Source organism: Pinus tabuliformis, chromosome 6 (assembly GCF_031772625.1).
Source record: "Pinus tabuliformis cultivar Carrire ecotype Pingquan chromosome 6, CPIR1, whole genome shotgun sequence".
Classification (NCBI taxonomy): Eukaryota; Viridiplantae; Streptophyta; class Pinopsida; order Pinales; family Pinaceae; genus Pinus; species Pinus tabuliformis.
In genome coordinates, this window is record NC_142292.1 from 555,183,417 (window position 1) to 555,255,505 (window position 72,089).

Consider the following 72,089-nt stretch of genomic DNA (forward strand, 5'->3'; position numbering starts at 1 on the left):
GGAGTAACAAAGGCCCTGTTTGATGTTTCATCTTCAAGATATTTTTCCATTGTTATTTTATCAAGTTGTATGGGTTTACAAAGCCTTAGATGATTTTTTTTTTTTACTATGACATATCGTGGAGAAGCGTTTCTAAATAATAGCCTTGACAACTATTTTGGTGGTTTCTAGGGCCACATCTAGACGATAGCACATAATTTCTCTATTTGGCTTCTCCACCATAGAGTGCAAATGCATGAATCCACCAACATCATCGATTTTCTCTCTTTGGTGATGACACGCATTTAAGTTTTTCCATGATAAATTACAGGAGAGCCAAATTTCACACCAACTTCGAAATCGGGAGGCGGTTTCAACAGGACAACCCCCGATTTTTTCCTACCTACCGACTCTGTAAAAAATTCTATAAAAAATCAATCAAGTGGTCTTACAGTCCCATCCAACAAGGAATCTGAATAAGTTTCCACATCAACTAAAAACTAGGGCATTGTCTTTGAAATGGGGAGTGAATTAGCCTTTACCATCCTACTCCCTTCTAAATGATTCAACTTCTTTTCTTTTTATTGAATTTTACGATTCCATGGATGTTTTTTCTATTTTCCTCACATAATTTTTGGTGAATATTATTCATATGATTTTTTTCCAATCGATTCAACTAATCCCATTTTGGTGTTCAGCTAAGTCAACATTCCAAATATATGGTTGACTTTAGCACAAGAAAAACTACTTACAAGATTGAATCAAATTGATTTTGATTCTAAATGTGCAAAAAAACATTTCAAGACCTAATTGGTGGTGTAGGTTGGCAACGTGACTTCATTATTGAAGGATCATCCTTGGAAAAGGCTATTATCACCAGGGAAAATTTTAAGAACCCCCCTAAATTTATATGTATAGTAAATGGCCGAATCTCCATGGTATATAGGAAAAATTGAAGGTTCGTTTATCAATAATATAATATGTGTATATAATTTTTTGGCGAATCTCTCACCGGGAATGGCGAATATTTTACTCAATTATAAAATCTTCTAAGATCTTAGCGAGTCTTTCACTAAATAATAAAACTTTGTAAAGTCCTAGTGAATCCTAGCATTGTGAACTCTTAAAGAATTTTTTGAAAAACTATAAAACCATATATGACAAGAGCCATATGGTGGCAATATCACTTTTTTTTTAACATTTCCACGACATGGAACTTGTTTATAAAATTATAGAAAAGCCAACCAAGTCCCTTATAATATGCAGGTAAGCTTATAACAAAGTATGATACCTCTACTATGCTTGTCTTCATTCAAGTGTCATAGTTGATATACTTAACACTGTGAATCACAACTCTCTCAGAACTCAACTCTATAGCGTAATTAAAACCTTTGGAAATTGAGTCTGACAACTCTATAAAAAGGATTAGTGAAATAGAAGCTTTTGTGAATGAGCCCACTAACTATCACTACTAAACAATCAATCTAGACTATGAAGTCTTCCATTTTGATCACAATCGTGCTTACGATCAAGGGAGTGCGACCACCTGGCCTGACATAATGGCCATCATAGCCAATAATCAACAACCACCTTGCAAGGACATCCTAGCTCATGTCTCATGAATTTTATTCATCAATCTTAACTGATATAAATCTTATAAAGATAATATTAGAATCCTATCTAGATTCACTGTTAATACAAAGGTAAAGGAAATTTTCTAGCTCAAGGCACTAGCCAATACAACCTTTGGTATTTGTGACCCCTTTGTGGGGATGCACCTACCCTACCCCATTGGGTTTCTTCTTGGTAACATAGTTCAAGGATCACAAGACTTTCCAATCTTCCTACTCCATTAGACACACTTTATATGCTATACATAATGAATGGAAAAGAAGCATTATAGAACACAAAATTTCACAGAAGGAAGAAAAATATTAGCTAGTTCAATATCAAAATCTTAACCACTGATTAATAAAGAATAACAAGTAGTGCAATGAATTGTTTCGAGTTATTTATTTACAAGCTGTAAATAATGTAGTGGAATGGAAAATATTACTTAGGAAACCCTTCAATATTTTCTACTAATATGTCTGTGCATGTACATATGAAATTAAGAGCATTGTTGAATACAGAGTTTCCTTTTCTCTTGCCTCCATTTTGACAAATCAATGTGAAATCAGTGTCACTTTGAATCTCCTTTTCTGTGTGGATGTTTTGACAAATCAATGTGAAATCAAAGTCACTTTGAATTTCCTTTCCTGCAAGGGATCACATCCATAGTTGATTAGTAAAAGATAATCTGCTATATATTATGTTCAAGAAACTGACTGCAATCTACAGTGGAAACGTGACCTCAATTCTTATTATGACTTTGAATATCTCACGAAAACATAAGAAATAAAATTCATATTTCCTTAGTAGCTAGAAAACAATCACTCCATCATTACAAGACCACCTAGATTTTGGCACTTAATCTAAATAATGGCACTAGTTGCAGTGCTTATTTGCATTAACACCATGGAAAAGTAACAACAATGTTTTAAAGCACACTTAGTGGAAAATTTGTAACGTTCCGAGAATATTTAATGATAGCATCTGAACCTCGTAGCTATGGTGGGGAAACTAGGGAACCCAAATCTTGGAAGATATCTCATACCAAATCTGAGAAAAAAATAAAAAATTAAAAAAATCAAAACCTATAAATCAAGCAATGTATTTTTTAAAAATCAAATACGATTCCTTTAACTAATAGTTAAATTGTGGTGATATATTTAAATATTTATTAAGATGGGAACTTCAAACCATGGAATATTACCTTTGTCATTACTGTCATCCCGTAGTGACTGAGATTAGAAATCAATACTTATGGAAAGATTGTAAGAAATTCTGTGAAATAGTAAAGCATAACCTCTATTTTCAAGCAAAAAAATCAAGACATTGTTACATCAAGAGCCATAATTGATACCAATGAATCAAGTCCTTGTATAGCACAGGCTTGTTTCACAACCTCTATTTTCTCAATAACAAAATCAAGACATTGTATGTGGTTATTGCCAAAAGGAAACTGCGTTCTAATATGGAAGAGGATCTTATCAAAAGACATGGATTTATTCAAAGCTACAAAGCCTAATGGGTTACTGAAAAATAAGTTGGAATATGGGATCATGATACTTAAATTGAAAAAATATGCTTTCCTTTTAGAAACATTACATTTATACAATGTTTTTTGAAAGCATTAGAATTTGAAATTGGGCCTTTTTATCAAGACAAATTCATTAAGAGAATGTACTTTCCTACCTAAAACATTGTATATATCTAAGAAAAACTTGAAAAGCATAAAATAACTTAGCATAATGTACTTTCTTTCCTTCCCTGACATTCTTAAAGAGTTGAGGTTCCCCAAGTCATCAGGTAACTTTCGAAGGAAATGACAGTTAGTAATAGTCCAATTCACAACCCAAGATGTGTCAAAATTAGAGGGGGCATCTCCTCCAAATCACAAAAGTGCTCTAGGTTAAAATCTAGCATTATTGGAAGCTTAATGCTCGACTGGGTGTTATTGAACCCAGACATTTTTCCAATCTTCACTAAAAGCTTAAAGATAGCTTCTATAAGTTCTACATGACTTTACTATGCTCTTGAGGTGGGGGCACATGCAACCTCTCCAAGTGAATGGTCTTAAACTAAGTGAAGATAAGGTTGATAGATCATTCAGTGTGGATCTCTTTAACCCACAATTGAATACTATGTCTCTCTTGAACCCATAATTGAATAATATTAGGACTTTCAAATTATGGAACTCAAAAATGTTGGAAGAAAGAATTTTTTTCGAGAAAAGAGTAAAATTAAAGCCTCTGCTTGAGGAAAATTGATGTCACACCACTAATACTTCTCCATGGAATCTGTATAGGTAAACAAAAAATGTAGAATTGCATGAGAATATTGTGTTTATTGAATACACAAATGAAATCATTGCATTTCTTTAAAATATCTTTTGAAATCAAAATTACCGAAATTAAATATCGATAACCTAGTTGGTGTAGGATAAAATTCACCTGTGTCATTCACAAAAAGCATGAGAAAAAACCTAATACTATATATAAAACCAAGAAAAATTCAAATTCATCACTTCTAGGGACCTCATAACCACCCTGCCAATACACAAGTATGTTCCTGTTTCCAGTTAGAAAAATTACCCAAATTACAATCTGTTTACCCTAGCCTATGTTGGAAAGTTATAGAAGGGTGACTAGTGCAATCAATCCATTCCCTTTTAGCCCTGGATTTGTTTCAGTTTAAAACAGAAGTATACATAATATACTTGTTCAATGTCTATGCTTTAACCATTCACTTTAGGATGTTTTTACAATCAAATTTCCTAAGTCTATTTAATATCTTCATTATCATAAAAACCAACCTATATCCATCTTAACTCTACTTCTACCACTCTTATTGGGATGAAATCTATTTATCCCTTGAGCATTTGGTAGACCCAGAATTAAGATGGATCTAAGATATAGAATTTCCCCTTAAATAGTCTATTCTCATATGAATACCATGGTATTACCATGGGTCAATACCATGGGTTATCATAAACTTGGAGCTTAAAAATTACTATTAGTAATTTATAAAAATTAATAATATTAATAGTTGATTTTTATTTTATTTTTTATTTTAACCAAGCTAAAATGTTCAACATAAATAGCCCCATGGGATAGCTCAATTGGTTGAGTTCTCGTTGCTAAGTACCTTGCGAATTGGGAGGCCACGAGGTCAAATCTCCTCGACGCCCTTGGGGTTAAGCTCGCCCAGGAAAGCCGATGGGTAGATCCCTTCGAGTGGATCTGCCTGGATTATTACCCATGGATGTAGCGGCCACTCAGTGACCGTGAACCACAGTTTAAAAAAAATGTTTAACATACATTAAATTACAAGATCCATTTTTAATCTTGATCCACAAAGCCTCGAGAGGGATCAAATATTTTTTAACTCTATGCTAGTTTACATATCACGATATTTGATACCTATCAAGATGGATTTATGCTGGTTTAATTCCCCCATTTAAATGCGCTACATTCCAGGTGAATACCATGGGTCAATACCATGTGCTATTTTTATTTTTGTTAATACTAATATTAGGGTTAATAATGTTTTTTTCCATGATATTAATAACAATCTAGCCCATGGTATTTGTCCCATAGTATCTTTCCTATAGGTTTCACTTAAACATAATGCATTTTTTTAGTGTTCATAAATATAAGGTGACTTATGGAGTAAATACAAAAAAATGTTTTATTTGTTTACCATACCTCTCGTTTACTATTATATATTTATTAATTTACAATACATCTTTTAGAAATATGGTACTTGGCCCATACGATTCACTTAAGTAAAACCTCTTTTTTGAGCCTTCATAAATAGAACGAGGGTTATGGACTAAATATAAAAAGAGGTTTTATTTATTTACCATAAGTCGAGTTTATTTTTATTTTTATTTATTTACCATACCTTTTGAGTAAGTATAAAAAGACATTTTACTTATTTACCATACCTCAACTTTACTTATATTTTTATTTATTTACACCCTTGTATATATATAAGGTGACTTATGGAGTAAATATAAAAAATGTTTTATTTATTTACCATACCTCTCATTTATTTATATTTTTATTAATTTAACATACCTCTTTTATAAATATGGTATTTGGCCAATAGGATTCACTTAAATAAAACATATTCTTGAAAATTAGGGCGAATAGAAGGTTGTAACTCCTAATTTCAAGGGCTAAATTTACCTTTTTTACCCTCTTCCTTAAAATAAAGTGGGCTACTTGCGGTGATTTGTAAAAATGTACTATGATACAAAATATTCACCCACTAAAAATTTAAAACCCCTTAATTTCCCCAAAGGGGGAACATTCGCCCCTAAAATTTTCCATGATTATCACTTTCTCATTTTATCTCTTCAGGAATTTTCATTATGTAGTGAAACAATTAGTGGTTGAAAAATGTTGTCATTGGCATATTATTCAAGCGCGCATTTGCAATAGCAATGTCCATTTTGTATTTCATAGCTCTTTTCTTATACGATTTAAAAACATGCATCTTCAATCAAATTTGACACGCTCTATTCGTTGAGATTGAGTTGTTAAGAAAATGGTTAAAATTACAAAGTTATCAAAATTTCTTTCTATTTGTTGAGATTGAGAATTGCTCTCTATTTGTTGAGATTGAGTTGTTAGGAAAATGGTTAAAATTACTAAGTTATTAAAATTTCTAAATAGCTTGATACTCTCAACTCTTGAGTTTAGTATAATCAAAATCAACAAAGCCATTTTATTCATATTCAAACTGGTTTTATTCATATTCAAACTTATTATAAGCTTCGCATGACAATATCAAATTTCTGCGGGCTAAATATTATAGTAAATTTATTTGCTTAATCAACCTGAAATTGATGAAAAAAATATGGAACAAAATTTATTTAAAATTAATTCGACGGAGTGATTCCACCGAAAATACATTATAAAATAATCACTTGGACAATTTTATGCATGACACAAAGATAGCTAAATGTAAAACAAACTAAATTGGGCAGATATTTTCAATATAAAAATTACTTCAAACTAGTCATTCCACTGAAAATACATTTTCGAGGGGAATTCTTATTTATTAGGCCGATAGGCCTTCCTTTGGAACAGACTTTCGTCGTCCCTTTGTCTCCCGTGCTGACATGTGGTCAGTCGTCCCTTCGTCGTCCTTTCGTTTTAGATGTTGACACCTGGCGTGTACATTTAGCAGGCGCACAACATCTTCTTCAATTTTAATTGTCATGGTCTTAACCGAGAATTTTGCCGCTGGTGCCGGCAGAAATATCCGCAAATTTGTTACAAATTCGTGTAATTCCTGAGCAAATCGTTACAAATTACTCCTGCTTTCTTCGACCATATTTGTCTGTTTTATGCTCTTCAGGTTCTCTTCCACGCCCTCTGCAATAATGTTTGCTTTGGGGTATTTGTTTGAGGAGGGAAAGAGGTTTCATGTGTAAATACTTTAATAGCTGGAGTGAACAGCCAGTCTAGAAGGCTTAGTTTCCTTTGTTTTTTTTCTTGGCTGGCAGAATCATTACAGGGGACGCTGGGAGGCTATTACTTTGGAGCAGCGGTTCCCACTTGTGATTGGGGAGTGCGGGAGAAAATTCTGTGAGCAGATTCTAGCGTTGTAAGTATGGCAGGAGGAGGCGGTGGTGGTGGCGGGGGAGGTGGTGGCGGCGGAGCTCCTAAGGTTGATGAATTGCAGCCCCATCCGGTCAAGGATCAGCTTGCAGGAATAGATTTCTGCATAACCAATCCTCCTCCATGGCGTATGGTCTCTTTAACATGATACTGGTTTTTAATGCTTTCTGTACCTAACTGCATATCTTGTATGTGTTTTGTCTTAGACTGATAAGGTTTTCCAGCTGGAGACGGTTTACAGTTACCGTTACCTATAATGGCTCAACCTTGTCTATCAATGCATTTTATGCTTGGCCCAAACTGCAAATCTTGCTCTAGCTCTTTGCCATTCATTTTTCTTGTTGCCCAACTTCTAATCCTGCTCAATAATTTCTTAAATGCATTATGCCTATGACTGATTTGCATCTCTGTTTTCTGAAACCATGTCTGATGTAGTTTAACTATTGTCCAACTGCATATCTTGAGATGAAGCTCTCTCTCATCCATTTTGCGAGCCCGTGCGCATACTCCCCTTAGATATGAGTTTTGCCTAATTTTTCTGCATACCTTGTTCTGCAATTGTTTTCCGTTCTAAGTTTATTCTGCATAACTTGTTCTCCAACTGATTTTCGTTCAGTCAGTGAATAACTTGCTGCAAATCTTGCAATGGAAACATTTTAAATGCAAATAATTTTTTCTATAACTGTTTGTAATGCAATTTATCCGAGATCTATATGCATCCTCTGCCCTGAAATCCCTCTCAATGCATTTTGTCACCATTTCATATGGCTATCTTGCACTGGAACTATTTGCAGGGTATTTTGCGTATGCTCTATATGCATATATTTCAATGAAACTGATCTTATGCAGTTTGTCTGTGCCTCTGGCTCTGCTGTATACTTTTCCCCTATGACTGTGGCTGTCACTAAAACATTTTACCCTTTACCCATCTGCGTGTCCTACTCCGAATTTCCTTATATTTTTCTATAACTCTTCTCAGACTGGCGATCTAAGTATTTACTTATTATGGTTTTCATGTTCTAAGTATTTACTTATTATGGTTTTCATATGAAGGCCCTATAAAGCATTTTACATTATTTGTCTGCAAATACTGCTCTGAATTTGTTTCTATTATTTTAAATCCCCTCTTAGACCAGCCACCAAGCATTTACTTACTACCATTTTCCATATTAAAGTTGTATAAAGCATTTTTGCCCATTGCCCATCTTCGTATCCTTCTCTGAGCTTATTTCTGATAAGTTTCTTTCAGAGACCTAAGTTTACTTATTATGTTTTTCATATTAAGCTCCTAGAAAGCATGTTGCTGATTACTCATGTCCATAGCGTGCTTGGAACATGCTTCTTTTCTGTTAAAGGCCCTCTCAGACTGGCGACCAAGTATTTACTTACAGTGTTTTTCATATTAAGGCCTCTTATTTTGGATCTGGTGCTAATAGTTTTTTAGTTCACTGTGTTTTTCACTGGTTTATATTTGCCGAAATTTTTTGACGGAGACATTGTCTCCATGTTTTATGAGCGCATCCCGCTCTGCATCTGTTTCAAATGCATTTTACCTCCAACCTGTATACATATTTAGCTTTGTAAACTTCAAATTTGATGTTCATATTATTGCTTTTCATGTTTAGACACAATCGAAAATTTGACTGCTTTTGTTGCAGCGGAAGCCATCTTATTAGGTTTCCAGCACTATTTGGTGATGTTGGGCACCACTGTTATCATCCCTTCGATGCTTGTTCCTATGATGGGTGGCTCCAACGTAAGTAGAAAGCACAACCCACTTCACTTTTTTGTCTACGACAGTGGAACCCTAAAATTTGATTACAGGAGGACATATAAGCAGTCCATTCTGATACGCTTTGAGTTCTATTCAATTGTGGAAAAATGTGTGGTTCACCAGCTTGGACTTCACCTTAGGTTACACTCCAACCGCTGTTGACTGAAATTTATATGTTTGTGCAGGAGGATAAGGCTAAAGTTATCCAGACATTACTGTTTGTAGCAGGTCTTAATACACTATTCCAAACCACATTTGGTAGTAGGCTGCCTGCTGTTATAGGAGGCTCATATGCCTTTATCCTTCCTATCCTTCCTACAGTTTCCATCATTGGTTCCGGCAGAAACCAAGGCATTCTCGATAATGGTGACGTATGTAACAGTCTATCTCGTGTCTTGGCGTTGCTAGAATTTTGTGTGGATGTAGTTGATAGTCTCCAGTTGCTTGCTGACATGGAAACTGGTTTTCTCAATCTGTCTGTAGAGATTTAAGCATACCATGCGAGGAATACAGGGCGCTCTGATTGTTGCTTCCGCTCTGCAAATCATCCTGGGATTCAGTGGTCTGTGGGCTGTTGTTATAAGGTTGGTTTGATCTCTATGCATTTTCTCAAGTATTTTCATGCAAATTTGCTACATGTACTAAGGATTTACAGTCTGTAGATCCTGATTTGTTGTCTTGATGGCATGGTGCCTGTTAGGTATCTGAGTCCTCTTTCAGCAGTTCCGCTAATAACTCTTGTAGCTCTTGGGCTCTATGAACTTGGGTTCCCGGGGGTAAGTGGACACTGAGCACCATTTCTGTTATGTTCACTTGGCTTAAACAAATTCTATTTCAGAAGCTGATCTCTATTACACTCACTTGGTATTAAACAAATTTTCTATTTGCTTGAAGAGAATTCATATGCTTCAAGTTTCAATGAATACCATAACTGCATTTGAGTTATATGGGCATAGAATTCCTAAGCTTGAGTGCCCTAGTCCAGCATTTTTGTTAGTTAATATGGAAAGCTGCAGGGTACTCAAAATTACAGTGTGATTACAACTGGTTTGGAACAGAAGGACCTGCTCAAGTATGCTAGCTAACTTGAATAGCACCCATATTGCTTGGATAATTACAGGCTTGATGACTATTTCTATTAAACAAGGTCCATCTGTTGGACTTTCATTTATCTTGAAGCAATAGATATTTTGATTTGATATCTGCAGACTTTTCTTTTGAATGGAGGCAGTATGTGCTTTTCTGCATCGTAGGTGATTTCTGGACAGATAGTTTGGTTGGAACTTAACACCTGCTTTTACACAGATACTCAGGATGAAATATATTGCATGAACTAGATGAAACAGAAAATATTTTTGGGAAATGTATTATGAATAAAAAAATGTTTCAGAAATGTTTGACTTAGATTAGTCCTGATTTACTCCTAATTATATCGTCTAATATATATTTAAGGTTTAAATTTTTAACACAATAGCATATTATGTACGATCTTTATTAATATTAATCACATTAGTAATAAGCAATGTTCGGAGTTGGACTGTTTCACAATGGATCATGGTAAGTTCTGAAAAGAATTATTTCCAGTTTGTTTTGAAACTTCTCTTGTGAAAATTTAAGCTATAATGACTAAATGACATAGCTACTGAATCTTTTTGAATCCGGTGGATTCGATTTTACTTGAGCTGATACACTTTCTAGCTTGAGTAGCTAGCATAGATGAAGTCCCTTCATTGGTTCAAATGTATTTCAGAAATATTTGCATGCAGTAAAAGTATTAGTGCCTAGCATAAATATTAAGAATGACCCGACTCAAGTGTTGTCAATGCACTGAACTTTAACTCACTAAAATTGACCTCAGATGTCTTCAACCAAATCATGTCAGTTTATTCAGCTATTAGTTAATAGCCCAACTCTTGGTTTTTATTATAACTTTCAACCAGTTAAACTTGCATTTACAATAATAAGTTTTGGGTCCTATCGAAACCAGTTTTGAAATTTTCAATAGATTGATAGGTTTTTCACTTCAAACTTGGAATTTCTTCTGTTCACCAAACACCCATACGTTTGGATATCCATATTACCTGCCTTCAAATTTATGTTTGGATGTATATTTTGTAATATCTATTCTATTTGAATTTCCGTTTTGTTTGAAAATATATCCCCTTTTTTTGAAAAAAAGTCAAATGAAGTGTTGTACTCTGATGCTATTTACAGGTGGGGAAATGCATTGAAATAGGGCTTCCACAGCTTATTTCACTGGTCTTCTTTTCACAGGTAAGAAATTAACCAATTACCATTATGTATAAACTTCTAGAGTGAGTATCTCTCTAGATATATATCATATATCCTGTTCCTAGTCTTTCCATGCTTTTTAAAATCTGTTGTATTAAATGATTTGTAATTGGAAAGATTGTGGCGCTAATTTGTTGCAGAATGAAACTAACTAATTAAACTGTTTTGTCCTCCCTTTCAGTATGGTCGACATATCAGGACTCGTAAGAAGCCTTTATTTGAGCGTTTTGCGATCATAATTGCAGTTGCTATTGTGTGGGCATATGCCCATATTCTCACTGTAGGTGGAGCATACAAGCATGCCCATCAAAGGACCCAAGCCCATTGCCGAACAGACCGTTCTAGACTAGTTAGTGGTGCCAAATGGTATGCATTCTTACAAGAAGCATGCATACTAATTGTCATGTCATTTCATACAGTACGTTCTCATGCAAAGCCTCAGCATGGTCTTTATTATTCTGCAGGATAAGTGTTCCATATCCATTTCAATGGGGAGGACCTGTTTTTGATGGAGGACAGTCTTTTGCAATGATGGCTGCAGCATTTGTGTCTCTTGTTGAGGTCTGCCTGCTTGACATATATCAGATATTCTTTCTTCTCTTTTATTTTCTTTATCCCTTTGACATTTCTGATAGTTATCTCTGGGTTTCTATTTAAAATCAAATTTGGGTATTGACTGCTATTTTTTTTCTTTCATAAATTTGCAGTCTACTGGTACATTCTATGTTGTTTCAAGGTTTGCAAGTGCCACACCTCCTCCTCCATCTATCATCAGCCGTGGTATAGGCTGGCAGGTAAGGAAAGGGATGCGTTGCTTTCACCCTTATGGCTTCAGGTAATTGGAAGATTGTATCATTGTCGTTGATGGAATGTAATGGTCCTCTCTACAGGGAATTGGAATTTTATTGGATGGGATGTTTGGAACTGGAAATGGGTCCACAGTATCAGTGTAAGAACCAGGCAACTTGACCCATTTCTGGCAACTTTAGCTGCAACTTGACCCATTTCTGGCAATACTAGCTCTGAAATTTGCCTTATCTTGGGAATTTGCAGTGAGAATGCGGGTCTTTTGGGGTTGACACGAGTTGGGAGTCGCAGGGTGCTCCAAATATCAGCAGGATTTATGATATTCTTCTCTGTTCTTGGTGATAATCAACTCAAGTTAGGATATTGTTCTCATTTTCCCTAGTCTAAGATTTTGCATTGCTAATTTCATGTTAATGTGTTCCAGGTATTGTGGATTAGGGTTCACGGTAGTGGATGAGATTGCCTATTATTTATGATGTTCTGCGTATTGAGTTGTGGATAGCGGTGAACAGGTCTCATGAGCTGTCGTTGTGTAAAGAACAATGCATCGAGCTCTAGAATTTGAGGCTTCGTTTATTAGGGTTTGAAGCAGTGGAACATATTCCGTTTCTTTATAAATTTCTGCAAATTGAGTCGGGGATACCAGTGAAAAATTCATGTGAGCTGCCTTCGTGTAAATAATAGGGAATCGAGCTCTAGACTTCGAGGTTTTGTCGATTAGGGTTTGAAATAGTGGATTGGATTCCGTATTTATACTATGATGTTCGAATTGAGCTATGGATAGCTGTGAACAGGTCTTGTGAGCTGTGGTGAATGAGGGATGGGGTGTATGTTTTGCCAAGCAGCTAGCTCCAGCCCCCGTGGAAGAACCTGCAAGCCCTAGGGAAAGGCCTGTTCAGATTACATCTGGAAGAAGGTCAAATGCTTCTGTCCAGAAGCTCGAGAATGTTCAAGTCTCCAAGAGGAAAGAGGTAGCCAAGGTGAGAAGTAAACGCAACGCTGATCTTGCCGCAGATTTGGCAGAGCCGGCACGGGAGAGGCGGAGGGAGAAGCCCAATCCCAGGCTGAGCAATCCTCCCAAGCACGTACATTGAGAGCAAGTTGCTGCGGGATGGCCCACCTCGATTTTAGTTGTTGCTGGAGAATCTATCAAAGGGTGGATTCGACGCCGTGCAAAGACCTTCGAGAAGCTTGATAAAGTAAGTGATAATAGTAATTATAGATTATATTGTTTGCATAATTGTTTAGGTTTGGACGCTGTAGTTGTCTATGAAAGCTGCTCCATATTTTTGTTTCTTCCATTAGTCTTGCACAAGAGAACCTTGTGGTAAATGCAGTTTCATATATCTCGCATTTCCTCAGGTCGAGTTTATGGGTTCTTTTTATGCCTCATGACACAGAAAGTGTGAATATTCGATTCAATTTATTAAGAACAGGGTATGGTAAACTCATACATGAACACTTAAACAACTTGATATTTCCATGATAATATATGGAAGTCAATATGCCCATATCATGAAAATATATGGTGAATGAAATAAATTGAACCCCGACATTTTCATGGTACTTATTTATAGCACCCTTGAACTAGTGTCAGCGAGGTCTATAGAACAGCACTTGTGTCAAAATGAAGTTGTCCTGGCTATCAACTACCTTTCTTTATGATTTAGTTCTTTCATTATACCAAGTATAGTTCTCTATTTAAGGAGGAGAAACTTTGGGCATTCTCCTTAATTGAAGGTGGAGAAACTTGGGCATTCTCCTTAATTGAAGGAGGAGAAACTTTGGGCATTCTCCTTAATTGAAGGTGGAGAAACTTGGGCATTCTCCTTAATTGAAGGAGGAGAAACTTTGGGCATTCTCCTTAATTGGTAAAAAAAAATGGAGTGGATTCTCTCTATTGCTAACGTTGGAAACCTATAGTTGGTGCATGTGTTCTTTATGTGGAACTAATTTCAATTCTTAACTTTATCTTCTTTAGAGCTGAAAAACCATTACATATTATGCGGGGCTATGGTATCCCACATATTTGTTCTATTTATCCCTTTGGCCATAAGCAAACCTATCTCATCTCATAAAACAAGAAAAGAGGTTGTGCTAAAGTGACCTCTTTGTATTGCTAACATGAGAAGAGTATTTCTGTGTGTCTCTCTATTTTCTTCAGCTTAATTTACTTTCTACTAAGAAAATGAATCTCAGGGAATTGAAGTGTGAAAAAATAGCATTCATTAACGTGGGGCTATGAAATTTCTGTTTTTAACTGTCAAGGAATTCATCCTGGTCATTTGTTGTCCTTAACATAAATATTTAAGGTAGTGAGCGTCTACATTGTTTGACATGCATACCCATACTGTATTTGGTATTTCTTTCTTGAAATAGAATGGAGATGTTCAATACACTATTGTTTAATGTAACATTTATGCCTTTTATTTATTATATATAATTTTGATATTTTCTTATTGGTATCTCCATGCATCTTACAAAGTGGTGAAAAATGTGTCTTACAGGGATGATTTTACTGATGTGTCTTTTCTTGATACTGATAATTGATGGCAGACGTTCACACTATCGCCGAAGATGCCAAATAAGGGCTCCGTCTTATAATGAAGTCTTTGACTATAGGAATTGTCATAATGAGGCCAAAGTATGCTTCTTTTTCTTTACTTCATTCGTAGCTATTTCAAGTTCAACGGTTGTGTTTACGTCTCTTCTAATTTCATTTGTGAGGGTATAGTATGGTCTGATCTCATATCTGAACAGAATTCAATGGATGTCCATCCACATGACAGACATAATGTACCGCGCCATGAAGTTCGAAAGGTAAGGTTCTATCTTGTTTTCCAGTTAGATGTTATTCATTATGATGTTTATCTTAATGCTCTGAACAATATGTATTCTTTGTAATTTTCTGAAGGTAGATTTGAAAGATGTAAAGGTTTAACTTTTATTCTTCTCAAAAGATAAATGGTCAATTATCTAGCAAATTTTATCTAACTTGCTCGATTACTATATTGCTTTTGTTTATTTATAGTTATTCTCGTATGTTTGCAGTATATTGCTCTTGTTATTTATAGTTATTCTTGTATGTATGCAGGTTATCTATTCACATTGTAGAACTGAACAAGATGTAAGAGCTGAGCCTTTTTAATTTTAATAATGTGCAAAAAATTTAGAGGTAAACACTATAATGCTTCTTGAGTTATTTTAAAAATGATTATGCACTGTCATTTTGTAGGTTCAGCAAACCTGTGTTACTTGTGGTGTTTGTATGGGAAAGTACTTCTGTGAAAAATGCAATTTCTTTGATGATGAGGTACGTTTTTAATGCCTTTTCAGGTTTAATAGTTCTGGTTTAGGAAAACAGAGAGTTTCACTCTTACAAAATTATAAAAAGATGGTTTGGATGTATACGCTTTTGGTTCTAATTGTACTTGCCACTTTGGTTTCCAGGACTCAAAATAGCAATACCACTGTGACGGATGTGGAATTTGCAGGTATGCTTTTCTCTTTTTCCTTTGATGTTTCTTGCTCTCTTGTAAAGTAATCTTTCATGCTATTGTGAAATGTATTAGATGTATTTCTTGCCTTTGAATTTAGCTACTTGTGCTGGTTTTCAGAACTGGCGGCAACGATAATTTCTTCCACTGTTATAAATGTGGCATGTTCTTTATGACTTCTCAAATTATCACCTTTTCTTCCCTTGTTTCATTGTAGTGCGAGAATGATTTATTTGCTCATGTACCTTTTTCTAGGATGTTGCCACTCTATCCGCTTGAAGGATTGCGACCCTTGTGTGGAAAAAGCAATGCACCACAACTGCCCTGTGTGTTTTGAGGTAGGTCACACTTATCTGTTTAGCGTAGTTGTTACACAGTAATTTGTCACCATCCCTGTTACTCCTCTTGTCGTACCTTCGAGGACCCATCCCGGGAGTTATAAGAAGTGACAAAGTCTAAAAACACTTGCATTATGTTCCCCTGAGTATGTACTCCATGTTCCCTGAAGACACCTTCTGCAGATCATCCCTAAAAAGTGCTCTTTTTCCATTGGCGCAAGTCCACAGTATCCTACCTGCACCAATGATGGAGATCCTCAAAAGAGGGCGCGACCATTGGCACTCTGTCTTAGAGCAACAGTCGCGCCAACCAAATTTAGTCGTGCTTTTTGCCTTAACGCACGTCCAACTGTTGTTTCCTTCATTACATGGAGCTTTTCTGAAGATAAAAAATCAGTCTTTTGTCGAGCTTTATCCTATATCCATCTTTAATGGCTTTCGAATCCACAAAAGGTGTCCTGGTTCATCGTATCCTCCTCCCTTCTTCATCTATATAAGCTTGTCATTATGCATTGGACAAGCTAGTGCTAGTACTAGTGAATAATGATAGTAGTGATAATTGTTAGTCATGGAGTGTTATATGTTGAGTTCTTGAGTTCTTGGAGGAATGCTAGTGAGTGCTAGAGAGGTTATGCTGCCGGAAAGGAGATGCATTGCAAGACACATATAGTTACTCGCCCAACCAGGAGAAGGGTCGACGTCAGAACAATGGTTGTAACTTTTCCTGTTTATTATTAATTGATGAGCGACTGCTATTATAGTTCCAATCTCATTATCTATCATGGTGATGTGTTGATTTATTTCCTTTCTGACTGAAATATAGTTGTGCCTTGGTAGTTTTTATGTTGGTATCTGTCTCTTCCTTTGCATGTGCAGGTATTCGTTTATGATCTGTTGGAGCGAGGGAGCGGGGATATCAACTCTGCTTCAATCATAGCGTTGGACTCCAGGTTGGTCTTCTTGATTCACCTTTGATGCATAACTAGGAACTTGCGTAGCAGCGTGGTTTGATTGTGGCTAGTTCTATTATAGGCTAGTGGGATCGCCTCTGTCCGCAGAGGGGATTTACCTGACCAACAAATTGGCGACTCCGCTGGGGAGAAGCTAGTTGATTTTTGTCTTGCATGTTAATTTTCTTCTGCTTGCTTGAGTGAATGAGCTTCCTGAGTCAGTTTTGAGTTTACTCTTTACTGTTTGACCCATCTGAGCACTGTCAACCCGACCTGAGGTCGTATCATTTATTTTTTTTTAGTTGGCAAGCTTAATTGGCGCGGCTATTTCTCTGACAGTCGCGCCAGTTGGCGCATGTTGCTAAAAAGTAACTCGCGCCAATCCTGTGGTAGCGCAAGTTGCAGGCTAACAGTCATGCCAACTCTGTAAATTTTGCCTGTGTGTGGGTGGAAAGCTCTTTCAGTCTCTTTTTATATCTCTTTCAGCCTCTGGAACTGTGTTGAACCTCTGCTTGACTGGTCTTAGCCTGTATCCCTCAGTTGTTTGCTCATTTCTATTGATTTCCGTCTCAGCCCTAGGATATCTAGTGACTTTGCATTTCTAGCCTTCTGTGGGAAGTTTCGATCTCTTGATTATCTAGTCAGCTTGTTGGTTGTGTTCTGCTCCTATCCAGTACTTTGTTAAATCTTGATCTTCTATACTCTGAATACTTCACTTCTAGCCTCTTTGGAGTTCACTAGTCTTTGTGTTTTTCCTTGCTTGCATGGTTCATTTTGGTGTTTCAGAATTGGTTCTATTTCATTGACTCAACTTGGATTGTGCATATCTCTTAGAATTTTTTTACATGCATCATGCCATCTTAAAGGAAAGAAAAACAAAAAATCTCTTGCATCATAGTAGTTAGCATTTATTGTTATTTGTTGCTATTAAAAAGAAAAAGAAAAATTTTGTTTCTTGTTAGTAGCTGCATTAGGATCTTTGTTGTTTGTTGAGGTGATTATTTCGTTTGTGAAAAAGATCTCAACCCTCCTGTAGATAGAATTCATCGAATCAAATGATTTAATTTTGGCATATAGTTTGCATGTAAGAATTTTTTGAGATATCACATACGGTAGGACCAAAAAACTGAAACATAATCAAAGATAAACTTTAAAATGAACTCAATGAACATAACAACGCATTGGAACATAACGCAAACACTCTAGAGGTCTAGGTTAGAGATGTGTTCCGGCGTCTTTGAACCTGGTAGTTTATCGTCGAGTGGTTGGGTGATTCCTCCACGGTGAAACGATAGGTGCCAATACGAACTGTGCTCCCACGTACCGTCGAGTATATATTGGGAGACCCCTATAGGAATAAAGCCTTTATCCATAGGAAGCCATGTCAGCCGCCCTACGATTCGCAATGCAGTGAACACAGCATTCACGAAGATTGACCACCCGTACCCTAAAAAGTATTCTGTGGTTTTGCGAAAAGTTTGGCACACCTTCTACCTAGAATTCCAGAGCAGTCACTTTTGATCCTTTTCGGACTCCCTAAACGAAAAGGTGCCTGTGAGCGTCTTGTCACTTCGTGCTCATTAAATATTTGAAGGAGACTAGAGTCATCTTTTATCCTTTTCTCGACTCTTAAAAAATGAAAAGGTTAAGTTCAGTGTCTTAAAATTTATTGACCACGATAACATCTACCCAATTAGCTTTTGTTTGTGTCAGTCCGAAGTAGGGATTGTCTTGGTAGATTTCGTAAGTTTCATCCTGGCGGAATCACTAGTTTCGTCTTCCACCGAAACATTGGTTGTGAGTCTCCCTGTGGTCCTGAGCATACAACCACTTAGTTCTCGTGCCCCAGGTGACGAGACTTACCAGTTTCATTTGAACCCTACGTGGGAATCTTTTGAGGACGGTGCCCCTTTTTGGGACCATACTTCCCCTCGTGCGTCAGTCCCACCTTTTTCATCTGACATGGATGATTTGTCCCCGACAACGACCGATGAGTCTGTTGCAACGAGCGGTGAAATTCCCATCTCAACGGACCCTATACATGTTAGTAGTACACCTGCTACTACAAATTTACCACTGGGCTATAAAGCTTTGAGAGATGCTACGCCTTCTGGAACTCCGTTCACAGGTCCCATTTGGTCATCACACACTTTTCCTACTACGGAGCCTTTTCCTCCACCAAGTCGCAGTCTATCTGTTCCCTTCGTCACAACCGCTCCAACGGTGTGTGCAGCCCCTTCGACTCCTATTTCTAGTCGTCCCTCAGCTTCTTTGTTTGGAGTCTTTGACCCCATGACAAATGTCCCAATACAGGAGCCATATGATCCATATTTGTCATCTCAACCGGTTGTTGAGGTATCGGTCCCATTGTCAATTGATTGGACCTCCACCTCTTTCCATGGTGGTCAAGTTTTATCTGCGCAATCTCCAATACAACCCCCCCAAGACCAACCAGGGCAATCTTTTCATGGAAACCCTTTCGTTACTGCTGCTCCTTTTTCCTCTGGTAACTCAGGTTAGTCGTCTTTTCAACAAGTCCAACCTGGTATCTAGCAGGGCTATCCCATTGGACAAAGTGGTCAACAAACTATTAACCCAAACCAATCCAATGTCCAGTATAGTCCAATATCTGGACAAGTTACTCAACCACTACAAGTTACTCAACCACTTAGTCAACCTACTGTCCAGTATTCACAACCCTCTGGGCAGGTTGGTCAGCCTCAAACACAGTTGAGCCAACCAACTGCCCAGACTCCTCAACCATCTAGTTTGCTAGGACAACCTTCAACTGTGCAACAACAGTTCCAACAGGTAGGCCAACCTCAGTATCAGCAGGTACAACCTTCTGGACAGATCGGCCAACCTCACTATCAACAAGGTTTTCCTTCCGGCCAAATGGCCCAACCCGTAGGACAGTCTATTAACATTGCTCAATCCGGTCCGTGGCCCCAAATGGGACCCCAATACCCATCTGGTCTTCAAATGTAGGCTGTGTCTCAATCACAAACTTTTTATCCAACCCAGCCTGGTCCTTCAACTCAATTCGGAGCCCCACCACTGTATGGCTACCAACAACCTCAAGGGAAATTTTCGTTTGCCCCATACCAGAACTACAAGCAACCGCAAGCGAATCCCTCGCAAACTTATCAACAACAATACGACACACCTGTAGCATCATTTTGTAATCCTTATGCTGGGGGGCACTATACAAATCCCTATGGCCAATCCACTATGGGGCCAAATCCTTCTGGACAAACTCTATGGGGGCAACCACCACCTCGCTGGAACCCTGCTGCTCCACCCTACCAACAGCCCCAGATGCCTTTCAATCCTCAATTACATTCTTAGCGACTTTAGAATTACCAGATGTATCCAAATTAACCAATGATCCTATTCTTCATAATCCTTATTGGCCTCCAGTTCCAACTAAAATACCTGGTGACTGTCCAAAATTCGATGGTAAAGCCAATGAAGACCCACAAGCCCATGTTATGACCTATCATTTGTGGTGTTCATCTAATTCGTGGCTTGACGATTCAATTCGGCTTCGCCTTTTTCAAAGGACTCTCACTGGCTCTGCCGCTAAGTGGTATATCGAACTTCATCGCGGGTCCTTTCAAGATTTCAATTCTTTGGCTATGGTATTTCTTACCCACTTCCAGTTACCCATTCGATACGAAACGGGTACGTACCTCCTCACTTCTTTAAGACAAACGACGGCTACGCATATCTCTTATCATATCCATGAATGGAGATGGCGTAGTCATATGATCAAATTTTGGATTCCCGACCAGCTTCTTACCGATTGGTTTACGACTTCGTTCGTGCCTCCGATAGCTCGGGATATCGCCATGGGGGCGTGTGTCACTGAAGAGCAAGCTATTGCTCGAGCTCAGTACCTTGACTTGGTTTATTCTCAGTCAGGTACATTATATGATTATCTGCCTGATGTCCCAAGACAAGGAACATCTAAAGCCCCGCCAACACCCACTGTTGACGGTATCATTGGTTCGGTTAATTCATCCTCAAAGAAAAATTCGACGAACCCTGCAAAGCAAAAAACATCTGCTTCGAATGGACAACCTTCCCAGGCATCGCCTGGTTCGAATGTTACTTCTGAGGTTAATGTCGTCCAATCTAATACGGCGAACAAGGCTTTGAAAGAGAAGAAAGAAGGGAAAGTGAAAAATAAGCCGGAACAGCCTAAGCAGGAAACCCCAAAACCTCAATCCGAGGACGGCACTAAAGGAAAACCCAAATATCCTTGTCTTATTTGCGATGAAGATCACTTTACCAAGGATTGCCCGAGGCGGTCCGAAGTTAGTCGTTTGTTAAAAGGCACCTCTGGGACTCCTGCGTTGCTCAAAGAGCCCTTTCCCACCCAACACACTCAAAAAACTCAAACGGTGGCTGACCCTACTCAGCCTCCCTCTTCCTTTGGTTCTCAAGTGTTTATGGCTGGTACAATACCCATTAATATCAGTACTCGAACGAAAGATTATCCGTCATCTGCCGGGAAGGAGCCTGAGGTTCCCCCAAGTGATGCCCCGTTCAGTTCAGGTCCACTCCACATCGAGAGACCTACCACTGAAACGCCTCTTCGACCCCCTCCAAAAGGAGTACTCCGGAAATCCTCGTATAATCCGAATGCTCGTGCTGCACAGCACTACAACATCGTTGAAGACTTAGCACAGACTCCGTCGGCTATGTCCTCTTTAGAGGTTCTCCAGAGTTGCCCTTCTCAGAGGAAGTCCATGCTATCTGCCATTGGTGGCATAGACCCGGCCGATTCGGATTTAATAACTTTTGACTTAGAACACCACACTCAAAGACTGCCTCCCCAAATCGCCTTCCTCATACAGGTAATTATTGATTCCAAGACAATTCATCGTACAGTTATTGATGAAGGTGCCTCGACTTGCATCATGTCTGTTGCCTGTTGGAAAGCTATTGGATCTCCGACATTGAGCCAATCTCCCACTACCTTGGAAGCTTTTGATGGAAGAGCGTCGCGTCCTTATGGTATACTCCAACATTTACCAATTTCTTTGGAAGGGAAGACGGTCGAGATGGAAGTTGAAGTAGTTGATGCTACTCTAACCTACAACCTCCTTCTCGGATGTAGCTAGATATACGCAATGCAAGCTGTTGCTTCCTCTTTTTTCCGAATCATCCGTTTCCCTCATCAAGGTAAGATCGTTACCGTTGACCAGCTCTCCTTTTTTGCTTCTTCTTCCGAAGGCACCATCCCATTCGTGGACCATACCTCCAAATTACCTAAGACTCTGGGAGCTGGACTTTTCAAAGATCCTGATCTTATGGGTGTTTTTCCACTCCCTCCTCTAAATGTCGCCTCTGTTAATATGATCGCTACTGGTTCTGATCCGTGGCTCGTACCCCCCATAGACCAAGTAGATTCCTGGGGCGACCAGATGCCATTGAGTCCTGCCGAGTTTAATTATGCTGAAATCATTGTTGCCTCGGCTCCCTCCTCTGCGCTTACTCTATCCTCAGGACTCCTAGATGAGGCTTCTTCGGATTCTCTAGGAGAAATATTCCTCTCCGACGAAGCTATTATTGAGACTATGTCTCTGGAGGAACCTCCCTGGTATAGTTCTCAACATCGTTCCTCATTTCTCCCTGCCTCGCAGCATTTTCTGACATGCCTCGAGCGGTTTGCTCCTTGTCTCCCATCACAAATCCTTCAAACGCCTATTCAAATTGATTAGGTTTTTTCTGAAGGAAATATGGAAAACATTACACGCACCCAACCCCTCGACATCTCTGTTAAACCTGGGATAGTCGAGCATCTCCACATCGGAGTCACTTGTACTCCAGAGGAGATTCAACTTTATTCCGAACTTTTTCGTGAATTTCGTGATGTTTTCGCATGGTCCTATGAAGAAATGCCTGGCATTGATTCTAGTATAGTGATGCATGAAATAATCACGTACCCAGATGCTAAGCCTGTTCGTCAACGTCTACGCCCTGTACACCCTCGGAAGGCTGCGGCGATTAAGGCCAAAGTAGAAAAGCTTCTTAACGCCGGTTTTATTTACCCTATTCCTCTTACAGATTGGGTTTCTAACATTGTCCCTGTAACTAAAAAACAAGGTACAATCCGGGTTTGTGTCGATTATCGTGATATAAACAAAGCCTGTCCTAAAGATAATTTTCCCACACCATTCATTGATCAGATCATTGACGAGTGTGCTGGCAGTGAAATGTATTCTTTTATGGATGGTTTCTCTGGTTATAACCAGATCAATATTGCTCCCGCTGATCAACACAAAACGGCCTTTATTTGCCCATGGGGAACTTTTGCCTATAAAAAGCTCCCTTTCGGTCTTAAAAATGTCGGTGCTGCCTTCCAACGCGCAATGTATTATGCATTTCATGACATTCGGCATATTGTGCAACCTTATCTGGATGATCTTCCTGCTCATTCAGCTAAACGTCAGGACCACCCTAAACACCTTCGCGAAATCTTTCTTCGCTGTCGGTACTACCGAATCCGGCTAAATCCCCACAAATGTGTCTTCTGCGTTGAATCTGGCAGACTTCTCGGTTTTATCGTTTCTAGAGAAGGCATCCGTTTGGATCCCCTTAAAGTCGAAGCTATCGTCAATCTCCCTCCCCCAAATTCTTTGCATCAGTTGCAAAGTTTGCAGGGGAAAGCCAATTTTTTACGCCGTTTTGTTCCCAACTATGCCGAGGTAGCTAAAGGTTTTACGCGATTACTGAAGCATGATATCCCTTTCCATTGGGATGCCACAGCTCAGGAATCATTTGAACGTCTCAAGAGTTTACTTGTTTCTGCTCCATTGCTTCGTCCTCCGAATTATTATCGTGACTACACCTTGTATTTGGTTGCCGCCGATAGCACTATCGGCATGGTTCTTGTCCAAACTGATGATGATAACACTGAACATGTTATTTACTATCTTAGCCGCAACCTGTTAGACACGGAAACTCGATATGCTTATATCGAAAAGTTGGCACTAGCCGCAGTTTGTGCTGTACAACGCTTCCGTCATTATATTCTTTTGCGTACTACTACTGTGATTTCTGATTGCAACCCCATGACATATATATTGTCACGCCAGTTACTAGGGGGCAAATACTCAAAGTGGATTGTTATCCTCCAAGAGTTTGACTTGGAATTTACCACTGCCAAGTCTAGGAAATCCCTTGTGTTTGCTGAGTTAATTTTCTCTTTGCCATCTTCTTCCTCGACCTCGCCTGCAGAAGACCAAATTCCAGATGAAACCATGTTCCTCATCAGCACCCTCGATCCATGGTACGGAGATATCATCACATATCTGCAAATGTCCTCCTTCCGCCAACATGTGTCTAAAGACGCTCGGCGGAGGATTCGTCATCAATCTCAACCCTACCGTATCATTGGAGATACATTATATCGTCTTGGTGCAGACTCCGTTCTCCGCCGTTGTCTTACCCTAGAGGAAGCTGAACAGGTTCTAAATGACTGCCACTCTGGTGCTTGTGGAAGACATATGTCTGGATATGCTACAGCCCAAAAAATCCTTCGTGCTGGCTATTTTTGGCCCTCTATTTTCAAGGATTGCATCCTTGCCGTCCGCTCTTGTCATGAGTGCCAGATATACCAGCGGAAAATGCGAGCGCCTTCTGCTCCGTTGCACCCTGTGGTTTCCGTCGGCCCTTTTGCAAAATGGGGCATTGATTATATGACCTGTAACCCTCGCTCGGCCGGGGGGCATGGGTTTATCATCTCGTTGCCGTCGATTACTTTACTAAATGGGCCGAGGCGATGCCTACATTAACTGAAGACGGTCACACTGCGGCGCAATTTTTATTCAATCATGTTATTTCGCGATTCGGTGTCCCTCAAGCCATTGTCACTGATCACGGAAAGCATTTCCGTAATCGTATGATGACAAAATTAACAACCCAGCTAGGCTTGCAACACGATAGTTCAACTCCATACTACCCTCAGTCCAATGGTCAAGTTGAAGCTGTCAATAAAATCTTGGTTACAATGCTTCAACATATCGTTGGTGTGCATAAATCTAACTGGCATTTGATGTTATTCCCTGCCTTATGGGCTTATCGAACCTCCGTGAAGGATGCCACTGGTTTCACTCCATTTCAACTAGTTTATGGACTAGAGGCTACCCTTCCAATTGAATGTGAGATCCCTTCATTGAAATTAGCCGTCGAGCTACTTCCCAACACTACCCCGTTAGAAGAACGCCTTCTTTACCTAGAACGGTTAGATGAGACTCGTCGCCTGGCCTCTTTGGCCATCGAAACACAAAAGAAGCCAGTCAAGACTCACTTCGATCAGACCGTCCATCCGCGTTCTTTCGTTGAGGGAGACTTGGTCCTACTCTATGATCAAGCGAAAGATAAGCTAGGCGCAGGAAAGCTCGAGTCTATGTGGCTAGGCCCTTATATTGTCAAGAGAGTCTTGCAGAAAGGGGCCTACGAGCTGATTGATTATGGAGGAAACCCTCTTGGGAAGCCCCGAAATGGGCTTTACTTGAAAAAGTACTATGCGTGATGCTGGTACATTTTATTGTGTACATACATGTACTTTAGTGTATTGTGTGTCAGTTTTCGAGACATAGCTACCACTTATTGTGTTTTTCGCTTCTTGTGCAGATGCCGGATGCACCTTATGTTGGTTTCGCTGATGGTGCCTGCCGCAGTACCCGCGATTTGTCTTCTGCGGCATGGGTAATCTACGATCCTCATAGCGAGCTAATAGATTGCCAGGGTGTGTGTTTGGGCCGTACTACTAACAATGTCGCCGAATACTGTGCTGTAATCGAGCTACTTGCTAGAGCAATTAATTTCGGTATTCGCGCATTGATAGTGAACCTGGACTCTCAACTTGTTGTCCACCAGCTCAACGAGCAATATTCCGTCAGAAACCATCATATACTAAGGTTGTATTTACGTGTAAGGTTGTTAGAAAGACATTTTGTTTTTATTACATATCAACATGTTCCCAGACAATTAAACACGTTATCTGATGCATTGGCCAATCATGTATTAGATAGACATCTGCATAATTTGTAATTAAAACATTATGTAAGCAAGCACATGAAAACACAATAATGAACCATGAACATATGTATATATATACGTGTGTGTCAAAATTTTTGCGCCCCGTGCATTACATAATCCAAAAAATAATACATGTCCAAAATTCATACAGCCGTCGACAACATGTCTCTCAAAAACGTGCAAAAATGAAACCTAGGCGTCTAATCGCGGTGATGCTCATGATAACATGTCACCGCCCGCACCAAACGTCTCAACAGAGGATGGACGCGAGTAGATACTCCCACCGTATGCCTCTGGTACACTCTAGGCACCTCCGCCAGTCTGCCATAATCTGGGATCCCGCGAGTAAGTGCCTCGAGGTTCTGTACTAGGTCATCATCGTCACCCTCTGCCTGAGGGTCCGCTACAGGTTGTACTCTCCGTACGTTGTGAGGCAAGTCGGCTGGTCGCTCTGCACCAACATCTGCATACATATATATAGGTGTTGTAAGAAATAGACATGAATTATAAAAACTTGAATATGTTAAAATATTAAAAACATAAAGGGTCCTTACCTAGCTCCTCGTCCCAGTCCTCTCCCTCAGGCAGCGGGAGGTCTGGATCTCCAGTAAAATCAGTGCCCGCATAGGGCCAGTCCTCCACGACGATCAACTGGTGTTGGAGCCAAATAAATAACTCGGGCCTCCAGGCCATCTGCTGGCCCCCACCTCCTCTGGGCATAAGTGGTGCCCATCGAGCCAACCTCGGCTCCCGTGGCACTGGATCTGCCACTATACCTCCTGGGATCCGGAATATCGGTAGCCGCTCCAGAAAAATGACACTATGATGGATCCATATCCGAACTGTTTATTGCCATCACGCTTACATTTAGTAAGCTGCCTCTTGATATTTGTTGTTACTGCCGTGGCCCAATCAAATAATGTAGGGTGTAGGCACTCAGTTTCCAGCAGCAAGTGATTCTTGCTGGCCTCGTGGGGTGCCTGTACCCAAGCCGTCCGAGTGATAGTGAATAGTACCACTCGTAGCACCAAATCTGGGATAGTGACAATGTCCACCTTGGCACTATTGGATCCAAAATGGGCCCCAGGACAAACTCTGGCCATTACCTCCCCCATCTTTTCCCCAGTAGGTCTACTACCGGTCAAGATGGGTCGTGCACCCCGCCGAGATAGTCCAGTAATAAAATAGACATCAGAGACATCCAACTCCAATGTCTGGTCTTTCAGGCGGAACACCTGATCCTCAATAGCCCAGGCATCCACAATAAACCTTAGTAGCTCGGGCTGTGCACGTAGATATGAGGTAAGGAAGAATTTTTTCAGGCCACAATCTTGCAAAGCATTTATGCATGCGTCATCTTCTAATGCCAAAGCATCTATGGCCTCATGTTCCCTTTCTCTCCATTCTATAGCCATTCTGACCAATCCCTGCAACCAAAACACCAAAATGACATCATAAGATCAATGGTGAAACCAAAAATTAAAGAAAATTGCAGGTTCAACGGTCAAAATCATGTGAAAATCGGTTCGCGCAATTGGCGCGATTGTTTTCAAAATAGTCACGCCAATGGCGCGTCTCCTTTAGAGAAACTTGCCCATTGGCGCGGTCCCGTGAGGAAAACTCGCGCCAATGGGCGCAACCCTAATTTTTGTAATCCTCCTTGTAGAAGATCATTCTGTGGAAGAAAAATTAAATAAATTGAATAGAAATGGAGCTAAAGATGAGGCCTCTTACCTGTTTCAAACGGCGGCTCGAATGGTCTCTTGGATTGGTCGCAATCAGCAGTTGAAGTTTGCACCCAAAACCCTCCAACGATAAACTTACAAGGTAAAAAGTGAAAAGTAATTTTATTTTTTACTATTTTACTATTTATAACTTCTTTTGGCTTAAAAAACACATTAAAATCATGTTTTTGTGAATATTTTTATGTCAAAGTAGGATTTTACGCTGTTTTTGTATGTTGACAGGGATTAGTGCCACTCAAAGCAACATAACGAGCTCCTTTTTTCGGTTTTTCGAGCTCTGTAAAACACGAAAAAGGTTACTTCAAGGTCCGCTTTCGGCTCTTTTCTGACCATTTAAAGAGGAAAAGATTGCCGAGTCGCTCCTCTTGACTCGTTAAATGGTGATAAGGGGCGGTCGTTTTAAGTTCTTTTTGTCGACCGTTAAAACATAAAAAGATTACCGGGTTTTTGTCGTTTCAAACTTGTTAGTGGTTACGAAACGACGTGGTTTTGACCGCTTTTTTACTTTTTCAGGTCGAAGTCACTAATCATGAAAATTACTCCTCGATCGTAATGATCGAGCGGTTCTTTCGGGTATTATTTTATACTTTTTCGGGCCCGAGAGACACAACTTTACGAAAAAGGACATCCCTGGAGTTTCCTTTTCTGCTGTCTTTTCAAACTCTCTAAACATGAAAAGACGCCGAGTTCTTCCTTTGTCAGACTCGTTAAGACTTAATGACATCGGATTTTGTCACAACACAAGCATATGCTATCCCCATCAAGCTTGTTAAAAATAACTGGGGTACTCGCCAGAAATGGCGGGGGGGGGAAAGAAAATTTTTGAACCATAATTATTACCGTAACGGCAGTATGTCGCTCTTGAACATGGCACTTTCTGCTTTCGTGTCCGGGGTGGGGATATTTCATTTCATATCTTTCACTTGCTTCCATGGACTTGGGTACCCTATTTGACCTCTCATCCACTCATTGCCTCATCATCATGACCTTTGATACGTTGATGTCAAATACTGCCAATTTCGTTAATGTGCCGCCGATATGTTCAAGAGAAGTTGACCTCTGCAAAGAAACAACCTCCCTCTGATAGTTCGCACAATCTTGATTCACAACGTTATCTCTCTGTCTCGTGTCGATGATGTGGGAAACACTATGGCCCACCTTCGATCAAGGTCACTCCCTGTCGACTTCAACTCATTATCCAGGAAGTTGATCTAGAGACTCCTTTCCGGTGCCTTGGAGCCTGCATGCCTCAATGGCATGTTCTTCGTGTTCGACGTTAGGTTTTCATCATTGGCCTCCGATCGAATGATTCTGTGGGTGTTCGACTTCAGATCATTGATTCACACGCCGTAGATTGTACCTATAGTACCTTGAGGGCCATTGTCATTATTGGTGGTACCTCTCGCGTCTGTTAACAGTTTCCACTATTGACTGGTAATCAGACGATGTTCATGCATGTTCGACTTCAGCTCATATATTCACATGCTTGAACTTGTACTCTTGTTCGGGTCGAGATGGAGCGCAAGACCCTAGATTGTGTCTGTTGTAATCCAGGCGTGATTCTTGATACTTGACTCATTCACTGGATGGCTGCGACCATAACTGAGTCAATTCATTGATCCTAACCAGATGGCTGCGTCCATACTATGGATCCATATTATTTATGTACTCTCTTATGGATGGCTGTGACCATACCACGTACATTATGTAATTGAACTATCAGTCATGTCTCTTAATACAGCTCCTCGGCGGCAGTAACTATATGTGCTCTTATGTGTTCTTATGTGTGTTCTTGTAAAGCATTTCACCCCTCTCCACCTCTCGGACTTCATGCTTTAGGGGGCATCTGTTACACAGTAATTTGTCACCATCCTTGTTACTCCTCTTGTCGTACCTTGGAGGACCCATCCTGGGAGTTATAAGAAGTGACAAAGTCTAAAAACACTTGCATTATGTTCCCCTGAGTATGTACTCCATGTTCCCTGAAGACACCTTCTGCAGATCATCCCTGAAAAGTTCTCTTTTTCCATTGGCGCAAGTCCACAGTATCCTACCCGAGCCAATGATGGAGATCCTCAAAAGAGGGCGCAACCATTGGCGCCCTGTCTTAGAGCAACAGTCGCGCCAACCAAATTTAGTCGTGCTTTTTGCCTTAACGCACATCCAACTGTTGTTTCCTTCATTACATGGAGCTTTTTTGAAGATAAAAAATCAGTCTTTTGTCGAGCTTTATCCTATATCCATCTTTAATGGCTTTCAAATCCACAAAAGGTGTCCCGGTTCATCGTATCCTCCTCCCTTCTTCATCTATATAAGCTTGTCATTATGCATTGGACAAGCTAGTGCTAGTACTAGTGAATAGTGATAGTAGTGATAATCGTTAGTCATGGAGTGTTAGATGTTGAGTTCTTGAGTTCTTGGAGGAATGCTAGTGAGTGCTAGAGAGGTTATGCTGCCGGAAAGGAGATGCATTGCAAGACACATATAGTTACTCGCCCAGCCAGGAGAAGGGTCGACGTCAGAACAATGGTTGTAACTTTTCTTGTTTATTATTAATTGATGAGCGACTGCTATTATAGTTCCAATCTCATTATCTATCATGGTGATGTGTTGATTTATTTCCTTTCTGACTGAAATATAGTTGTGCCTTGGTAGTTTTTATGTTGGTATCTGTCTCTTCCTTTGCATGTGCAGGTATTCGGTTATGATCTGTTGGAGCGAGGGAGCGGGGATATCAACTCTGCTTCAATCATAGTGTTGGACTCCAGGTTGGTCTTCTTGATTCACCTTTGATGCATAACTAGGAACTTGCGTAGCAGCGTGGTTTGATTGTGGCTAGTTCTGTTATAGGCTAGTGGGATCGCCTCTGTCCGCAGAGGGGATTTACCTGACCAACAATAGTAATTGTAGTTTTCTTTTTATAGCATAATTTAGACTAAAGTTATTTAGATATCTGAACCCTCGTGATTCAATGTACCACAAAGACACGCACACATGGATCACCCCAACCTTAACCTGGCTTTATGGATCACCCCACCCTGAACCAAGCTATAGAATGTTGACTGTTCTACGCATGTTCAGGTGCAATTGAAGATTTTACTCTCCTCGTTGGTGTTATGAAATTTTATAAATTGACCTAAGAAATATCTGAACTCTTCCATAAGAACTACTCTTTTACATTACCCCATAAAGAAATGAGACCTTACCAGATTACAACGATTTCTGCTATGATAAGCATTCTTACTCACAAGATTTTGTTTCTAATCAGTTGATATCCGTACCCACTTCTAGAGCTAGCTTCGGATTACCTAGCTATACTGGGTGCATTTATGTTATTTTTCTCTTGCTCTGATACAAACAACATTAGTGGTTTCAGTGTCCTGCCTTGTGTACCATGTCTGACTTGTAGTTGTTATATATGTGATGGCAATATATCTTATTATAGTAGAATACCTGATATGCTTGATATGATAAAAGTTAAAAAGTTGACTTTTCTCATGTCCATCAAAAATCAGTTGACTTCGCTTAATGATCAATTAGCTTTGCTCATGTCTATCATAATTCTGGAATAGTCATATCCTTGTATTGAGATTTTATTCCACATGATCAATAATCCCCTTCTTGTCCACCTATGGCTTTACACGCAATACTATGCTAAAGCGTTATCGTGTAGGTACACTTTAGTAAGTTTCATATGTGGCCTGTTTTGTGCCCTGGCTCACAACCTCTTGTTTCCAGTCTACCTATACTATTACACAATACTAGATATACTTGCACTGATATGCCCATTGATGGTACCTTCTTCAGCAATCTGTGGTCACAGCTTGTAGCAGCTTTAATTTTATTTCAAATTTCTTGCCATTCTAACATGTTTGTTTGTCCTTTGCAGATTTGCTTGTCCAGTGTGCTCCAAATTTGTCTGTGATATGTCTAAATTGTGGGGCAAACTTGATCGAGAGGTAGATATTGTCAACAAGATGAACATCCTGAAGTCAACTTGCAATGGGTTGTATAAAGAGTAGCTTATTATATGTGTTTTTGCTAATTTTGATTTCTCATATTTGAAATTTTCTTTCGTCCAATGGCAATTGATTTTTTAAGTTTCTTGAGTGGATTCTGATATTTTTTTTTGTCATGTAGGTTTCTTTGACTCCAATGCCTGAAGCTTACCAGAACAAAATGGTAAGTTGTCTGATGTTAATGTGGTATAATTTGGAGGCATATTTTAGAGCCCATTAGTGGCGTGGGAGAAAATACCTCACCACTTTCTCGTCGGTCATTTGAACAGGTTTGAATATTATGCAATGACTATGGAGTAACTTCTGAAGTAATTATTCATATTGTTGCACACAAGTGTCAAAGTTGCAATTCTTATAACACCCAGCAGACCAGGGGAGGTCCTTCTGCAAGTTCATGTAGATCTCGTCTTTGATATTCTCAAATGTTCAGATTCATGTATCGCTCTTTACCACTTGTAAGGATGCCTTAGCACTGATTATGTGGCATGAAAAACAGTTCTACTGCAAATTGCTATGCAGTGGCATACTGTAAAAATTCATTGTAACCGCTGAGTTTTTGCGGCACTACTCTACGGCTGTTAACATCATAACAGAGTTGACATATCTCGCTGCTTGCAACTATGTTGACATAGGGGAATGAGGGGGAAGTTTCCTGTCACATCCTTTACATATGTTATGTCAAGAAAAGGGAAATGTATGTTTATAAACCGTCTTCCCATCATCGCGATGAAGCCATTGGAAGGATTCCTTCTCACTTATTCCAAGCCCTATCATTCCAAAATCTATCTTTCATCCATCAACTCTGTATATATTTTACTCCCATACTCCTAAAATTGTGAGCATCATGTAATCTACCCAGAAAGTTTTTGATTTGCAATTGAATCTGATACCTATATTACTTACAAAAAATTAGTAATGGTTTAGAATGAATATGGAGACTGTATCCTCACAAAGGGAGTACTATCTGAGAAAGAAAGTGATCTTAACAAAGGGAATGATACTGACTTGAATATTTTGTAATTGTGACCATTGACAGACCACTGGTTAAGGTAATTGTAAAAAACACAAGTTATCAATTGGTCCATAAATGGTATTACTGACCTTTTTAAATTTGTTTGGAAGATCCTATGTCTTATATTCTATGATGGAATTACCTTGTCGTTCATATACCATCACACAGTGGAAACTGTTAAATTAATTAATATGCTTCCATAGTATTTAATACAACTGAAAAGCCTAAATCCAGTTTCATATATCTCACATTTACTCAGGTTGAGTTTATGGGTTCTTTTTATGCCTCATGACACAGAAAGCGTGAATATTCAATTCAATTTATTAAGAACAGGGCATGGTAAACTCATACATGAACACTTAAACAACTTGATATTTCTATGATAATATATGTGTAACCAGAATTCCTTCCTGCTTTTTAGTCCGCACAAGATATTCTCGTTATTTGCTTAAATGCAAATATTTCTATTAAGTTACTATTAGTAATTGTAATGAATTTCTGCTATATCTTCTGAAAAGCCTGGCTTCCAATTACAAAACTAGTTCAAGTTTGCTATTTAAATTTTGTATTAAATTGGATTCCGAAACTTGTTAAACAATATCTGCAAATTCCCTGATTTATTATTCAAATATCCCCATGGTCTTAAGATAAATTAATGAAATGGTCTCACTAAGAGTTATTCTATTGTCAAGCAGCAAAGGCGGATCATGAAGTGTAATTGTCTGTTGAATATCTCACTGCTTGCAACTATGTTGACATAGGGGAATGAGGGAGAAGTTTCCTGTCACATCCTTTATAGATGTTATGTCAAGAAAACGGAAATGTATGTTTATAAACCGTCTTCCCATTATCGCGATGAAGCCCTTGGAAGGATTCTTTCTCACTTATTCTAAGCCCTATCATTCCAAAATCTATCTTTCATCCATCAGCTCTGTATATATTTTATTCCCATACTCCTAAAATTGTGAGCATCATGTAATCTACCCAGAAAGTTTTTGATTTGCAACTGAATCTGATACCTATCTTACTTACAGAAGATTAGTAATGGTTTAGAATGAAGATGGAGACTGTATCCTCACAAAGGGAGTACTATCTGAGAAAGAAAGTGAATTCTAATTTAATAATCCTATCGGCCTCTCTTTGTACCTTTTGGGACAATTGCTAGTTTAAGACAATCAAAGAAAGAAAATGACTTCCCTGAGCAATGCCGGCAATACACACGATGATGGTTGAGGCCCTTCAATATATGTACAAGGAGTCTTAACATCCATACCGGCATGGAAACCCAAAATATATATAGTTTCTTACGGTTGTCTAAAATAGCGATCCGTGTTGTCCGGTTAGTGTGAAAAACAGAATTAATTAATATGTGCAGTTAGAGAAGCCCGCTACGCCATATTTTGCAATTATTTATCTTTAGTAATGAGTTGTAATTTTGTTAGTAACGAATAAGTGGTATAGATGAGTTGAGATCTTGGGCTCATATGTGGAAAGATTTAATGATGATTAAATTGGTTTAATATTTGAAAGATAAAAGTAAAAGGTTTTCCTTAACGAAAAATAAAAGATAGTCTATATATAAAATAAAAATATATCATATTGGATATGACTGCAATGATTTTTTCTTTTATTACCAAGATATTTCTTTCATAAATAAATAAATAGTATTGAATTATATTGTTAAATTTTTATATTATTTTAAATTAATTGATGGAAATTTTATTTATTAAAATTTTAGCTTTTTCTTTTTGTGTTAGATTATATAATTATAGGAATATCAAAAACTTTTAGATATAATTTTATTTTTTATAAACAAATATATTAAATAAAAACTGAATATATATATATACACAACATAGATCCGTTATGTATTTCTTAAGGGATGATGTCCACTCAATATGTATATTGAAATATTTGATTTATAATTAGTATTATTTTTTTATTAATGTTTTTTAAATATTATATATGAATTTTATATTGGGAATGAAAAAGTACACATCTTCTCCACAACAAAAAGTAAAAATATATGAAAATTTAATTTAAATTACTTCATTTTTCTTTACATACAATTATATTTTTGCTCTAAATATTACATGTCAACTCAATAGAACCAACATAGATCCATTCTGCATCTTCCAAGTGTTGAGATGGTCATATCTTCCTTTGAGTGTAAACTTTGAGAAAAGGTTCGCACATGTAGAAATTTGATTCCTCTTAGTGCTCAGTGGATACTTAAATAAGATGGATTTATGTCGATTCTTAATATTATATTTTATATTATATAAATTTCACATCTATATATATAAAATTATTCTAATTTGTTATTTTATTAAAACATTTGATTTGATCTTTATTGAATATTCACATAATATTTTTAGTATTAATGAAGATAAGGGATTTATATATACCTCAAAATGATAATTTTTTTCTTTTATATTTAATTAAATTAATATTATAAAATTAAATTAAAATAAAATATTTATAAAATATTTTTTTTGTTAAATTAATTATAGGTTTTGGATATGTGATATTGATAAACCATGGTATTCCCCCTTGGTATTGTAACAAAACCTACGGTAAAAATGATCTTGCTACTATTTATATGTTATATATGTTGATGTGATACATATAATATGTTTTTCTTGTCTAAAAAATGTTCATCAATTTATTAATAATAAAAAATGTACAATGTAACAAATTGAATTCTATTATTTTTATTAATTTTTACCTTTTATTATTAATTGAGTCAAATGAACACAAAAACACCCATATTGTGCTCTATATTACTTTTTCTTTTATTATTTTTAATTGAGACTACATGTAAATGTCTACAAACATTTACACCACTACAACATTTGCCCCATATGAGTTGTAGAGTGTCTCTCCTCACAATGAATTACACATAAAGTAATATGTAATATTAATAATATTATTTTTACATGTCATTTATCAACTCCTTTTCAAGTAGTAAAGGATTTATTATTATTATTATTTAATTTTTAATTATTTTATATTTCTATACAAATTAAAGTATTTTACATATTATGGATATTCATTATATATATTTATTATTGTTATTATTATTATTATTATTATATTTATTAATATTAATATTATTTTATTATGTTAAATATTGCTATAAATTAACACCTCCCTGTGACATAATAACCTAACATCTCCCTATATTGTAGAATGCTTATTGACATAATAACCTCATACCCTTAGTTATCATACTAGCAATTGCACCACATATTGTAGTATGTTATAAGAAATTTTAGAAGCTAGATAAATATTGAAATGAAAGCTTTTAATTGGATCATCCATGTGAATTTTTCTTTGACTTCTTACTAAAATAATATTTTTACAAAGTTATGACGGATATAGTGAAGATCTTTATTAGAATTAAAAATGATAAGGGAAGCCCTTATGGAGTAATTTAGTATGTTTTTGACTCGTGATTACATCATTTGCTTGTATACTACTTTTTTTTTTTTTTGCATAAACCTAATCTATTATATTAACAAGGAGGTGGTGAATATACAACATGACCGTAGTCAATCACACTGCTCCTGCGGGAGGCAGTTCTATCCAGCATATACATTTTTGAAAAATGTCTGATAATGTTTCCCACACAGGGGAATAATATCTGCAGCCTGAGACAAGTCAAAAACTCAAAAAGAAAAGACTAGGGGAGAGTGAACACTCAGACACAAGACAGTAACAAAAACACATAACCATTCCACCTTACATCCTTGCCCTGTGGACAGGGGCATTCTGCAAAAAGAGAGGCATGATCAACCTTACTATTCATCAATGGGCTCTTCAGTAATTCGACACCAGCCCATATTAGGAGGTTCCTCTAATTAAGTCACATTCTGGGCATCAGTACCCAAATCTACCATCATCAGCTCCCGCGCGCTGCTTTTTTGCTCCTTAATTTCCTGCTGAGGCATGGTCTCTGTTGCTAACTAAAAGGATGAAGAGGGGTCCTGCATAGCCCTCAAATTTTCCTCTTGAGTCCTTAAATCTACTTCTAAACCTTCCTCCTGAAACGCCACAGTAAAATAGGATGTGATCCTAGGCCTATTGAGAGCACCATCAAAGGTGAAAATGGCGGAGCCTGTGGCAGGAATCGGACCAGGTCGAGAGTCAGAGGCTCGAGACGTGCCTCCTCTACTGCGAGAAGAGAGCCCTCTTCTTGGAGGATGGTTCAAATCGTTAGAGGATGAGTCCGTTGGGGCTCTTCTCGCCTGCCCTCGTTAATTGCCTGCTCTCGGTCTCAGACGAGGCATCCTGCAAATGACAGTGGCCCAAATCCGGAGATTTTCTTGTGGGGCAAAAGCTTGGATGCAGCGATGCCTCCCAATTGAGCCTCCTTTGCCTAGAATAAACATGTTCTTTGGGTTTTCCAAGTCCCTGCGCCTTTTCTTAAACCAAAAACAAACACAGAAATCAGATGCCGAGAGAAAAGAGCAGGAGGGTTGGCTATCAATACCTGAGCGAAATTCAGGGAGGGGAGCAACCAACCTCGTAGATAGGACCAAGATAATCAACACCCAAGTCCAGTTCCCTGCTTTCTCTCTGAGATTTTTATCACACGCAGAGGAGTGCCGGCAGAGCGACAGCACTAACAAATTTACCATCCCTCTCGTCCTGTCTCCAGTTTTAAGATTGTAAGCTATGTCTTGGGAGTCGTCTCCCATTACTGCTCCCTTAATGGTTTGATCCCTCCGCTGCACGCTGATGCGTGTGAACCTTAATTCTCCCACTATGAACCTGACGTTCCAGCCGAGCTAGCAAAGAATTGTACCCTGAGCATTGGTCATGCAGGTGTGCCACGCGCTTGGCAGTGTTGCCCATCCACGTTTCCTGTGCAGGTCAGGCAAGTGGCGATTCGCCCAGCCTAACCAACGTCTTATCACTTTAATTCCCATCTCCAGCACCCGCATCCGGGGTTTGCTTGTATACTAATTACTAATAATGTTAAAATGAAATAAAAAATGTGTGCACATCACTTTTGTGGCCCATGGTCTTAGAGCCCGTGGATTATATGTTATGAAGTTGTTAAAAGCTTGACAATTCTATATTGTAATATTTCTGAATTGAGTGGAGGGCTCACTTTGGTTGGTTTGGCTTCTTTTAAGCCATGAGAAATAGTAGATATATTATTCATGAGAAATAGTACATATATTATTGAATTTTTTCGTAAGGGATTCTAGGGTTAAATATGGTGTTCATGTATTTTTCATTGTTTGTGCGTTATCATATATTATAAAACGTATTTATTTCTATCTCATTTTTTACGAACAATTGGTTTCAAAGCCAAGTGATTGTGGCTTTTCGAAGGAGATGATGGTTGTAAATTTCAAAGCATTATATGTTGAGGCCAAAACTAACATAGAGAGTCCTGATTGGGATTTTACCTACATACATGAATATTGAATGAGAGGAAATGGAGGTCTAGTGGTGCAATATGAAACTACAAAAATTAGATCTAGTTAGGAGATCAATTGTGTGTTAAAATGAGAGAATATAAGTACTGAATAATAATAAAAAAAGGATTACTTTGGAAATGGAATTTGTAAACTATTGAATATAAATAACAAAAAGAAATATGACTTTGGAGATGAAAATTGAAAATTACATGTATATGGCATCCAAATGTAAGATGGTTGCAAATGTCAAAGCATTATATGTTGAGGCTAAAATTACCATAGAGAAGCCTAATTGGGATTTTAGCTACATACATGAATATTCTGTGAGAGGAAATAAAGGTCTAGTAGGGTGATATGCAACTACAAAAGAGAGATCTAGCGGGGAGAGTACATGTGTGTTAAAAAGAGAGCATAGTAGCATAAGTACTGAATAATAATAACAAAAAAAGATTACTTTGGAAATGTAATCTGTTAATTATTGAAGAGAGATAACAAAATTAGATATTACTTTGGAGATGAAAATTGTAAATTACATGTATATGGCACCCAAAAGTACGACTTGGCCTATCCTTTCTTGTAAAGTCTTTGAGTAGACCTAGGCGATATGAGAGAACATCACGCAAAATTTAAAGTGTTATTGCATGAGAGGAATCAAATATTTTAATTAGTAAATATCTTCTTTTAAATGTTGTCATTCATACATACATACAAACATACATATATACATACATACATATATATACATGTAATTTAATCTTATGTTGTTAATGATGGAGTAGATTTGTAGCCTTGGGACAACTCAACTAATGATGGTTGTGTAAGTAAATTAAGTATTATATGTGAAGATGTTTTTGGTTCACATCACCCCAATTCACATATATATGAAGAATGGTCATATCTAATGCTTAGCCTAGAGGTTATAGTAGTAATGGTTGGAAGATTGGTCCAATTGCCAATTCCTCTTGATACAAAGGAAAAAAAGAAGATAGATTAGATCTACAAGTTTTTATTTAAACAATATAATCTTATGATTGTTGAACTTTTTATGTAACATTATGTTTTCTTGAAAACTTCTCTCCATATTGAAAAACACCTAACCCCCTTAATTGTAACACACAATTAAAAGAATATATTTAAAGAATAGAAAAAGAATATTAATGTGAAGAAAAATAGAAAAAGGATATCTTAACATTGAAAAACCAATCCTTTGTGGTAAGTGTTTAATCTCTAAATTTAATTTTTAAACTTCTCTTTACATCACTTTTAAAATTTACTTTATTAAAAATAAATAATGCTAATTAGTCCTTTTAAAAGCATATATGCTAAACTGACATAGAAAATTACGACCCTTAAAAGTAAATAATGTTAATTAATCCACACCTATCACTAGCATATCCAAAAATTACACCTATTTTAATTTTAAAGCCTACCTCATTTAAAATAAATAAATTATTCCAAACAACATCTAAACTAAACTAAACTTCAAATGAACATAATAATAACATTCCACCATGGAATTTGTCTGTTCAAGTACTTCATCATAGAAAATATTCAAAAATTGCAAAGTTCTAAAATAAAATATCTTGAAAGCTTCTCAATTGTCTGAAAATGTGTCCAACTCACGACTCTTCATACTAAAATCTTTCAATGAAATCATAGCAAACATAAAAACCTAATAAAAACTTTAAAACCAAAATCTCCCATTAAAAAATAAGATCTTTGAAACAAAGTAATAATAATTGCAGTAAATGTAAAATACATTTGTATAGACTATGTGTTTAAAAAAAATTAATAATAATAAAAAAATTATAACCAAATGTGAACGTAATTACTTTGCGGAGGAAAAATTGTTTACAACAAATGTAACAATTGTAAGTGGTAGAATTTATAAGTGGTAGAACAATTATTAATACATAACATAAAATTTATAAGTGGTAGAATTTGGTCCTAGAGCTTCCGCTTCAACACCTTCATTGCCTATAAACCATATTTTGATGCTTTTATCTATAGAGGCACTCCCCAGTAATATCTCACGTATAAAAGCTTGACAGGCAAATATAGCTAGTCTCGTCCTTTGCGAAATTGCGCGTTGGTCTTTTTGTTGGAGTAACATAGGTCCTTCTTGATGTTTCATCTTCAATATGTCGATAGGAACATGGAGGCGTGTTTTTACTCATATATCTTATTCTCTTTTTTTTTATCGTTATTCTATCAAGTTGTATAGGTTTACAAAGTTTCAGGTGGTTTTTTTATTTTTTTATATTTTATTATGACCATTTACTTATTTATTTATTTATTATTTTTTTTTCAAATATTGAATAAGCGCAGCTTAGAAATCCATAGAATTTTTTTTATAGAATCATTCAATATAGTCATGTCTCGTTTGACTGGAACTCGGGTGGAGAGATTATCCTTAAACACTTCCAAACACCCAGGATATACATCATTTGTCCAATATTATTATGATATATTTGACTGCTATTTTAGTCGTTTATGTGGCCACATTTGGATGGTAGCACATAAATTTTCTATTTGGCTTCTCCACCATAGAGTGCAAATGAATGAATCCACTAACTTCATTGATTTTTCCTTTTTAGCAATGACATAGGTTTAAGTTCTTCCATGATAAATTAGAGGAGAACCAAATTTCACCCCAACTTCGAAACAGGAAAGTTGTTTCGGCAAGACAAGCCCCGATTTTCTCCTACCCACCGAATTTGTAAAAACTTCCATAAAATCAATAAATGTTCTTACAGTCCAATCCATCCAGGGATGTGAATAATTTTTCACACGAATTGAAAACTAGAACATTCTATTTGATATGGCGGATGAATTAGCATTTACTAGCCTACTCCTATCAAAACAGTTCAGCTTCCTTTCATTTCATTGAATTTTACGATCCCATGAGTGATTATTTTATTTTCCTATATTAGTCATATGATTTTTTTCCTACTGATTTCACTAATCTCATTTTGGTGTCCAGCTACATAGACATTCCAAATATATTTTTGGCCTTCGCATGAAAACAACTATTTACAACTTCTTACTAGACTGAATCAGATTGATTTTGTTTCTAAATGTGAAAAGGACGCATTTTAAGACCTAATTTGTCACGCCCCTACACTTGCGGTAGTCTTCCAACCGCTTGTAGTGAGGTGCGACACCACCGAACGCTTTCTTCTTAACAATACTAACATTCGTGGACTACGCCTACTCCAACATTAACATACTTAGTTTGTGTTTCACAACCAAGTAAAAGCATTATCCTTTATACTTTAATGAAGCCCATACTCATTCATTATCCATATGCAATTAACCAAGAACATCAACAGTTGCAAACAAGTATAAAGGGGAGGGGCAACTCCTCGTAATGTGAGTTTGCCCGACAATCTTATTAAGAATATGAGATTACAATACAACAGTGTGTCTTGTCCGAACCAAGTCTCACACTTAACCAATTTTTACAATAAACAGGCCACCTACCTTTTACAACGTGTCGTGCACCTTTGCATAAGAAGAGGTGCTCACCCGAGCCACCCAACCTTCCTACCAAATCCTGCACGAAACCGTACCCAAGAATCCACTCACGCATGGCACTCTTTGCCAACCATCCACCAAGACAACCGGCACAAATCTTCAAGTCTAATGCGCATGAGGTGTGCGCATTTCCTCACTAAATCTGCGCACTCCTTTTGTCTTATGCAAAGGCTATGAGAGAAAGTCTTTGTTGACGAAATGATCTCTCCTCACGTTCATTTATATGCATCCTCATGTAGGTTTACATGGGGGTGTTAGCCCCTTGGCCGACCCCACAACTACGCCCATAAAGCTTCATTAACAAGTCGGTCACGCCCTCACACAGCCTCCTTCCAAGTCGATTATAAACCACGCTCTTCATTTCGTTATTTTTCCAAGTGTCGCATTTGTTCCAACCTTCGTCGTATTTTCGTCACATAGTGGCACCGTTTCGTCGCATTTCTGCCCGCCCGCGCGCCCACGCGCCCGTCTGCACGCCCGACTCGCCTTCGTGCATGATGCGCCCGGCGCTGCGCAGCTCGGAGGCCTTACATCCTCCTCCACCTGAAATTGTTGTTGTCCTCGACAACATACCATCCCAGTAGCTCTCCACCAAGATCATCATCCATCCACTATGTCGACCTTTCTACACAAGGCAAACATCCTTGCAACATATGTAGAGACTCTTTCTCCACTATGTCCCGGCCTAGTGACCACTACCACCAAGCTCACCGTACCAAAAGTATGTATCTCCATAATCCATGCTCAGGTCCATGGAAACTCCATCCATCTCATCTGCAACATGTTGTCCATATGTGTGTCTCCTCCATGTGAAGAGACCATCTCCTCAAACCAAATCTCGATGTGCCCCATTCAGGTCCATGAAGCCTCTTCATCATCTGCAATGTGTCATCCCTCAAGTCTCCATAGAAACAAGTATGCACTTTTCTCACCTATCCATGTGCTGCCCATGATCCTCGATCAGATCAGCTCTCATGTATAGAAAGTAGTTGAGTCTCGGCTCAACCCATGCTCAAGTGTATCACCAAAGCATCATCATCATTGTTGTAACTCCATTTCTCCAAAGTGCCTCATATCGATCCTGTACATCAAGTCACTCTTCCAATCCATGCCCATACATGTACTTTGAAAGTATGCATCCCATACTGCATCAAAGTCACATGACCTCAGCTCCTCAATGCATCAGATCCTCCACCATATATGAAGTCCCTAAAAGTCACAACAATCTCATGTCATCATGAGCTCCATGAGTCATCTCCAACCAACATCTCCATGTAATAGGAATGCTCCATAATCTGCTCACAACTCCATCCAAGTCCATGGTCTTGTTGTACAAGAGTGCACAACCTCTCCATCAACTCATAAGTAACAAGTCTCCATGTCACACTAGCAAATCTATCTGCACAACATCCTTGTCTTGGCACTCCTCATCGGATGTCTGTGACACCTCTACAAGTGCTCCCAAACAATGTCCCTGCATAAGATTGCCATGCTCCATGCCTCCAACTTGATGTCCATGACTAATTTGCCCATGTAGTCCAACCAAGTAGACTCATCACAACCATCGGTCATCCTCATCCAAGCTGCTATCTTCGGTCTAGTGAACTCGGTCACCCAACCATATCATCATCATGTCATGAGTCCCTTCCATCATAGCTCCTCCACCAAAGTGTCCACCAAGACTATCTCTTGGTCTCGGCCATGAGAAGTCCACCCAAGCATCATCACAAGTGTGTGCCCTCCTCAATATGTCCATGAGTCATGCCGGGCACTTATCCATTCTCCATGTGGCTAAAACATGACCCAATCCTCCACAATGATCATCATGTTCCTCCCTTTTCAAGGGCCTTTTTACCTTCTATCATAAGTTCACAAACAGCCCCAACAAGTCCTGCAACAATCGAGAGTCCTTGCTTCTCCATACAAGGTTCCATCCTAGTCATCCATGGCAAGATCCTCCCTAGCATAGGAAAACTGGCTTTGCCTCTCCCTGCATACAGTCCATCTACCAAATGCCCAAATGAAACACAAGTATCAATGGTACTTACATCATCATCATCATGAGGCTCTTCCTCATTCATCCATGTCCACAAACTGCACGATCCTGGTCCAACTTGATCATCCTCAAGTTCATCCTCCATCATGGTCATGTTTGCAACATCTTCAACTATCACGGCTTCCTCTTCCTTGCTGGCACAATCTCCAACTTCACCTTGCTCCATTGCCCAACCGAGTTGAAGAAGCTCTTCCTCAGCTTCAGCCTTCCTCTTCAAGGCTAGGAGATGCCTCACTTCAAGAGCTAGGCAATCCCACTTCTTTTGGTTCAATTTATGTCTTATCTTGAGCTCCTTGAGTTCTGCTTCAATCAAGTCTGCTTCCTCTGCAAGTCGAAGAGCTTCCTCTCTATTCTCATCAGAAATCCCTTCCTTAACCAAGACACAAAGAGCATCCCTTGTTTCAAACAACCTTTTGCCACATTCTACAAATCCTTGTTTTACTCTTTCTGACTCTTCAAGTAGACTCCCTTCGAATTCTTCGAAGGATGCATAACCCAATTTCTGCAAGATAGACATCTTTACCAAGTCACCTGCAACCTGAACCAGCCCTTGTTCCACTTCGTGTGAAACAGTTTCCTTCACCTGCAAGTACCCTTGTCACTGTCACGAGCAACCTTTGCTCACCAGCTCTGACCGAGCTCTGATACCAACTGTCACGCCCCTACACCTGCAGTAGTCTTCCAACCGCTTGTAGCGAGGTGCGGCACCACTGAACGCTTTCTTTTTAACAATACTAACATTCGTGGACTATGCCTACTCCAACATTAACATACTTAGTTTTTGTTTCGCAACCAAGTAAAAGCATTATCCTTTATACTTTAATGAAGCCCATACTCATTCATTATCCATATGCAATTAACCAAGAACATCAACAATTGCAAACAAGTATAAAGGGGAGGGGCAACTCCCCGTAATGTGAGTCTGCCCGACAATCTTATTAAGAATATCAGATTACAATACAACAGTGTATCTTGGCCAAACCAAGTCTCACACTTAACCAATTTTTACAATAAACAGACCACCTGCCTTTTACAACATGTCGCGCACCTTTGCATAAGAAGAGGTGCTCACCCGAGCCACCCAACCTTCCTACCAAATCCTGCACGAAACCGTACCCAAGAATCCACTCATGCATGGCACTCTTTGCCAACCATCCACCAAGACAACTGGCACAAATCTTCAAGTCTAATGCGCATGAGGTGTGCGCATTTCCTCACTAAATCTGTGCACTCCTTTTGTCTTATACGAAGGCTATGAGCGAAAGTCTTTGTTGACCAAATGAGCTCTCCTCACGTTCATTTATATGCATCTTCATGTAGGTTTACATGGGGGTGTCAGCCCCTTGGCCAACCCCACAACTACGCCCACAAAGCTTCATTAACAAGTCGGCCACGCCCTCACGCAGCCTCCTTCCAAGTCGAGTATAAACCACACTCTTCATTTTGTTTTTCCAAGTGTCGCATTTGTTCCAACCTTTGTCGCATTTTCGTCACCTAGTGGTGCCCTTCCGTCACAATTCTTCCCGCCCACGTGCCCACGCGCCCGTCTGCGCGCCCGACTCGCCTTCGTGCACGATGCGCCCGGTGCTCCGCAGCTCGGAGGCCTTACATAATTGGTGGTGTAGGTTCGCAAAGTGAGTTTATTATTGAAGGATCATCCTTGAAAAGGCCATTATCACTTTCTCATTTTATTTCTCCAAGCATTGTAATTATGTAATGAAACAATTAGGGGTCAAAAACTGTTTGTCATTCACATATTGTTCAAGTGTGAATCTGCAATAGCAATGTACATTTTTTATTTCATAGCTTTTTTGTTATGTGATTCAGAATGTGCATCTTCAATAACATTCGACACTCTATTTATTGAAATTGAGCGGTTAAGAAATTGGTTAAAATTTGTAAGTTATTAAAATGGCTAGATAGTTTGATGCTTTCACTCCTGACTATAATCAAATCTTATTCCTATTCAAACTTATTACAAGCTTCACAAGATCAAATTTCTATAGATAAATTTTATAGTAGACTTATTCGCTTAATCAACCTGGAATTGATAGAAAAAAAATGCAACAAAATTTATTTGAAATTAATTCGACGGACTGATTCCACCGAAAATAATCACTTGCACATTTTTATGCATGACACAAAGATAGCTAAACGGAAAAGAAAGTAGAATAGGAATACATTTTCAATATAAAAATTACTTAAAACCACACATTCCACCGAAAATACATTTTCGAGGGGAATTCTTATTTAAGACAATCAAAGAAAGAAAACCAAAGTATTATGTGTCATATTTGGAATGGATGCATAGATACTTGAAACTCCAGGATGACTGTAATGATGGAGCAATTATGTTTTCACGGAGCCAGGGGCGGTGGTGGACACTGTGGGTTTTGCCCATAATTTTTACACTGTGAAGGGCCGGAGGGCGGCACTGGTCCTCTGGGTTTCGCTTCATTCCATGGAGAATCGGGGCTATTCAACCGACGCTGCTCCACATGTCGGTGTCCAGATTTCCCTGCAGCAGCAGCATGATTGAGGATGAGCATGAACAGAATGAGCACGGAAAGTGCCACATTATAAACCTTTTTTCCCTCCATCGACTATCAATTATCAATCTTTTCCCGCTTATCTCTTCGTCAAAAAATTACTTCCCTAACCAATGTCGGCAATACACACTATGATGAGGCCACTCAATATATGTACAAGGAGCCTTAACATCCATACCGGCACGGAGAGCCAAAATATATATAGTTTGTTACGGTTGTCTGAAATAGTGGTCTGTTTTCTCGGTTAGTGTGAAATACAGAATTTAGAGATGGGCTGCCACGTAATTCTTGGTATTAATTAGTAACTGCAGTTAGAGAAGCCCGATTCGCCATATTTTGCAATCATTTATTTTTAGTAATTAGTTGTAATTTTGTTAGTAATAAATAAGTGGTATAGATGACATGAGATCTTCCACTCATGTGGAAAGACTTCACAAATATGCCGTGCTTGTATCATTGTCAACCAAATCATGTATAAACGTTGACTGCGACATGCCAACTCTCCCAATCTAGAAGGCAAGGAGTCTCGCCATATTTTGCAATTGTTTATTTTTAGTAATTAGTTGTAATTTTGTTAGTAATAAATAAGTGGTATATATGACATGAGATCTTCCACTCATGTGGAAAGACTTAACAACGATACCGTGCTTGTATCATTGTCAACCAAATCATTTATGAATGTTGACTATGACATGCCAACTCTCCAAATCTAGAAGGTAAGGAGTTTTGCCTGATGGAGTTCATGAAGCATGATGCAAGCACAGTTGATGATGTTTTTTGCTAATATGGTTGATAGCACTAAAAGGTAAGGAGATTTTTAAGGAAGCTTTAAATAGAGAGAACAGTTCTTGTTGTCTAGGGTAATGGAAAAGAGTGTCATATTTATTCGATGGTTGGATAAGGGCTAAAAGAATTTATCTAGAGAAGATTGGTTGAATTATGAGAAATGAATTTCACTGAATAATAAGCTTAAAGACGCATTGTACTGAATAATGAGCTTAAAGATGTATAGTAGCCCTCTTTTGCACTTGTGGCATCAAGGCATGGATTGGAGGTGCAATTCATTGTTGATTCCTATAGTTGGGTAGTGAAACACTCAGGAACTGCCTTTGCATTGGACATTAGAGTCTTGATTGGAGGCCCAATCCATTGTTGATTCTAAGAGTTAGGCAGTGAAACACTCAATCACTGGTTTGGAATACTTCTTTTGATTTTAAATGGTATTCATATTCATCTTTGTATGGAATGCTTGACACTTGTAATCTCTTTTATGATCCAAGGATTAAATTGTTAATGAATAAATTATGTTTATAAAATAGTTATGAAGATAATATTGATGACATTCTCCTAAGGCATGCTTGTGATTAAATCTGATTGTAAAGAAGGTAGAATGCCCCAATGGCCAAGGAAGGCTCTCAGTACACGAGAACTCAATTAGAGGATCAAGAAACAACATAACCTACTTGATAATACCAGCTGGTGACTTTTCAAACCAATGTTTTTAGAGGATTGCTTAAATTTGAAAAATGATGTTGTTTCTCAATAACATAAAAGAAACATGATAAATGATTTTGTTTCTAAGTAACATAAAATATATGACTATTAGTTCACTCTCAATAAAATAAAATACATGATTGCTAGTTTGCTTATTGATTGAAACAACCTCTGTTAATGTTGGGAGATAAACAATGTTTTAATAAAACCAAATAAATAATAATGGATGAGAGGTTGACTCTAATAGATCCTTGGCATTGCCTTTCTGAAAAAGGATGGCCAATTCTTTCTTTATTTTGAGAAATTACATGTTCGATGTTATTTTTTTAATTAGCTTAGCCACATACGTCATACAAACACGAGGTTCATCCACCTTGCATTGCAAGACCAATTCACTTCTCTCAATGCACTAATATAATTTTTTAATATAGGCAAAATTTTGTTACATTAAAAAACATCCAATATCTTTGGCATGTGACACTTGACCAACATAAACCAGAACCTCCATTATATTGGTAACCACTCCGTCAAAGACTTCACCCATTGACCACCATATAAGCTACTTGTTAACTCCATCCAACTCTCGCTTACCTATAAGTTTCACAAATAACTCTATAAGCATGAATCTACAACTTGTAAACTAAGCCATCAAATATCATCAACAAGATCATTGATCCACTTGCTACTGCCACTACATTGCTACAAACATGATCTGTATCTAGAATAAATCGAGTACCCCATCCTAACCATTATTGAGGCTTTATTATAGGGTCACGTAATTTTCGCAAGCAGCCCACTTTAACCCCATACATGAAGCCCAAATACATAATACCAATCACAATTTCACCTAGTGCTCAAGAGGAACACCCTTCCCTAGTTGTAGAAACTATTACAACATAGATTTTAATATATTTTGATACATATTACTTAAAAAAGTCAAGATGTCAAATTAGTTACAAAATACATGAAAATTTATAGTTTGTAGTAGATTAACCATAATCATTCAAGCATCAACCATTTAGTAGCTGAAAGTTATAACAATGTCATCAAATGATTAAATAGAGCATCAACCTTCAATTTTTAACACACAACATTTGTCATTGATAAAATTTAACAAATGATTACTCCGGAGCAGGGAAAAAGGAACAAACCCTAAACCTTAAATTTACGATAAACAGCAACAGAGCATTTTGAATCCTATAAGCAAGACTATATAAGCTACAAACAAGGGTAGAAATTGTAACAGAGGGCAGAAATTCATAACAAACTTAAACAGAGGGCAGAAATCGTAACGAAGGCTAGAAATTCATAACAAATTTAATTGTTGCTTGACTAATGTAGGGGAAAACTTTTAAATTCCCAAACATCCAAATTCCAGACAAAGTGTAACATCCAATGGAACCACCTTTATCAACAAAGTGTAAATTCCAAGCAAAGTGTAACATTCCAAGCCTAAACACTCCCTTACCATATATCTGCCTGCCTGCCCGCCTACCCACCAACTTAAAGGTGTAACAAATGAATAAACACATATTTCATTAAATTTGGAATTAAATGGTGCATCTAGAATTTCAAAATAACCAAAAAGCTCAGTTCTAGTCATTTTCCTTGTAATAAAATATTTCCAAATTTAATGAAATATGTGTTAATACCCAGAAGCAGGAACAAAGGAACAAAACCTAAACACTACAAGAAAGACTATATAAGCTACAAGCAAGCAGATAAATCGTAACAGAGGGAAAAGATCGTAACAAGGGGAAAAATTCACAATAAATTTAAACAGAGGGCAGAAATTCACAACAAGTTTAAATATTGCTTGATTAATGTAGGGAAAAACCTTCAAATTCCCAAATTGCAGATAACAACACTGCAACCAAAGCTAAATTCACAAATTCCAACAACAAATTTAAGTGTTGAAGAACACAATAGCTAAATTCTTAAATTTTAGACATCGAATTTGAGTGTTGAAGAACACAGTGGCTAGCAGGATTTAGAATGCCACCAAGAGAGCTGCAAAAGCCACCAGCATGTCCAAACATCCCCCATACGCTGCCATACCTCTTCTGCAACAACTACCTACAATACAAACTTGCAAACACATGGAAAAATTAGAATTTGGGAAAAAACCTAAAAAAAATTCAAAAAAAAACCAATGAATTTGCATAATTACTTTCATGGACCTCGAAACCTGCATGTCGACGTTCGAACTACATAGAATCTTCAACTAGCTCCTTCCCAAACAATAGGCCATGAGGATGAAATAGCATGGCAGGTATTTGTAAACCCTCAACAGTGTAAAACAAACAACAACATCGGCAGTGTTGAACCCCCCTCAAAACAGATCATGTAACCACACCCACGACTCTAAACAAAAAAGAACAACTGCAAAGGACAATGGAAGGCATGGTCAAGCAACCATGTGATAAACCCTAAACGACTAAAAAAATCTTACAAACAACATCGCCTGGTGAGCAGTGGCAAAGTGACAGACAAAGTGAGCTATTACCGAAGCCGTGAGGAGCCATCATCGGCAGAGTGGATTTTCCACACATCAGACCCGAACAAAATAACACTGAGCTGCAAAGACATGGCGTAAAACATGGCGGATGAAGATTGTCGTTCTTCAAGATTTCTAAGCATTTCTCAAGTGCCATGATCTCTGCCATATTGTGTGTGGCTTTCCCCAAATTACAATGAAAAATGCATTATATGCAACCCTTTTCATCCCTTATCACTCCCCCATAACCAGCCATGCCCATATTTCCTTTTGAGGCCCCATCTATGTTGCATTTCATGAATCCCTGCGGGGGAGGATGCCAGAAGTCTTTATCAGTAACAATTCGATTTGTATTTTTGTTATTGCCCTGAGGAATAAGCCCTTGCATACCCAACTAAAGTACGATCTGTACATCAACATCTGAAGGGGGATCCTTATGGGGTTTTTGCATTAGAGTTCCTAATGTCTCCTTCAGTTGTCTTAAAATTTGTTCCATGATGCTCTGTGGAGAACCCTTTCTATTTTTGAAAATTCTATTGTTGCATTCTTTCCAGACATCCCAGATTAGGAAGCTTAGAGCTAAAGCCCAAGTCCCTATCTGTTTGTTTGAAAATAGAGTCAATCCGATTCGATAACATGGAAGTAAATGTACAGAGATTGAGAAGGTGATCCATAGTTTCTTCTTGTGATTCACATAGCTGGCATTTGGATGGGCCTAAAACACCACTTTTCCGGAGGTTTTCCCAAGTTAGGGTTTTCTTATGCTGGACTAACCACATGAATAGTTTAATTTTCATCCATCCTTGGGACTACCAAAGATTCTTCCAAACCCCATCCAGGTTTGTCAAGTCAAGCCCAAGGGCTCTATGTTTTGCCTCTTTAAGGTTAAAGGTGACTTCATTGTTATTGCCCCATCTCAGTTGGTCTGAATCAACTGATATCAGGATATTCCTTTGTTCCAGGATGGCTATTAGAGCATCATCCTATGGTTCAAGGGGGCATTATCCCTGTAATCCAGTTCCTTCCAAATTTTCCATTTTCCTCTATTATTTTATTGATCGCAAAATTCATTTACTTTGAGTAACCCTTTGATGTCAATATCATTCTTGAGATTTTCAAAGTCTTCTCTTAATAATTTAGGTTCTTGTTGCCACTTATTGTCCCAAAATCATGCAAGGTTTCCATGTCTAATTTCCCAAAAACTATTTTTCTAAACGATGTCTCTATTCTCCCAAGCTTTGTTCTAGACGTGGGAGATTTTGATGATTCCATAAATTCTAATGTGATCCCTATCTTGCCAATTGTTTGCATATTTCTGTTTCCAAATTTGTGCCCAAGGGGCATCTATATCTTTTAGCCATCTCCACCATAATTTTTCCCCAAAAAAATTGTTTAGCACTTCAGGATCATCCAGTCCTAAACCTCCATGTGTTTTAGGTTTACAGATCTTTTCCAAGACTACCAAGGCCCATTTTTTCTTTTCTTCTCCTTTACCGCAAAGAAAATCTCTTTGGATATTTCTGCATAGCTACATGACTCCTTTTGGAGCTGGAAGGGTTGAGAACATGAAGATGGGAACAGATTGTAGGACAACTTTTGTAAGCACGAGCCTACTTGCTAAGTTCAAAGACCTACTTGTCGATTTTCGTGTCCTATCCTGTAGCTTATCATTCACAGGCTCCCAAATTGTCTTGCTCAGAGGTTTGTCTATTAGTAGTACTCCAAAATATTTGGTTGGTAGCATATCTCTTTGAAAGCCTAGAATTCTGGAAATATTTCTTTGAATAGAAATATTAGTGTTAAAAAAGAAAATATTTGATTTGGAGAGGCTTACCTCTATGCCTGTAGCCATTGCAAAGTCTTTCAAGATTTGTTTGTTTGATAGGTCAAATCATTTCCATTCTCGGTTAGTTTGAGGCACTGGATCTTAACTTCTTCTTTGGCAGACTTGATAGCTAGGCCTAGTCCTTCCAACATAAGAATAAAGGGAAAGGGAGAGAGATGATCTCCTTGTCTAAGACCTCTCAAAGGATTAAAGGGCTTTGATGGAGAAACATTTAACGGGATTGAAAAACTAGAGGTAGTCACTAGGGCCATTACCCATCTTACCCAGTTGTGGTCAAATCCATAGGCTAGAAGAACTTTCCTTATGTAGGCCCAATTTGACTTATCATATGCCTTTTCTAGGTCCAGTTGCATGATCATTCCTACCTACCTATTGCTTGTAAAAGAGTGAACCACCTCATGAGCTTGAATGATATTGTTGAGAATTTGTTTGCCTTCTACACACCAAGTTTGCTCCACAGAAACCAGAGTTGGTAGAAGGGGTTTAAGCTTGTTGGCAATTATATTGGAAATTATTTTATACACCACATTGCTTAAAGCTATAGGTCTGAATCTGTCTGGTGTCATAGCACTATCCCGTTTTGGAATTAATGAAATGAAGTATGTGTTGAGCGCCTTCAAAACAGTCCTATTTTTCCTGGAGTCCTCCACCACATTAAGGATATCCTGCTTGACAATAATCTAACATGCTTTAAATAAATCTACATTGAAACCCTCTAGGCCTGGTGCTTTCCCATTTTGTATAACGTTTATGACTTCACTAACCTCCTCTTCATTCACAGGCCTGTTTGGAGTATAATTATATTCTCCTGTTACTAGCTTGGGAATGTTCTTTGTGAAGTCACTGATGAATTATGATCTGTCTAAGAGAGGTTCCTTTGCTATGCCTTGGAAATGTTGAACCAACACAGCTTCTATATCTTTGTGGGTGTGTAGTTGGTTACCTTAAGAATCCTTGATTGTATAGATCCTGTTGTGGGACCTATGCTCCATGGTAGATTTGTGGAAAAAGCTTGTGTTCCTATCTACTTCTTTTAGCCATTGTACTCTTTATTTCTGTCTCCAGAATATTTCCTCTTGTTTGCATAATTCTTCCCATTCCTGTTCATGATTGTTAGCTTGTTCGTTTCTTCCCTCGCCGAAGCCATCAGTGATGAGGGTCTGATTAATTTTCTGTATCTTCCTTTCAACAACCTTTTTAGCTTTAAAAAGGTTGCCAAACTTGTTCTTATTCCAATATTTGAGCGTAATTTTGATATGTTTCAGTATTTTATGCAAGAGAAACATTTTTGTACCATGAATCTGCATATCCTCTTTCCACCATCTTTCAATATTGTTCATAAAGTCTGGATGGGTGAGCTAGATATTTTCAAACCTGAAAGGTATGTTTCTTGGAGTTCTTATACATGAAGCCTCAAGTTGAATAGGCAAATGGTCTGAGCCACAAAAAGGGAGTATCATCGCTGACATGTCAGGTCCTGTGAGTATAAGGTCCTTTGAGGTAATAAATATGTCTATCTTTGAGGCTACTTGAGACCCTCCTCCCATTTTATTGTTCCAGGCAAAGAGGCCATTACTTGTCTCTGTGTCTACTAACCTCATATTGTTTATAAAATTCTGAAATGCTACGAAGTCTGTGCCTAATGATCTGGTTCCACCTTTCTTTTCTGACAGGGATCTAATCATGTTAAAGTCCCCTCCCAAAATCCATGGTATTCCTGATGTCTGTCTCTTAGATCCTCCAATGAGGTAAGTAGTCTGAGTTTGTCATCAGGCTTGTGTTTCTCCTCTCTACATTTCTAACAATAAATTGGACGCTCTGATGTGCCCGAAGGAGACACTGGCCCTCTTTTTATTTCTTTCCATGTAGAATCAAGGCTATTCACCCATCGTTGATTGACCTACATGTAAGGACACCCCCAGCAACAACATGATTGAGAATAAGCATGAACATGAGCATGCGAAGTATGACATTATAAACCCTTTTCCCCTCCATCATTAATTATCAATCTATTCCCATTGAATCCATAGGAGGATGGTTGTGTCCCTTCAATATATACCAGTTGTCTTAACATTCATATCGACATGGACACTGAAAATATATGTTGTTTGTTACGATATTCTGAAATAGCTATCTGTTTTCTCCTACTCTAGTGTGAAAATCCAGAACTTGAGATGGGAAAAAATGTATTTCTTGCTACTAATTAAGCATAGTTAGAGAAACTTGCTCCAACATTTTTATGTCTATAAGCATCTCTTCTTGAAAAGGGCCAGGCAAAATTTTGCCCCATCTTTCATCTCTACCAAACATTTGCCATGTCTTTCTTTTAATTATAATTTGACAAATGTTTCTTTAATTATGATGGAAACCTCGAGTGGGAAAACAACTTATTTTGCTAAATATTGAATGGGAAATGGAAGGAGTGATTGAATGGGTTCTACTAATCAATTTCGATAAACATATCACTACCTATGTCCCGCTAATGGATAAACTACTACTTTCACTAAGTGAATGGCTTTATCAACTAGGATTGGATCAAATGAAATCGATGAATCAATAAGAGGCTTTGGATCTACTTCCTAAACTACCACCTCTTCCAATTAGTCAGTTGAGACCACTTCTTAGTCAACTAAGTCAATTGAGTAAATTGGATTACTATAATTAAGAGTTGAAAGTTCAATTGTGCTCTCACCTTGGTTGCTTTCTCTTTTGCTAGTAGTGGTTAAAGGTGGTGCTTCTGTTTGGTCAACAAGAAAAGATAAAACTTCTACTTCTTTATTACAGTGGCTTGTGCTTAGTGCCAATTTTTTTTTATGCTCTCTAAAGCCTGCCCATTGTGCCCTAATTGCAAATATGTACACCCCACTAATCGATTGTCATTTTAATCAAACAAAAAAAAACATTTCAAAACCTAATTGGTTGTGTAGGTTCGCAACATGAGTTTATTATTGAAGGATCATTTTTGAAAAAGCCATTATCACTTTCTCATTTTATTTCTCCAAGCATTGTCATTATGTAGTCAAACAATTAGTGGTCGAAAACTATTGTGACCGGCATATTGTTCTGGTGCAAATCTGCAATAGCAATGTACATTTTGTATCTCATAGCTTTTCTTTTATATGATTTAAGAATGTGCATCTTCAATAAAATTTGACACTCTATTTGTTGAAATTGAGCGGTTAAGAAATTGGTTAAAATTTGCAAGTTATTAGAATTGCTAGATAGTTTTATGCTCTCTACTCTTGAGTATAATCAAATCCTATTCTTATTCAAACTTATTTAAGGTTCGCAAGATCAAATTTCTCTAGATAAATTTTATAGTAGACTTATTCGCTTAATCAACCTGAAATTGATAAAAAAAAAAATATGCAACAAAATTTATTTGAAATTAATTCGACAGAGTGATTCCACCGAAAATACATTATAAAATAATCACTTACACATTTTTATGCATGGCAGAAAGATAGCTAAACGTAAAAGAAAATAAAATAGGAATACATTTTCAATATAAAAATTACATAAAACCAAACATTCCACTGAAAATACATTTTCGAGGGGAGTTCTTATTTAACACAATCAAAGAAAGAAAGCCAAAGTATTATGTCTCATATTTGGAATGGATGATAGATACTTGAAACACCAGCATGACCGTAATGATGGAGCAATTATGTTTTCACGGACCCGGGGGCGGTGGTGGACACTATGGGTTTTGCCCATAATTTTTATACTGTGAAGGGCCGGAGGGCGGCACTGGTCCTCTGGGTTTCTCTTCATTCCATGGAGAATCGGGGCTATTCACCCGCCGCTGCTCCACATGGGGTTGCCAGATTGCCCTGCAGCAGCATGATTGAGAATGAGCATGAACACAATGAGCATGCAAAGTATCGCATTATAAACCTTTTTGCCCTCCATCGACTATCAATTATCAATCTTTTCCCACTTATCTCTTCGTCAAAAAATGACTTCCCCGAGCGATGCCGGCAATACACACTATGATGGTTGAGGCCATTCAATATATGTACAAGGAGCCTTAACAGTCCATACCGGCACGGTGACCCGAAATATATATAGTTTGTTACGGTTGTCTGAAATAGTGGTCTGTTTTCTCCGGTTAGCGTGAAATACAGAATTTAGAGATGGGTTGACACGTAATTCTTGGTATTAATTAATAACTGCAGCTAGAGAAGCCCGACTCTAATTCTTGGTATTAATTAATAACTGCAGCTAGAGAAGCCCGAGTCGCCATATTTTGCATATATTTATCTTTAGTAATTAGTTGTAATTTCGTTGGTAATAAATAAGTGGTATAGACGACATGAGATCTTGGACTCATGTGGAAAGATTTAGCAATGATACCGTGCTTGTATCGTTGTCAACCAAATCATGTATAAACGTTGACTGTGACATGCCAACTCTCTAAATTTAGAAGGTAAGGAATTTTTCCCTCATCATTTGGAGTTGATAAGGTAAGGAATTTTTCCCTCATCATTTGCAGTTGATGAAGCATGATGCAAGCACAGTTGATGATGCTTTTTGCTGATATGGTTGATATGGTTGATAACACTGAAAGGTAAGGAGATTCCTAAGGAAACTTTAAATAGAGAGAACAATTCTTGTTGTCTAAGGTAATGGAAAAGAGTGTCATATCTATTTGATGGTTGGATAAGGTCTAAAAGAATTTATCTAGAGAATATTGGCTGAATTATGAGAAATGAGTTGAACTGAATAATAAGATTAAAGACGTATTGTACTGAATAAGGAGCTTAAAGATGTATAGTAGCTGTCTTTTGCACTCATGGTATCAAAGCATGGATTGGAGCTGCAATTCATTGTTGATTCCTATAGTTGGGTAGTGAAACACTCAAGAACTACCTCTGCAATGGACATTAGAGTCTTGATTGGAAGCACAATCCATTGTTGATTCTAAGAGTTGGGTAGTGAAACACTCAATAACTGGTTTGGAAGAATTTTTTCGATTTTAAATGGTATTCATATTCATCTCTATATGGAATGCTTGATGCTTGTAGTCTCTTGTGTGATCCATGCATTAAATTGTTAATGAATAAATTATGTTTATAAAATAGTTATGTAGATAAGATTGATGACATTCTCCTAAGGCATGCTTGTGATTAAATCTAATTGTAAACAAAGTAGAGTGCCCCAATGGCCAAGGAAGGCTCTGGGTATGTGAGAACTCAATCGGAGGATTAAGAAACAACATAACCTACTTGATAATACGAGCTGGTGACTTTTCAAACCAACGTTTTTAGAGGATTACTTAAATGTGAAAAATGATGTTGTTTCTCAATAAGATAAAAGAAACCTGAGAAATGATTTTGTTTCTAAATAACATAAAAGATATGATTGTTAGTTCACTCTCAATAACATAAAACACATGATTTCTATTTTTCTTATTGATTGAAACAACCTCTATTAATGCCTAGGAGATAAACAATATTTTAATAAAACCAAATAGATAATAATGGATGAGAGGTTGACTCTAATAGATCCTTCTCACTGCCTTTCTGAACAAGGATGGCCATTTCTTTCTTTATTTTGAGATATTACATGTTGGATGCTATTTTTTTTAATTAGCTTAGCCACATATGTCATACATACATTGAGGTTCATCCACCTTGCATTGCAACACCAATTCACTTCTCTCAATGCACTAATATAATTTTTTAATATAGGCAAAACTTTTATTACATTAAAAACCATCCAACATTTTGGCTTGTGACACTTGACCAACATGGACCATAACCTCCATTATCTTGGTATGGACTCCATCAAATACTTCACCCATTGGACACCCTATAAGCTACTTGTTAAATCCACCCAACTCTCACTTACCTATAAGTTTCGTAAATAACTCTATAAGCATGAATCTAAAACTTGTAAACTAAGCCATCAAATATCATCAACACGCTCACTGATCCATTTGCTACTTCCACTACCTTGCTACAAACATGATATGTATCTAGAATAAAGCTAGTATCCCATCGTAACCATTATTGAGGCTTTAGTATAGGGTCACTTACATTTCTCGAGAAGCCCACTTTAACCCCATACATGAAGCCCAAATACATAATACCAATCACAATTTCACCTACTGCTCAAGAGGAACACCCTTCCCTAGTTGCAAAAACTATTACAACATAGATTTTAATATATTTCAATATATATTACTTAAAAAATAAATTAAAAAAAAAGTCGAATTATTTACAAAAAATATGAAAATTTATATTTTTGTAGTGGATTAACCATAATCATTCAAGCATCAACCATTTAGTAGCTGAAACTTATAACATTGTCATCAAATGATCAAATAGAGCATCAACCTTCAATTTTTAACACACAACATTTGTCATCGATAAAATTTAACAAATGATTAATCAGAAGCAGGGACAAAGGAACAAACCCTAAACCTTAAATTTATGAGAAGTAGAAACAAAGCATTTTGAACCCTACAAGTAAGACTATATAAGCTACAAATAAGGGCAGAAATTGTAACAGAGGGTAGAAATTCACAACAAACTTAAACAAAGGGGAGAAATCATAACAAAGGCCAGAAACTCACAGAAAATTTAATTGTTGCTTGATTAATGTAGCGGAAAACTTTTAAAATCTCAAATTTCCAAATTCCAGACATTGTGTAACATCCAATGGAACCACCTTTATCAACAAAGTGTAAATTCCAAACAAAGTGTAACATTCCAAGCCTAAACACTCCCTCACCATATATTTTCCCCCCTACCTACCAACTTAAAGGCGTAAAAAATGAATATCTGGAAGCAGGAACAAAGGAACAAAACCCAAACCCTACAAGAAAGACTATAAAACCTACAAGCAAGCAGATAAATCGTAACAGAGGGAAAAAATCATAACAAGGGGAAAAAATTCACAACAAATTTAAATAGAGGGTAGAAATTCACAAAAAATTTAAGTCCTGCTTGATTAATGTAGGGGAAAACCTTCAAAATCCCAAATTGTAGATAACAACAATTCCACTAGACCTAAATTAACAAATTCCAGAAAACAAATTTAAGTGTTGAATAACATAATATCTAAATTCCCAAATTTTAGACAACGAATTTAAGTGTTGAAGAACACAGTGCCTGGCAGGATTTAGAATGCTACCGAGAGAGATACAAAAGCCACCAGCATGTCCAAACATCCCCCATACCCCGCCATACCTCTTCTACAACAGCTACCTGCAACACAAACTTGCAAACACCGGGAAAAATTAGAATATTGGAAAAAACCTAAAAACATTTAAAAAAAAAAACCATTATTTTGAAGAATTAATTTCATGTACCTCACAACCTGCATGTTGACCACCGAATTGCATGGAATCTCCAACTGGCTCCTTCCCAAACAATAGGCCATGTGGATGAAACAACATGACAGGTATTTATAAACCCTCGATGGTGTAAACAAAAAACAACATCGGAAATCTTAAACCACCCTCAAAACATATGAAGCAACCACACGTGCAACCCTAAACAAAAAAGACCACCACCAACGACAACGGCAAGCATGGTCAAGAAACCACAAGATAAATCCTAAAAAACCAAAGAAACCCTACAAACAACATCGCCTGGTGAGTAGCGACAGAATGACAGACAAAGTGAGCTAGAACCGGAGCCGAGAGGAGACATCGTCAGTGGAGCGAATTTCCCACACATCAGACCTGAACGAAATAACACGGAGATGCGAAGAAATTGCGTAAAACATGGTGGATGAAATCCTAAACCTCACATAACTACATGTATTTAATGTAGCAACCTACCACAAGACGTGGCACGACCGACTAGCCAGTTGTCGTACAAAATCTGCGTTGTCTCCAAGCCGACAGGTGAGGTGGACGAGAGGGCACACACGTAATGGCGTCCGTCCCATATATGCTTGAGGGAAAATATATGCTTGAAATTGCACATTGGTCTATTTGTTGGAGTAACAAAGGCCCTCTTTGATGTTTCATCTTCAATATATTTTTCCATTTTTATTTTATCAAGTTGTATGGGTTTACAAAGCCTTAGATGATTTTTTTTTTACTATGACATATTGTGGAGAAGTGTTTCTAAATAATATCTTTGACTGCTATTTTGCTGGTTTCTAGGGCCACATCTAGACAATAGCACATAATTTCTCTATTTGGCTTCTCCACCATAGAGTGCAAATGCATGAATCCACCAACATCATTGATTTTCTCTCTTTGGTGATGACACGCGTTTATGTTTTTCCATGACAAATTATAGGAGAGCCAAATCTCACACCAAATTCGAAATAGGGAGGCGGTTTCAACAGGACAACCCCCGATTTTTTCCTACCTACCGACTCTGTAAAAAATTCTATAAAATCAATCAAGTGGTCTTACCGTCCAATCCAACAAGGAATCTAAATAAGTTTCCACACCAACTAAAAACTAGGGCATTGTCTTTGAAATGGCGGGTGAATTAGCCTTTACCATCCTACTCCCTTCTAAATGATTCAACTTCTTTTCTTTTCATTGAATTTTATGATTCCATGGATGTATTTTCTATTTTCCTCACATAGTTTTTGGTGAATATTATTCATATGTTTTTTTTCCAATCGATTCAACTAATCCCATTTTGGTGTCTAGCTAAATCAACATTCCAAATATATGGTTGACTTTAGCACAAGAACAACTGCTTACGAGATTGAATCAAATTGATTTTGTTTCTAAATGTGCAAAAAAACATTTCAAGACCTAATTGGTGGTGTAGGTTGGCAACGTGAGTTTATTATTGAACGATCATCCTTGGAAAAGGCTATTATCACCAGGGAAAATTTTAAGAACCCCCCTAAATTTATATGTATAATAAATGGCCGAATATCCATGGTATATAGGAAAAACGGAAGGTTGTTTTAACAATAATATAATATGTATATATAATTTTTTGGGGAATCTCTCACCAGGCATGGCGAATATTTTACTCAATTATAAAATCTTGCAAGACCTTGGCGAGTCTTTCACTAAATAATAAAACTTTTTAAAGTCCTAGTGAATCTTAGTTTTGTGAAATCTTAGAGAATTTTTTTAAAAAGTATAAAACCATATATGAAAAGAGCCATATGGTGGAAATATCACCTTTTTTTTTCACATTTCCACGACATGGAACTTGATTATAAAATTATATAAAAGCCAACCAAGTCCCTTATAATATGCAGGTAAGCTTATAACAGAGTCTGATACCTCTACTATGCTTGTCTTCATTCAAGTGTCATAGTTGATATACTTAACACTGTGAATCAAAACTCTCTCAGAACTCAACTCTATAGCATAATTAAAACCTTTGGAAATTGAATCTGACAACTCCATAAAAAGGATTAGTGAAATAGAAGCTTTTGTGAATGAGCCCACTAACTATCACTACTAAACAATCAATCTAGACTATGAAGTCTTCCATCTTGATCACAATTGTGCTTACGATCAAGGGAGTGCGACCACCTGGCCTGACAAAATGGCCATCATAGCTTCCAAGAATCAACAACCACCTTGCAAGGACATCCTAGCTCATCTCTCATGAATTTTATTCATCAATCTTAACTGATATAAATCTTATAAAGATAATATTAGAATCCTCTCCAGATTCACTGTTAATACAAGGGTAAAGGAAATTTTCTAGCTCAAGGCACTAGCCAATACCAACTTTCGTATTTGTAACCCCTTTGTGGGGATGCACCTACCCTGCCCTGTTGGGTTTCTGCCTTGTAACATAGTTCAAGGATCACAAGACTTTCCAATCTTCCTACTCCATTAGACACACTTTATATGCTATACATAGTCAATGGAAAAGAAGCATTATAGAACACAAAATTTCACAGAAGGAAGAAAAATCTTAGCTAGTTCAATATCAAAATCTTAAACATTGATTAATAAAGAATAACAAGTAGTGTAATGACTTGTTCCGAGTTATTTATTTACAAGCTGTAAAGAATGTAGTGGATTGGAAAATATTACTGAGGAAACCCTTCAATATTTTCTACTAATATGTCTGTGCATGTACATATGAAATTAAGAGCATTGTTGAATACAAAGTTTCCTTTTCTCTTGCCTCCATTTTGACAAATCAGCGTGAAATCAGTGTCACTTTGAATCTCCTTTCCTGTGTGGATGTTTTGACAAATCAATGTGAAATCAAAGTCACTTTGAATTTCCTTTCCTGCAAGGGATCACATCCACAGTTCATTAGTAAAAGATAATCTGCTATATATTATGTTCAAGAAACTGACTGCAATTAATATGAATTTGAAACTACTTGAAATTTTTTTGCAATGTATTCAATTCAGAATTAAACATGTTTAAAAGATTTCCATGTCTTGCAGAAAGAAAACACATGAAATTTTCAGCTGTTCATGACCCATTTAAGCATAGCAGAGTTATTTTATTTTACTGTTTAACACATTAAAATGAATTTTATTTACAAAATAAATTAACCACAAATGCAAAAGAAGTCGATAAAGTAGTTCACCCCCTCCAGGGCTACATCTGCTGGGTCCAAAGCTCCCAACCGGGCTTGTCCTTGTTTTTATTAAATGCTCAAATTGAAAATACAGCTGAATAGAAGAATCTATAGGACAAATAGATAGTAAAAATGGATTCAAAACACTTGAATCCTTCAGGATTGACTATTGGATCACCTCCAATGGATACCTGCAACCCTATACAGTCTTCACAAAACTGGGCCCTAGTTGCTCCTAGAACTTTCACGGCTCCAAAACCTCTGAAAATGACCTCAGATGGCTGTAAGACCTACACCAATGGCTTCATAAGGTCGAAAATACCCAAAATAAAAAAAAAAATCGTACAAAACCAACTTTCCTAGCCAAAGTTATGGCCATTTAAAGTTTCTCTAGTTTTTCCCTAGAAAAACTCCAGCTAACTTTAGTTAACTCCAGATAGCTCCGCCAATTATGGCGGGTCCGCCAAATTTGGCGCTCCTGCCAAAATTCCGCCAAATTAACTGCAGTTACATTTAATTTTTGGGTCGTTTCCTCGGATTTTGTGCAGGCGGAATATTCCTTTTTTATTTTATTTTTTGAAAAATTAAAATTTCTAATGTTATGGACAAATTCTTCTTTTTGCCATAACTTCCTCATACGGCGACCGTTTTTCGAACCGTTTGCAGCACCGGAATCATGAAGATAAGCACTTTCCAGTCATTGAACTTTGAACCAGTTCTAAGCACTTTAAACTTTGAAAATTTTACGACACTTAGGACATGAGCATCTGATCACGCCTCCCCATTGGGAAGCATTTGGACCCCAAAAGCCTTCAACTACCTGTTAAAGAGGTGAGGGTACAAATCCCTCACTCTGTCCACCTCCATCCACTTTTCCTTGTTCAGTTTGCTGCCTTTGAAACCAACCCAAACATAATCTACACTACCCCTCCTTGAAGTGCGTGTCCTTCTGTCAAGGATTGTATCTTCTTTCAGCTCATCTAAGAATTCTGGTGAGAAATCTTCTATAGATGGCATCTGAACAACATTTTCATGATCAACAATCAAAGGAGGTTCATACAAACGTAAGTTCTCCACATTGACAACAGAATACATTTGCATGTAGGAAGGCAAATCTAATTGAAAAGCATTATTTCCAACCTTCTTGAGGATTTTGAATGGACCATAACGAATAGGCTTTAGCTTTTTACCTTCTCCTTGCATCCTTTCCTTACTAATGTACAACCATACCTCATCTCCTTCTTGAAACTTGTGATCGACTTTATGCTTGTCGTGTCTTTCCTTGTACTTGACTTGACTCTTCTCAAGTTGTTCTTGAATTTGCTGATGTATTTGCTGAATCCTTTCAGTGAATGAATGAGCTTTGTCAATGTCACTATGTCCCTCAATGGCAACATCTTTCTCAAGAATGAAATCAAAAGGTGATTTTGGCAAATAACCAAAACAAGCTTCAAACGGTGAGGTGTTTGTGGAAGAGTGCTTGGCACGATTGTAAGCATGTTGTATGTAGTGCAAATGTTCATCCCAAAGCTTGGGATGCTTGCTGCAATAACCTCTCAAGAGGTGCACAATGGTTCTGTTCACAACTTCGGTTTGTCCATCTGTTTGCGGATGTTAAGCAGTACTTTTCTTCAACTTTGTGTCCATCATCTCCCATAGGTTGGACCAAAAATTCCCCACAAATCTGGAATCCCTGTCACTAATAATGGAAGTAGGCAAACCAAAGTGAATCCATACATGATGAAAAAATAATTCAGCAGTTTGTTCAACAGTTATAGTTTTCTTACAAGGCATAAGTATACACATTTTGCTGAAACGATCAACTACTACATATAAATAATCATGCTGCTTTCTAGATTTTGGCAAATCTCCTACAAAATCCATAGAGATGCTCTCCCATGGTCTAGAAGGTACCGGCAAAGGAGTATACAAACCAAGCTTCCTGTTGCTAGGCTTGCTTGTAGCACATAATGAACAACCTCTTATGAACCTTGAAACAGAATCTACCATGCGAGGCCAATAGCAATACCTCTGTAGATGTGCAACTGTTTTCCTCACACCAAAATGGCCAGCAATAAGAGAAGAATGAGCTTCTCTTATGACATTTATCCTCTCCCCCTGTGGTATACACAACTTTCCCAAATGAAACAACAAATTGTTATGCATGTGATAGTCTTTTTCCTCTACATGATTCCCTTTACTCAAGCTAGCATACACATCTTTAAAGTCATCATCAGATGCATATTGTTCTATGTAACTATCATGTACAATAGAATCATTCTTAAGTAAAGTAACAACACCAATAATAGGCCTTGAAAGCATATCAACAACCTTATTCAAAGTACCTTTCTTATACCTTATTACCAAATGGAACTGTTGCAAGAAGCCCATCCATCTGAAGTGTCGTGACTGTTGTAACTTGCTTTGTGATTGCAAGTATTGTAAGGGCTGATGGTCGGTATGTATAACAGTTTCTTTGCCCATCAAGTAGTGTTTCAAATTTTTGACGCTTTGTACCAACACATACAACTCCTTATCATATGTAGGATAATTTACGACAACACCATTAAAAGTTTCAGAATGAAAAGCAATAGGCTTACCATGTTGTAGAAGAATTGCACCCATAGCATAACCACTAGCATCAGTTTGTATCTCAAATGGCTGTCTCAAATCCGGTAATGCAAGGATTGGAGCTGAACTAATCTTCTCTTTCAAAGATTCGAAAGCTTTTTGCTGCTTGCCTCCCTATTGGAAAGCATGCTTCACACTTGTCACTGCATGCATAGGAGCTGCTATAGAAGAGAAGTTAGAGATAAACTTCCTCCAATATTGAGCTGCACCCAAAAAACTTCTTACCTCTGTTATGGATTTGGGAGTAGGCCACTTCACAATAGCCTCAATCTTAGTAGGATCAATTCTCAAAGCACCTCCTCCTACTATGTGTCCCAAATAAACCAAAGAAGTCTTTCCAAATTCAAACTTTGACATTTTAAGAAATAACTGATTCTTCTTCAAAACATCAAGTACTTTTCTAACATGCATGACATGATCTTCTCTAGACTTGTTGAAAATTAAGATGTCATCTAAGTAGACAATAACGAAATCATCAAGAAAAGGACGCAAGACATCATCCATTACCCGCATGAAAGTTGCAGGTGCATTGCACAAACCAAACGGCATCACAAGCCACTCAAAGAGTCCTTGTTTCGTTTTAAAGGCTGTCTTCCAAATGTCACTTTCTTTAATTCTTATTTGATGATATCCACTGCGCAAGTCTAGCTTAGTGAAATATCGAGCATCTTTTAGCTGGTCTAGCAAATCATCTATCCTTGGGAGTGGGTAAGGATTCTTTACCGTTATCTTGTTCAAGGCCCTGAAATCAACACACATACGCGAAGTGCCATCTTTCTTTGGAATCAATACAATCGGTGACCCACATGGCGAAGTACTTGGCCTTATGAAACCCTTGTCCAACAAGTCCTTTATTTGCTTCTTTATTTCAGCATTCTCCATAATAGACATGCGGTACATGCCTATGTTTGGAAGAGGACAATCTGGATGCAAATGGATTTCATGCTGAATCTCCCTCTTAGGAGGCAAACCTGTTGGCTCCTGAAACATCTCATGATATGTATCAACTACATCATACATATCTGATTTAAGTTCTGGATCACAATTGTCAAATGACTCATGATTCACATCAACCTTGGGCTTAATCATAAGAAGAACAATATTCTTACTTGAATTGACCAACCTTTTTACCTGTCCTGCATTCACCATCGCTATATTTGTCTTCTTGCGATGAGCTCTAACAATGAACTCCTTGCCATCTTTGAAAAGATGATATTTGTTTTCATGGCGATGAAAGATAGATTTCCTGTCAAACAAGTAAGGACTTCCCAAAACAATTCTTGCTATATCAAAAGGTACCACATCAAGTTCAATTGTGTCAACAAAATGTGCAGTAATTGCAAAGCGCAATGTGCACTTTCTTGAAACTTGTAAATTTGCATCCTTGCAAATCCATCCAAGTGGATATGGCTTCGGATGTGGAACGGTCTCAAGTTTAAGCTGCTTGACCAAGTCCTCTGATATAAGGTTTGCTTGTGACCCACAATCAAAAAGTCTGTCAATTTTAGTATGTTTTGAAATCACCCTCACATGAAACAGTTCAATTCTTTCTTCCTCATTAGGAGCTTGTACATGGCAGTTTGAGATGCTAGTGTTGGCTTGAGTTTCAAATTATTTTCCCTTCAAGTTTTTCAAACCCATGGCTATAATTTTGGTTTCATCACCTGAATCTTCCCCTAAATATTGTGGTGTAGATGTAGTAGCAGCATTTTTTTGTTTCCCTTTGGATTTGTTAAAATGAGGTCTTTTTTCAGGATATAATTTCCAACAGTTTTTCTCCTCATGGCCTGGTTTAGAATAGTGTTTACAGATCACTTTCTCACTCTCCTGTTTGACAGATGCATTGTTTTTTCTCTTTCCCTTCGAGGTTTTCTCTTTGATTTTCCCCTTGGGGGGCTTGTTTCTACCCTCTTCAAATGTGTTTTTTCCCCTTGCTTCTAAATGGGTAGGTTGGACACAAACCTCGTCCAGGCTAGTAGGGTTAAACATCAAGATGGTGTGTCTAAGGTAGCTATGCAAGCCACCAATGTATTTCAGCAAGGTTTCTTGGGTCTGTAAATCTACTCCTAACAAGAGAGCTCTTCTCCTGAATTCCTGGGTGTAGTCTTGGACACTCAGACCCTTAAGTTGTCTGAAATTTTGCTAATTCATAATGGCTTTCTGCATGTGAGCAAGAGGATAAAATTGTTTTTTAATGGCTAACAGAAATTCAGGCCATGTTAAGGTGACCTTACCAAATTTCTTGATCTCCTCTTTAGTCTTGGCCTCCCACCAAACCAGTGCTACTCCATCCATTCTCAAAGAAGCCAACTGAATCTTTGTGGCATCATTATGCATATTTTGGATCCTCATGTAAACTTCCAACTGCCTAATCCAGTTGTCAAGCTTTTCTGCATTCACTTCACCATTAAACATAGGTAATTCGAATTTTACATCAAGATTCAAAAAAGGACTTTTTCCAGAGGATCTATGCTTATGAATGGAAGAAGACGAGGATGAAGAGGAAGAAGGTGAAGATGGGGGTGGTGGATCACCATTTCCTCCATGTCCTTTCTTGGAATGATCATCATCCTTCTTACCTCCTGAAGAGTCCTCTCCTTCATGTGGATGTTTGGACCCTTCTCCAGTCAATTTCTCATTTCTTTCTTGGTACAATATCCTCACCATTTCAGTGAGGTCTAAGAAATCCTTTCTGAAGACTCTTTCGTCTTCTCTTGGATCTGTCTCTGTAGGAATTTCTCTTTCATGTTCAGACATCCTTGAAGCTTCTGCTAAGACTCTTGAGGGTTAAATTGAAGGTGGAGGTGATGGCTCTTTGGCCTTCCTTGACTGAGGATTCTCTCATTCTCTAGTCAACTGTCCTTCCCCTCGTTTAAGTTTCAACCTAGTAAGAATCAATACTTTGCAAGACAGTTAGAAGATCTATGCACAAAAACCGTGAGCTCTGATAACAACTTGATCTGAATTTGAAACTACTTGAAATTTGTTTGCAAGGTATTCAATTCAGAATTAAACATGTTTAAAAGATTTCCATGTCTTGCAGAATGAAAACACATGAAATTTTCAGTTGTTCATGACCCATTTAAGCATAGCAGAGTTATTTCCTTTTACTACTTAACACATTAAAACGAATTTTATCTACAAAATAAATCAACCACAAATGAAAAAGAAGTTGATAAAGCAGTTCACCCCTTCCAGGGCTACGTCTGTTGGGTCCAAAGCTCCCAACCGGGCTTGTGCTTGTTTTTATTAAATGCTCAAATTGAAAATACAGCTGAATAGAAGCATGTACAGGAGAAATAGATGGTAAAAATGGATTCAGAACACTTGAATCCTTCAGGATTGACTATTGGATCACCTCCAATGGATACCTGCAACCCTATACAACCTTCACAAAACTGGGTCCTGGTGGCTCCTAGAACTTTCACGGCTCCAAAACCTCTGCAAATGACCTCAGATGGCTATAACACCTACACCAATGGCTTCAGAAGGTCAAAAATACCCAAAATCAAAAAAAAAAAATCGTCCAAAACCGACTTTCCTAGCCAAAGTTATGGCCATTAAAAGTTTCTCTAGTTTTTCCCTAGAAAAACTCCAGCTAACTTTAGTTAACTCCAGATAGCTCCGCCAATTATGGCGGGTCTGCCAAATTTGGCACTCCTACCAAAATTCCGCCAACTTAACTGCAGTTACATTTAATGTTTGGGTGGTTGCCTCGGATTTCGTGCAGGCGGAATATTCCTTTTTAATTTTTTTTTTGAAAAATTAAAATTTCTAATGTTATGGACCAATTCTTCTTTTTGCCATAACTTCCTCATACGGCGACCGTTTTTTGAACCGTTTGCGGTGCCATAATCGGGAAGATGAGCACTTTCCATTCATTCAACTTTGAATCAGTTCTAAGCACTTTAAATTTTGAGCATTTTACAACACTTAGGGCATGAGCACCTGATCAACAATCTACAGTGGAAACGAGACCTTAATTCTTATTCTGAGTTTGAATATCTCAAGACAACATAAGAAATAAAATGCATATGGCCTTAGTAGCTAGAAAACAATCGCTCCATCATTACAAGACCACCTAGATTTTGGCACGTAATCTAAATAATGGCACTAGTTGCAGTGCTTATTCGCATTAACACCATGGAAAAGCAACAACAATGTTTCAAAGCACACTTAGTGGAAAATTTGTAACATTTTGAGAATATTTAATGATAGCATCTGGACCTCGTAGCTATGGTGGGGAAACTAGGGAACCCAAATCTTGGAAGATATCTCATAACAAATCTGAGAAAAAAATAAAAAAGTGAGAAAATCAAAATCTATAAATCAAGAAATGTATTGTTTACAAATCAAATACAATTCCTTTAACTAATAGTTAAATTGTGGTGATATATTTAAATATTTATTAAGATTGGAACTTCAAACCATGGAATATTACCTTTGTCATTACTGTCATCCCTAAGTGACTGATATTACAAATCAATACTTATGGAAAGATTGTAAGAAATTCTGTGAAATAGTAAAGCATAACCTCTATTTTCAAGCAACCAAATCAAGACATTGTTACATCAAGAGCCATAATTGATACATAATCAATGAATCAAGTCCTTGTATGGCACATGCTTGTTTCACAACCTCTATTTTCTCAATAACAAAATCAAGACATTGTATGTGGTTATTGCCAAAAGTAAACTGCATTCTAATATGGAAGAGGATCTTATCAAAAGACATGGATTTATTCAAAGCTACAAAGCCTAATGGGTTACTAAAAAATAAGTTGGAATATGGGATCATGATACTTAAATTGAAAAAATGTGCTTTCCTTTTAGAAACATTACAGTTATACAATGTTTTTTGAAAGCATTAGAATTTGAAATTGGGCCTTTCTATCAAGACATATTCATTAACAGAATGTACTTTCCTACCTGAAACATTGTAGATATCCAAGAAAAACTTGAAAAGCATAAAATAACTTAGCATAATGTACTTTATTTCCTTCCTTAACATTCTTAAAGAGTTGAGGTTCCCTAGGTCATGAGGTAACTTTTGAAGGAAATGACAGTTAGTAATAGTCAAATTGACAACTGAAGATGTGTCACAAATATGAGGGGGCATCTCCTCCAAATCACAAAAGTGCTCTAGGTTAAAATCTAGCATTATTAGAAGCTTAATGCTCGACTAGGTGTTATTGAACCCAGACATTTTTCCAATCTTCACTAAAAGCTTAAAGATAGCTTCTATAAGTTCTACATGAATTTACTATGCTCTTGAAGTGGGGGAAGATGCAGCCTCTCCAAGTGAATGGTCTTAAAGTAAGTGAAGATAAGGTTGATAGATCATTCAGTGTGGATCTCTTTAACCTATAATTGAATACTATGTCTCTCTTGAACCCATAATTGAATAATATTAGGACTTTCAAATTTTTCATGGAACTCAAAAATGTTGGAAGAAAGCATTTTCTTCGAGAAAAGAGTAAAACTAAAGCCTCTGCTTGAGGAAAATTGATGTCACACCACTAATACTTCTCCATGGAATCTGTATAGGTAAACGACAAATGCAGAATTCCATTATAATAATGTGTTTATTAAATATACAAATGAAATCATTGCATTTCTTTAAAATATCTTTTGAAATCAAAATTACCGAAATTAAATATCGATAACCTAGTGGATGTAGGATAAAAGTCACCCATGTCATTCACAGAAAGCATGAGAAAAAACCTAATACTATATAAAAATCCAAGAAAAATTCAAATTCATCACTTCTAGGGATGTCATAACCACCCTGCTAATACACAAGTATGTTCCTGTTTGTAGTTAGAAAAATTACCCAAATTACAATCTGTTTACTCCAGCCTATGCTGGAAAGTTATAGAATGATGACTAGTGCAATCAATCCATTCCTTTTAGCCCTGAATTTGTTTCAGTGTAAAACAGAAGTATACAAATATACTTGTCCAATGTCTATGATTTAACCATACACCTTAGGATGTTTTTACAATATAATTTCTTAAGTCTATTTAATATCTTCATTATCATAAAAACCGACCTATATCCATCTTAACTCTTCATCTACCACTCTTAGGGGGATGAAATCTATTTATCCCTCTGAGCATTTGGTAGACCCAGCATTAAGATGGATCTAAGATATAGAATTTCCCTTTAAATAGTCTATGCTCATATGAATACCATGGTATTACCATGGGTCAATACCATGGGCTATCATAAACCTAGAGCTTAAAAATTACTATTAGTAATTTATAAAAATTAATAAAATTAATAGTTGATTTTTATTTTATTTTTTATTTTAGCCAAGCTAAAATGTTTAACATACATAGCCCCAAGGGATAGCTCAATTGGTCGAGTTCCCATTGCTAAGTACCTTGTGAATTGGGAGGTCACGGGGTCAAATCTCCTCGACGCCCTTGGGGTTAGGCTCACCTGGTAAAGCCGACGGGTAGATCCCTTCGGGTGGATCTGCCCGGATTATTACCCATGGATGTAGCGGCTACTCATGACAGTTTTAAAAAAAATGTTTAACATACATTAAATTACAACATCCATTTTTAAACTTGATCCACAAAGCCTCGAGAGGGATCAAATATTTTTTCACTCTATGCTAGTTTACATATAAGGATATTTGATACCTATCAACATGGATCTATGTTGGTTTAATTCCCCCATTTAAATGGGCTACATTCCAGGTGAATACCATGGGTCAATACCATATCCATTTTCGTGAATACCATGGGTCAATACCATGTGCTATTTTTATTTTTATTAATATTAATATTAGGGTTAATAATGTTTTTTCAATGATATTAGTAATAATCTAGTCCATGGTATTTGT

The 72,089-nt window shown here is 37.6% G+C and overlaps 1 protein-coding gene and 2 long non-coding RNA genes across 4 annotated transcripts; all 3 read left to right on the top strand.

Annotated features, from left to right (window-relative positions):
• The first annotated feature begins 7,191 nt into the window (after positions 1 to 7,191).
• LOC149259717 (nucleobase-ascorbate transporter 7-like) lies at positions 7,192 to 12,540 on the top strand. Its single transcript, XM_089419023.1, has 12 exons — positions 7,192 to 7,342; positions 8,873 to 8,970; positions 9,174 to 9,359; positions 9,472 to 9,572; positions 9,689 to 9,764; positions 11,203 to 11,262; positions 11,462 to 11,646; positions 11,745 to 11,841; positions 11,988 to 12,074; positions 12,171 to 12,229; positions 12,334 to 12,425; positions 12,512 to 12,540. Exons 1-12 carry the CDS (start codon positions 7,207 to 7,209, stop codon positions 12,523 to 12,525), a joined length of 1,191 nt encoding a protein of 396 aa, XP_089275149.1. The 5' UTR covers positions 7,192 to 7,206; the 3' UTR covers positions 12,526 to 12,540.
• A 2,173-nt stretch (positions 12,541 to 14,713) lies between these two features.
• LOC149259718 (uncharacterized) lies at positions 14,714 to 15,443 on the top strand. The gene is made up of 4 exons (XR_016265503.1): positions 14,714 to 14,731; positions 14,848 to 14,907; positions 15,182 to 15,214; positions 15,323 to 15,443. It is a non-coding gene; the product is annotated as an uncharacterized LOC149259718 (long non-coding RNA).
• Positions 15,444 to 15,460: 17 nt separating this feature from the next.
• On the top strand, positions 15,461 to 32,050 carry LOC149259719 (uncharacterized). 2 transcript variants are annotated; one of them, XR_016247631.1, is made up of 4 exons: positions 15,461 to 15,581; positions 15,705 to 15,922; positions 31,561 to 31,630; positions 31,812 to 32,050. It is a non-coding gene; the product is annotated as an uncharacterized LOC149259719 (long non-coding RNA). The 2 variants fall into 2 exon arrangements; XR_016247630.1 differs by lacking the exon at positions 15,461 to 15,581 and having other exon boundaries at positions 15,639 to 15,922.
• Positions 32,051 to 72,089: the final 40,039 nt, after the last annotated feature.

What these genes read in the sequence shown, in the direction of transcription:
- LOC149259717 (XM_089419023.1), top strand. Translation starts at nt 7,207, where the DNA reads ATGGCAGGAGGAGGCGGTGGTGGTGGCGGGGGAGGTGGTGGCGGCGGA. An exon ending in AACCAATCCTCCTCCATGGC is followed by an intron (nt 7,343 to 8,872) that starts GTATGGTCTCTT and finishes CTTTTGTTGCAG; the next exon opens with CGGAAGCCATCTTATTAGGT. An exon ending in ATGAACTTGGGTTCCCGGGG is followed by an intron (nt 9,765 to 11,202) that starts GTAAGTGGACAC and finishes TGCTATTTACAG; the next exon opens with GTGGGGAAATGCATTGAAAT.